This window comes from Carassius carassius, chromosome 9 (assembly GCF_963082965.1).
Source record: "Carassius carassius chromosome 9, fCarCar2.1, whole genome shotgun sequence".
Lineage (NCBI taxonomy): Eukaryota > Metazoa > Chordata > Actinopteri > Cypriniformes > Cyprinidae > Carassius > Carassius carassius.
The window spans coordinates 25,747,804-25,819,892 of NC_081763.1; the positions used below are offsets into that span (position 1 = coordinate 25,747,804).

General features: G+C 37.2%; 5 protein-coding genes across 8 annotated transcripts in view; 3 read left to right on the plus strand and 2 right to left on the minus strand.

Annotated features, from left to right (window-relative positions):
- The first annotated feature begins 10,012 nt into the window (after positions 1–10,012).
- Positions 10,013–19,503, plus strand: gpr146 (G protein-coupled receptor 146). The gene is made up of 2 exons (XM_059558610.1): positions 10,013–10,342; positions 17,152–19,503. Exon 2 carries the CDS (start codon positions 17,194–17,196, stop codon positions 18,193–18,195), a length of 1,002 nt encoding a protein of 333 aa, XP_059414593.1. The 5' UTR covers positions 10,013–10,342; positions 17,152–17,193; the 3' UTR covers positions 18,196–19,503.
- Positions 19,504–35,258: 15,755 nt separating this feature from the next.
- Positions 35,259–37,011, plus strand: LOC132148640 (G-protein coupled estrogen receptor 1-like). Its single transcript, XM_059557342.1, has one exon. The coding sequence runs from the start codon at positions 35,655–35,657 to the stop codon at positions 36,714–36,716; it is 1,062 nt and encodes a 353-aa protein (XP_059413325.1). The 5' UTR covers positions 35,259–35,654; the 3' UTR covers positions 36,717–37,011.
- Positions 37,012–42,278: 5,267 nt separating this feature from the next.
- Positions 42,279–43,195, minus strand: h3f3a (H3 histone, family 3A). Its single transcript, XM_059557343.1, has 3 exons — positions 43,032–43,195; positions 42,796–42,949; positions 42,279–42,666 (listed from the first exon to the last, which is right to left on the minus strand). Exons 1-3 carry the CDS (start codon positions 43,157–43,159, stop codon positions 42,538–42,540), a joined length of 411 nt encoding a protein of 136 aa, XP_059413326.1. The 5' UTR covers positions 43,160–43,195; the 3' UTR covers positions 42,279–42,537.
- A 2,090-nt stretch (positions 43,196–45,285) lies between these two features.
- LOC132149407 (putative E3 ubiquitin-protein ligase UNKL) lies at positions 45,286–63,572 on the plus strand. Of its 4 annotated transcripts, XM_059558611.1 has the most exons (16): positions 45,286–45,435; positions 46,319–46,528; positions 49,492–49,668; positions 53,058–53,191; positions 53,328–53,463; positions 53,697–53,814; positions 53,920–54,004; positions 54,677–54,843; positions 55,242–55,424; positions 56,654–56,716; positions 57,632–57,809; positions 58,263–58,355; positions 58,450–58,683; positions 58,765–58,961; positions 59,858–60,115; positions 60,338–63,572. In XM_059558611.1, the coding sequence occupies exons 1-16, from the start codon at positions 45,371–45,373 to the stop codon at positions 60,470–60,472; spliced, it is 2,433 nt and encodes an 810-aa protein (XP_059414594.1). In that variant the 5' UTR covers positions 45,286–45,370; the 3' UTR covers positions 60,473–63,572. The 4 variants fall into 4 exon arrangements, with proteins under 4 accessions (XP_059414594.1, XP_059414595.1, XP_059414596.1 ...); XM_059558612.1 differs by lacking the exon at positions 56,654–56,716; XM_059558613.1 differs by lacking the exon at positions 55,242–55,424.
- Positions 63,573–65,512: 1,940 nt separating this feature from the next.
- LOC132149733 (dynein axonemal assembly factor 8) overlaps positions 65,513–72,089 on the minus strand; it is a 10,533-nt gene continuing 3,956 nt past the window's right edge. Inside the window, exons 13-26 of the mRNA XM_059559140.1 lie at positions 71,846–71,990; positions 71,507–71,777; positions 69,549–69,631; positions 69,310–69,464; positions 69,064–69,190; positions 68,845–68,970; positions 68,606–68,773; positions 68,051–68,344; positions 67,781–67,951; positions 67,521–67,690; positions 66,707–66,899; positions 65,900–66,188; positions 65,731–65,800; positions 65,513–65,584 (exon numbers count right to left, since the gene is read on the minus strand). Of these exons, the coding sequence (XP_059415123.1) occupies positions 65,513–65,584; positions 65,731–65,800; positions 65,900–66,188; positions 66,707–66,899; positions 67,521–67,690; positions 67,781–67,951; positions 68,051–68,344; positions 68,606–68,773; positions 68,845–68,970; positions 69,064–69,190; positions 69,310–69,464; positions 69,549–69,631; positions 71,507–71,777; positions 71,846–71,990 (2,334 nt within the window). The remainder of the gene's footprint in view (positions 65,585–65,730; positions 65,801–65,899; positions 66,189–66,706; positions 66,900–67,520; positions 67,691–67,780; positions 67,952–68,050; positions 68,345–68,605; positions 68,774–68,844; positions 68,971–69,063; positions 69,191–69,309; positions 69,465–69,548; positions 69,632–71,506; positions 71,778–71,845; positions 71,991–72,089) is intronic.

Below are 72,089 nucleotides of genomic sequence, written 5' to 3' on the forward strand. Positions count from 1 at the left end.
GTCGATTCTTTAGTACCTGCATTCTTCTGAACATGCATACACGACACGCATACGCAAGACAAATATGCATCCTCGGACTGGTGATACTGATATCTCTCTCACATCTTCTTTTTTACGAGCACATAAAACATATGGCAGCTATTTGCGTCAAGTTCAGAGACTTTCCTCTTTTTTGACCCCTTTATATTTGATTTGGAGAATCTCCACAGTGCTGTCTGAGCATGAATTCAGCACGAAGTGTGTACACACATCAAACCACTATAGGCTTACATTTATGCATTTGGTGAATGCTTTTATTGTACAGTACATTCAAGTAGCACCCAGTACATTGCGGTACAAAAAAACAGCCTCACCTTCAAAACTAATGCATTTATATGAAGGGACATGCCACCAAGAGCTGATAATGTGAAGTTTAGATGCAGGCAGCTCTCTTGTTCTGTGAACTCCGATTTCAGATCGTATTAAGCAGTTTTAGGCTGCTGTTCGCCGTATAATTGTATAATAATCAAATCAGCAAATGCTCAGCCGAAAGGATTTCAACTGTGTAAAATGAAACAGGACTGGATCTTAGTTGTACACTGACCTTTTAATCAAGATGTGGTTTTGGTCTCCCTGGCAACTGTCTTTCAGTTATATTCAATTCATTTTGAAGACCTTTTATCTCAAAGGGAAATGTAAGTAATATAATGCTTTGAATGACATTCCACTTAAAGGTGAAGAGTACAAGTATGGCACGGCAAAAGGAATTGCAAAAAATATTGTTTCCACTTCCTAATCACCCCTACCTATAACCCATCTACTGTTGTCAGAAAAATAGGTTCTGACCCAAAGTCACATGAGAATTAAAAATACCTCTCAAATTCCAATCTGAATGGAAGTAGCAAACAGAAAGCAGAACTAAAAAAATGGATGGCTGTTAGAACACATCATCATTTACTGAATTTATTTTAATTAGTAAATATATCTTCAGTTCATTCACATTAAATTTCATTTCAGCTTCCTGTGGGCTGTATGTAGTCAGTTCAGTTTGAAATTATGCTTAGCTGAACTGGAATCAATTCTCAAATTTTGCATATTTACAGAGTATGTCTTAGGCCTGAAAGTCATCTCTGGATATGACACATCCAAAAAACATACACACTTCACCAACACCATAATACCATTTTACATTAAATTACAAATGGAGATTGATCATTTCTTCCCTCAATAAAATAGTGATTATCTGAAAGCAACGAGTGTAATGAACATGTAACATAATATTATGTGAACAGCAGGGGCAAACAATACCAATAAGTTTTCCCTTATACAATAAAACAGACTTAAACCCAATATATTTGTAAGTGGATTAGGTGAGAGCGGATTATGGCAACATGCTTGTATGTGCTGCTCTAGCAAAAAACTGCAAATGTTGATAAGCTGAAAGTGCTTTGAATGGTTTATGTGCGTTAACCCATGAAGACTATGGTGCAGGGAAAGGTTCACGCCGACCTCTGCAAATCAGCAGTCTGGGAGTGGACCACAGAACAATGCGTCCCAGTCTGACACTTTTATCAGACAGGAAGCGCCCTGGCCAAGAGGTGGCCACAACAAAGGAGTGACAGGAATCCCTCGCACTTAAAAACAGGATGTTATTCTTAGACCTCAGTGCTGGAACTCCACCTATTTTATGACGGAAGGTAATGTGCACTAGAAACTCTCATGGGGGAATATAGGAAAACATAATGTGGGCCATAAAAAACACTGTTAAAGAATGATGGCAGAAGGGGATGTTATTGAAATGGTTATGTTACAGGGTTGATTTCAGGTCAGCTCTCCATGCTTATACACATAATACACGGCAGGCCTATGGGAGGTTGTGACTCTAAAAGGAAACAAGAGCAGCAGATACACACAGCTGCCAATATTTGTGTGTGGCTTAATTCTTCTGAGTCAAAGATACCACAACCCCTGGATCTCAATTTGGATACACGTGCCAGGGTCCGCCAGGTTCACTAACATGAGGAATGTCTCTGAGTATTCCAAGCCTCCAAGGAACAAAGTGGTGTGATGTACATGTGGAATGGTGCCATTTTTGCATATTTGTGTTTGTGTGTATAAGTCGAGTTTAGGATGTGTTGTGAACGTGCTTCCACTCGAGTGTCTGTTTGAATACCACTTGATGAATTACAAAATCCACGTTTTGGCTCTGCTGGATGTTTTTTTACACAAGAGTAATCTGGCAATTACAGCTTTTATCTCGGTGCTTGAGTTCCATTTGACAAACAACGACTGTTCTGTCTCTTCTAGTTTATTTAGATCTCAGAGCCAAGAAGACCAAATCAAGGATACACCCTCCAAGAGAGGAGATTATTCATTCAGCGCAGGGAGGCCCAGATGCTTATCAGGAGACTTTTGGCTCTCCGTGCACCTCATCTGAGGGTAAATAAAGTACCAACAGGGATCGCCTGTGGTGATTACATCATTTACAGGGCATCAAAGGTCTGCTGGCTCCCACTGAAAAAAACTGATTTTTTTCTTCCATGAAATTTAAAAAGATACATTTTGAAGAACAGTGGTGGCTGCATTTTACATGCACTTTGGACAATAGCAAAAAAAAATTAATAAGTGTAATTGCATGTAACCAGCACATTATTCATCAAAGAATCCTTAAAAATATATATATTAAGACTGTTTTCAACATTGATAATAATAAGTTTAGTAATAATATGAGCAGCAAATCATGTATTATATGAGATATTATAATGATTTCTAAAGGGATATGTTACACGGAAGACTACAGTAATGACAGATTCAGCGTCACAGGAATAAATAACACTTTTTTTCCCCACTGCATCTTTTGTCTCCAGCACAGGCAAAAATAGAAGCTGAGGATTAGGCCACACCTGCTGCCTGAGACAGACAGACAGGACCCGCCTCACGTGGGTCCCTCAGGCTGATGCGTCCCAGACGGATCTGACAGGGTGACAGGGCTCAGTATGATGCCAACCTAATATAATCACACAATGTCTCCGTCCTTTATTGTTTTATTCTCATTAGAGGCAAATGTCACGTTTACTGTCAATTATTATCAGTGTTTGGGATCTAAACAAACCCCTATGTGTTACATTTCAGCACACAAATTTTGTCCCTCGTGGTGTATGCTACAAAGAAAAATGATTCCTCAAATGCAGCTTGTTGTATGTAAGCTTATTTTATTGCCATGGAATAAATAAATAAATAAATGAATTAACTAATAAACAGAATTGTGAGCTTTTATCTCACCAATGCATGTTGTAAACGTGTAATTCTGACTTTACATCTCACAATTCTGCCAAACGTTTTTTTTCTGCCACAGAATAAAATAAAAAACATAATTTTTACTCCCATGGCAGAAATAAAGTTTCCATATTGTTGCCATAATTTTTTTTCAGTGAATGTAAAAATAATTATGTAAAGTTAAAACTTTATATTTATGGTTCATCATAAAGGATAATTTAATGGACTTACTTCATACAATATATCTGGCTAAATCCATGATAAAATCCAGAGGAGCACAGGGTGAGGGCAGTTCATCACGTGTCAGGGGTGTGGAAGAGTCAGGTTCTGTCTGTGAACCTAATATGTGCCCCGCATAAATACACAGCCTAAGAGCTTAAGTGAGGAGCGATCAGATGGTGTATTGTTTTTAGGTGTGGACAGAAGTATTTGTGGGATGACTTCCACCTCAGATAAGACTTTGTAAAAAAATGTGTTTGTCACTTGGGTACACAATAAAGCTGCATACAAAGACCACGCTAACTTCTCCCAAACCGGACAACAAGCGGAGAGCATCAAAGGCCACAGTTATGTCTGATCCCTCTCCTCAGGAAATACCAAGGAAATATCGGTCTTGTCTTGGGAGGTGATTGTGCTCTTTAGAGCTGTATTTAGATCCACAAGGTCCCTAAGCAATGCTCACTGCTCCCTACACACTGAACAGAGAACTTCACTTCAGAATTTGTTGATTACCCTGCATGTTATGAAATGCCATAATGAAAATTCATCCAGATAAAGGGTTTTGACTATGATGACAATGTATGGTAATTAAATATAAATGGCATGTATTATATCATTCAAAAGTTTGGCATTAGTAAGATTGTTTTTAAGAAATGAATAAAAGATTTAACTATTAAAGGGTTAGTTCACCCAGATAGCAAAATAATGTAATTAATAACTTACCCTCATGTTGTTCCAAACCCGTGAGACCTCCGTTTATCTTTGGAACACAGTTTAAGATATTTTAGATTTAGTCCGAGAGCTCTTAGTCCCTCCATTGAAGCTGTGTGTACGGTATACTGTCCATGTCCAGAAAGGTAAGAAAAACATCATCAAAGTAGTCCATGTGACATCAGAGGGTCAGTTAGAATATTTTGAAGCATCGAAAATACATTTTGGTCCAAAAATAGCAAAAACGACGACTTTATTCAGCATTGTCTTCTCTTCCGTGTCTGTTGTGTGAGAGAGTTCAAAACAAAGCAGTCTGGATATCCGGTTCGCGAACGAATCATTCAGTTCACCAAATCGAACTGAATAATTTTAAACGGTTCGCATCTCTAATACACATTAATCCACAAATGACTTAAGCTGTTAACTTTTTTAATGTGGCTGACACTCCCTCTGAGTTAAAACAAACCAATATCCCGGAGTAATGCATGCACTCAAACAGTACACTGACTGAACTGCTGTGAAGAGAGAACTGAAGATGAACACCGAGCCGAGCCAGATAGCGAACAATAGACTGACTTGTTCACGAGTGAAGAACCGGTTGCATCGGTTTTCGGATCACCAGTAGTTCTTTCGGACAGTTTGATTCAATAAACCAGTTGAAGAAAACGCTTCACCGGTTCTTTTGCGCTCGACGTAATGGCGTCATTGGCGATGATTGCCCTTGATTCAAGCCTTCGGTTTACCCGCGCTCATAACACTAGCACCGAATCAGTTCATAATCAATCACCAAAAGAATCAGTTCAGTTCAGACGCCCTGTGTGTCGGTCTGCTTCACGCTGAATCACACATGCGCAGTATCATCAGCTCCTCGGTTCTTCTTATCTGTCTCGGCGTTCATCTTCAGTTCTCTCTTCACAGCAGTTCAGTCAGTGTACTGTTTGAGTGCATGAATTACTCCGGGATATTGGTTTGTTTGAACTCAGAGGGAGTGTCAGCCACATTAAAAAAGTGAACAGCTTAAGTCATTTGTGGATTAATGCGTATTAGAGATGCGAACCGTTTAAAACGATTCAGTTCGATTTGGTGAACTGAATGATTCGTTCGCGAACCAGATATCCAGACTGCTTTGATTTGAACTCTCTCACAACAGACCCGGAAGAGAAGACAATGCTGAATTAAGTCGTCATTTTTGCTATTTTTGGACCAAAATGTATTTTCGATGCTTCAAAATATTCTAACTGACCCTCTGATGTCACATGGACTACTTTGATGATGTTTTTCTTACCTTTCTGGACATGGACAGTATACCATACACACAGCTTCAATGGAGGGACTGAGAGCTCTCGGACTAAATCTAAAATATCTTAAACTGTGTTCCAAAGATAAACGGAGGTCTTACGAGTTTGAAACAACATGAGGGTAAGTTATTAATTACATAATTTTGCTATCTGGGTGAACTAACCCTTTAACTATTAAAATATAGTGAAATAGAAAAGTTATTTTAAGTTGTGATAATATTACTATTTTTACTGTATTTTTGATTAATGAAATGCAGCCTTGGTGAGCGTACGAGACTTCTTTATAAAATCTTGTAAACTTGTAAAATATTTTCTCTTATGGTTAAATATTTAATTAATTTCACTTACATTTCTATTTTGCTTAATAACTTAAGGTTTTTATCTTGTTTTAAACTAAATGTAAGATTATTTATGGCTAAAATAAGAAATGTAAGATATATTCTATGATGTTTTGTGCAACGTTGCTTCTCAAGTCTAAAAATCTAAGACATATTTTGATGAAGATAAAAAAAAACATTGCTCTAAGATGAACAAGTGAGGGTCTATTGCAGTGCTAACAAGGACTTTCATTAATTAAACTGGCCATATGTCTTGGTGAAGATTAATTCCTTCAGAGGAAGGTGGCATCAGGTCAAAACTACTGTCCATTGACTTCTAGGAAGAGGAGAGACATGAGAGCTAAACAGGGATAAACAGTGATTTAGTCTTGCCCCTGTTCCCTTTCTCTCATTACATCTGTCGAGTAGTATACATATAAATATATAATAATATAAAATTTGTATAAATATAAATATCACTGTTTCCGGTAGCACAACTGTTTGCAACACTGATATTAATTAGTTTCTTGATCATCAAATGAGCACATTAGACTGATTTCTGAAGGATCATGTGACACTGAAGACTGGAGAAATGATGCTGAAAATTCAGCTTTGACATTACATGGAAGAAAATACATCTTAAAACATATTCAAGCAGAAAACAGTCATTTTACATTGAAATAATACTTCACAATCTTGCTGTTCTTTATTTGATTAAATAAATGCAGCTTTGTAAACAAAAATACTTTCAAAAACATAAAAAAATCGCCCCCACATTTTTAAATGGTAGTGTATCTAGGGTCCGGAATATTATAAAGACTTCCCTGACTCATCAAAAGATAAGGCTTTAGTCAATGCATTTAGCTATTCACACCCATCTGAGATCAGATAAAAACATCATGTCCTTTTAAAGCAATTCAAAATGCAGAATACCTGTAAACAAATGAGTCAGTTTCCCATAAATGAACTGACTCCCAATGTTAAATTATTATCAGAAGAGGACGGCTTCCAGTTATAAAGTGTGGGTCAGTTCATGGACATTAGAAATACATTACTTTCGTTTTTGCAAGTCTTACATTGTGAAAACAACAAAAAAACAACTTGGACATCTTCATCCTTTTCAAACGTTTTCTCTTTTGCTCTTAATGCATTGTGTTTCCTTCTGGAGCATCAGCGAATATTTAAACCTGTTTTAATAGTTGTGTTTGAGTCCCTTAATTGTCCTCAGTGTGAAAAGATGTATGTCAGATACAGTCACTGCTGGAAAGAGTTCAAATATGCGAAAGATGCTGGAAAACTGAATTCTCATCTTTCATTTCATCACACGTTCTGCAGGCTGTGACCCACCAGCATGCATTCATTGAGGATTAAATTTAAAATACTAATTATTTAATTCCTCATCAGCAGCTCCAATGAAACTATGGGTCATGTCATCTATTACTTTGGATAAATGTGAATGCAGCACATTTCAGAAAAAGCAGCCAGGATTACAACCCATGTAATTTGCAAATCACTATTATAAAAATCTACATCAAAAAGTATTGAACCAAATTCAGGTCACATTAAAAGAGACAAGGCCAGTTGTTTGGAGGAAATGGGGGCACTGACCTCTAATATTTCTGCAGCAAAGGGTCTGAAGTAGAAGGTAGTAAGGCATGTACTACAAACAAAAGTAGGCATGTCTCTACACCTCTACGGATTTGAAATTGACCGGGATTACACAGCTATGCTTCAGTCTTTATCAGCATTCCCAACGTCGCAAATAGTGCTGCTACTGTGATGTCAAAAAGGGGATGACCTAAAAGTCCACATGGTTTCGAGAAAAAGATAAAGTTGTCGCCATTAGAGGACATGGAAGTAGTTAACAGTGGTCACTGCATAACCACAACACTCAGCCCGCAGGTTTATCTCTTTTCCCAGAGGCTCCACAGAGCTGCTACTCCCAAGAGGTTTTCTTCCTAAAACCCAAACAAAAGCAATAAAACTGCATTCATCCTGTAGATTTCACTTTAATCCGCACCATCATATCTTGTTCTAAATTGAAACTCCCAGAAATTTTTTTATTTAAAATTGGTGAGTTACAACTCAATATGTGTTAACTGTCAAAGTACATTTACATTTAAGCATTTATCAGACGCTTTTATCCAAAGCGACTTACAAATGAGAACAATAGAAGCAGTCAGGTCAACAAGAGAACAACAGTATACAAGTGCAATGACAAATCTCAGTCTAGTACAGAACGCATAGCCAGGTTTTTTTTTTTTTTTTAATGAAAAGACAAGAAAAGAAGGAAAAGTGCTAGTATTAGTTGGTTAAGTGCTGGCGAAAAAGATGAGTCTTTAGATGTTTCTTGAAAATGATTAAAGACTCAGCTGTACGAATTGAGATTGGGAGGTCATTCCACCAGCTGGGCGCAGTCCAGGAGAAGGACGGTGAGAGTGATTTTGAACTTCTTTGGGATGGCACCACAAGGCGTTGTTCACTTGCAGAGCGCAAACTTCTGGAGGGCACATAAGATTTAACCAGTGAGTTTAGGTATGTTGGTGCCGTGCCAGTGGTCGTCTTGTAGGCAAGCATCAGTACCTTGAATTTGATGTAAAAAAAAAAAAAAAAAAAAAAATACAACTTAATGTTAAGTATTCATAAACGGGATGAACTAAGTCCTTGAAAATGAAGTGTAAGAGGAATCAGATCTACCATATACGATAATGAATACATCAATGACTAACCATCTCAAATACTGAATACAGTATGCATTGAGGGCCTTTGCCAAAGACTAAAACCTGCATTTTTTGTTTGTATTTATCCTCATTTTGTAGGATGGGGGCTGCAGGTCCAGGGCAGCCTGTTTTTTTTTTTTTTTTTTTTTGCCTCTATAAGCCAACTTGGAATGGTGAATCTGATCCATAATATCACTCTGGACTATGTCATTTTATCAGGCTCAGTTGTTATATTGCATCTGGAAAAGTTATTTATATATATATATATATATATATATATATATATATATATATATATATATATATATATATATTCCTGTAAGATTATGAAGTACACATCTGATGTACACTTTAATATCCCATGAGGCCACCGGAGGGGAGTTGTGAATGACAGTGAAGAGGCACAAATGATGCTGGCAGGTCACGTGACTATGATAAGTGATGAATGCAGTACATCTGGATTGAATTATACATTTATTATTAATTATACAATATATTTTATTATACACAGAACTAGAACATACTTTCCTAACAGTCATGAAGTAAGTAGGCTATTCAAAACAAGTACCTAACCAGAAAGTATACTATTTTTGGACACAAAAATAGTTTTATTATATCAGTAACTCATGTGATCTCAATAGAGAAAATCTTAATGTAGAATAAAACTGTTTCAAGTCTATTTCATAAAAGTGTTAATTTTATTTTTTCCATTAGTTTGCTAAATAAATAAATATAATAATACAGAATGCAACTTTACAAAGAGTTATAATAGCTTATAGGCTTTTGACTAAGCAATATTCTGAATATCAGGGCTATTAAAACCTAAACTAACTAAACTATAAATACATTTAAAATAATAAGCATGTCATATTTAAGTTTGTTGGCTAGCAGTCACAGTCTCTATATTCTAATATAGTTATTTTCTTGAGGCTTTTCTACCAAACTAAACCGACCTGAGTTTGTTGTCTATGAAATTAAAATCAATCTGCAAGTAGGTTAGTTTCCTCATCCAGACTACCGCTGTAAAATGGTCTAAATAATGCTGCGGGATCCGTAATCCTCTGACCTGTAGACTCAAAGCTGCTTTTGTGGCATGGTTTTTGAATGATAGTGAGTGAGTGTGCTGTTGAAAGTTGGTGCATGACACCCCTTCCTCCGCTCCACTCGTCCAATGACTGACGAACTAAACGAAATTACTAATCCTACTACGGCTGGGGGTTCGCTCGTGAATATTAAGAAGGTCGCGCTCACGTGACTTGGTAACCTTCCATTGGCAAAGGCTTGGTTCCATACTTGGTTCATGCATATAGATTACCCTACGTAGGCGTTGGTCGGTAACCTTCCAATCGCAAACGCCTACTTAATGAATATTAATTAAATATGTGCGCATTTGCTGTGTTACCGTCCAATAGCGAAAGTTTGCGTTATGAATATTAAAAAAACAAGGTGTACCATAGTAGGATACAAAAATGTGCAGTCGGGCCTCTTGAAGAGGACTGTGGGGGAGGGTCACGTGACGTGTGTACACACACTGTAGAGTTCAGCACCACTCGATTCGTAGTAAGATCCTCTGCCTCCTCCCCATTCCAGAACAAGCTTTGACGGGCCAGAGACGAATATTACCATCTGTAACTGTGTTTACGCTACATTTCGGCGCCTTGATCGATCGCATCTTTACTTACTTCATTTTTGACGATGTACCGGTAGTCTAACTACCGGTTTGGGAGCTTTTGTCAAAGTATCCGAGGAGTAATGTCAATGGAAATACAGCAGAACCCGATGCCTCCGTAGAGCTGCCTCAGTACCAAGAACTGGTCCTCCGGTGAGTAGGTTAGCCAATACTTCCCGAGTTTAAAGTTGTTTTTAAAGTAGCATTTAACCCGGTGTTTTTTGTCAGCAGTGATGGGGGAGCTCGTTAAATCAGTCAGATTCTTGTTTGACACTTTTTAACAGTTTATCGGTCGAAGTGTGGCTTATTTTTGACAGTTAATTAAAACCGTAACATCAGACAGGTTAAACTCAAACGTGTAATGCCCGGATGAAAAACAAACCAATGATAACCGTTTGTTTTGACATAATGGGCACACACACACACACACACACACACACACACACACACACACACACACACACACACACACACATATATATATATATATATATATATATATATATATATATATATATATATATATATATATATATATATTCACACACACACACAGAGACAAACAAACACTGTATCTTTACATTTAAACACTAGATTCTCCATTTTGACTTTTATTTTATATATATTAAAAATAAAACCAGGGTAGTGAGTCAGTTAAGTAATGAGCTAACAAATGAAAAGTGATAGATTGATTTTAAACATGTGAAAGCTGATGTGAAACTTGCCCATTAAGTCTCATAGACCAGTGACATTTGAGAAGAAAACCAGTGTGTTGTAGTGTAATATTTACCAAATCTAGCTTAATCAAAAACGTCTTATATTTACATTTAAACCTAATTTGTGTTGTATTTACGGCAGATTTTGAGGGGGTTCAAGCATTAACCCCATTAATTTTTTTTTTCATTATTATTATTTGCCTGAAGTTTAGCCCCATACTATGACACATCGGCTTATTTTGAAATATATCTGTGTACAAATGATTTTTATTGGCCAAACAACCAAAAACCCTAGAGAGGCTACGTTACCATTGGATCAGGTCCATGTAGGACTTGTAAGAGGATGGCAGTGTTCCTATGCTTTTTGGTGAAGATCGCAGACATCAGATGATACAGCTGAGAAAAGCATGCCTCTTTGCCCGAAGACACTATAGCGCTTTACTCTCCAACACGGTCTGGACTGTCCAGCTGGACATGAAAGGATTACATAACCTGTTATCCTATTTTCTCATACAGTTGTCAACTTTGAGCTCTCATGTTCTCTTCAGTGCAGATATTTCATTCCGATATAATGTTATCAGTTGGATGTAAAATCATTGGATATTTTTATAAAAAATACTGATCTGACCCCAGTAACTCACAATGTCACTATTCAGCATTTTTTTAAAGATATGATGTACACACCAAAATATAATGCTCACCAGCAAAGTGGTGCATAATCAAATTGTGCTATGCAAATCATGTATGAATAAGTATGTGTAAACAAGAACGCTCTTGCACCGAGAATTTGTTTGTCTGAGTTCAAGATTGCCTAGCGATAATCCATGCACGTGGTATGCAAACACCCAGAGTGATCTGTCCTGCTGATGACTTTTCAAAGAAGCGCCGAGAGAACATACTGTCCCAGGGGTCAGGCCAACTGAGCTGCTGTCAGGAAGACTAATACAGATATGTGCGGAGGTTTAATTGAGACATTGTTTGTTGGTGTTTCACAACTTCAGGAAAGTATTGCAGGTCATCATTTGCCCTGTTGCTTGTCGGTGGTGAAAAGAATAAATGGGGCTGCTGTGCGAGAATGAGAGACTGAATCGGGTCAAGGCAGAGTTGAATAAAATTACTTGACGATGAAGAATGCGTAAGGTCCCTCTGCAACAGCCACGCTTTCAAGCCAGACAAACTTTAATTACGCAATTACACGGTTGAGTAGCCATTTATTAACTGATAAATATTAAAATAAAATGTATTTAAATCATCAGGCACACTTTATACAATATGACCACTACTTATTTCTGCCTCACGCAATTAGCAGAAAGAGGGCTGCTAAGTAAAAGCCTGTACAATGATGGAGAGCCACAAGCATTTACTCACCTTCATGTCATTGTTTCTGGTATAACTGCATGGTATATTGATAATCAGCATAACATACATGACGCTAAAATTATGCAGTTATGCATTAAAAAACACACTATTAAAACTATTTATATTTACAGACTGGTTATTTATTTGTATTAATCAAAATTAAATCTATTTAATAAACTAAAACAAAATATAATTGTACATGTTGCGTATTGTGTAACAAAGGGACTTCTGGGAAAGGTTCTGTTTTTCACTATAGATTATATGGTAATTCTTAGTTTTTACTTCTGAAATCCAAACATTTAGCAGAATTATTCAGAAAATATATGTTAAATCATTTACAGTTCTTCGCTGTTTTATTCTTTTAATTTTTTTCTGTGAAATTTAGAAATATGTCTCACTTGAAATCTCGCAAAAAAAATAAATAAAAAATAAATACAATCAAAATCCTTGCAGCTGAAACACAGAAGTGAAATCGCTGGAGAGTGCTCAGTCCTCATCTTCATTTACTATTTGTTGCCTAAACCCTCGCATCATGCACACACACACACACACACACACAAAGCTCAGAAAATTCAATCATGTGACATCACTCAGCCGATTCTGAGAATTTGCTGTACATTCCATTGGGGAAATGAGGGGTGTGGAGCAGCCCTCTTTTCATCTGCTCGGCGGTGGGTTAATTCCTCTGAAAGTGTCAAGTGCATTTCGTTTTACTCCCACAACACTCTTCATCCAGATGCATGGTCAGCCAAGATGACTTGTTTGTGGGAGGGAGGTAGAATTAATAACTGGGGTCATTGAGAGGTACACTGTGCGGTGCAGTTGATGGACACTTACCTTTGCAGGCATGCTTGCTCATGTATGTAGAACACCTCCCTAAATGACACACTTTACAGCAAGACATGATGTCAGCTCCCTTTTGCACCCATTCAAGAATGAACTATATCAACCAGCTAGAAGGTTACTATGATTTGGTTTTAAATAACTTTTTTTTTTTAAATCTAAAACATGTATAATACCATTAAAAGGTTTGAGGTTGGTAAGATTTTAATACATTTATTTAAGAGACAAACAGAACATACTTTTATCTAGCAAGGGTGCATTAAATTGATCACAGGTAAAGACATTTATAGTGTTACAAACCATTGCTATTTCAAATAAATGTTCTTTTGAACATTCTATTCATCAAAGAATCCTGAAAAACTGTATTCTGGTTTCCAACATGGATTAAAATAATAATATTCTTGAGCAGCAAATCAGCATATCAGAATGATTTCTGGAGGATCCTGAAAATTCACCTTTGCATCACAGGAAAACATTTTTATTTAATATATATATTAGAATAGAAAGCATTTTTTCTTGTAATAATATTTTATAATATTACTGTTTTCACTGTATTTTTCATTGGATAAATTAGGCCTTGGTTACCATAAGAGACTTTTTACATACATTTTGAATGGTAGTGTAGATAGTTAAAGTCTAGATGTTTTCCATTTTTATTATTACAATTTTTATTTACCAATGATGCTTTAATGCTAGAATCAGCAACCAAGGTCATCTAGATATACGTTTTAGTCTAGATTAGCTTTTCTGTTTCAGATGTTTGAGTCGTGAGTTTTTCAGCATCTCACACCATAAATGCTTTTCTTTTTAACTTTCTGGTAAAAAGATTAAGAACTGTTTCCACAAAAAATGCCAAATGTTTTTGAGCAGCAAATCTGCATATTAGAATGATTTCTGAAGGATGATATGACACTGAAGACTGTAATGCTGCTGAAAACTCACCTGTTGTGGGCTCTTATTATATATGACTGTCTTAGGGCTGATGATCGTTCAGACATCCAAATGAGTACATGATTTTGAAAAGATTATTTATTGTATTTTTTATAAGTATTATTATAATCCCTTATGGACATCTAGCAGTCTGAAGACCTTTCCTCAGATGAAAATGGTCCAGTGGATGAGTAAATATGGAGGCTTTGAAAACTGTAACTCAGCAATACTTCCCTTATTTGCACTATTGGTTGCTATGGTCACAAAAAGGGGAGGAAGTGAAAAGGATGATGAACAGGAGGATGTTTTTAAGTGAGAGATAGGGACACAGGTATAATGGATAGTCTTGGCTGCTCTTTTGTGTTTGCTTGAATAGCAGTGAAGTCCTCTTGCAAGGTATGTTGTTTCTTTGAAAGTAATTCATGTGGAAAAGCCGACATGGTCTTGGAAGCATCATGGAGTCAGACTTTTACACCTGCCCTTTAGAAACCACATCATTACGTCTTGTTTTCCCATGGTAGTCCTTTTCTCCTGTTTCCAACCTGTAGCCAATAGGACAGAGTCTCTTGCCAATGAGGAAAACCTCCAGATGAGTGATTTAAGTGTAGATGTGAAGTTATATACTGGTTAAACCACAACATAAAAGTGCTTCATGTACATACAGAGCTGTTGATGCAAAAACATGCTGGTTCACTATAGATGTATGAATACAAGGTGAAAATGGTAAATGATTGTCTCCACCCTCTAGTGAGAGCCATAGAGGAGCAATCCATGGCTGCCTGTCTCCAGGCCAAAACAGCCACTCTGTGACTGTTACGTAAGCAGACACAGAAACACTCACTCAACAGTCATTATGTCTGCTCAGATGTGCTCAGCATTGCCTGGGATAACTCCAGATCTACAACCAAATACATGCTGACATGCACACAAAAGCCAGAGGCCTTGTGTAAGAAAGTTTGAGCTGAAAAATGTTCCTAAGACTGTTGTTCTCAAATAATGTGCGTATTCATTTATTTATTTATTTATTTAAAGGGGTCATATGATGCAATTTCAAATTTCCTTTTTCTTTGAGTGTTACAAGCTCTTGGTGCATACAGAAGATCTGTAATGTTGCAAAGAATAAAGTCTAAAATCCAAAGAGATATTCTTTATAAAAGTTAAGACTTGTCCACTCTCCCTTAAATGGCTCGTTTAAACACGCCCCCACATCGCTACGTCACCATGTGGGAAGATTTGCGAAACACCGCCCATATGTTCATCCAAAGAAAGAAGGCGTACCTTTTATTCTTTTATTTTATGAAATATTTTGATTGGGACTCGAGTGGAGTCTGGAATAAGTCCGATTCCTAATAAGTTCGAGTCCGAGTCAATACCGAGTCAAAATGCACACTAGTCCATGACAAGACCAAGACCATTAAAATATGATCTCGAGACCGAGTTCAAGACCGAGTCCGAGTCTCGAGTACTCAACACTGTCATAGGCTAATATGAAAGTGAGGCTAGTATTTACATTGTGTTCAGGGTAAGCATTATGTCATTATGTTTTAATGGGTGGACTGCAGAGCAGTTCTCTGCATGTGCTATGACCTCATCCTGAACTCAAACCTCACACTGTGTATCCACTGCACTCTTGACATGTCACATCTCATGCCATAAATCTGCATGCCTCACAGTCTCAGAGCTGAATTATGCCATCCTTTGGTCACAGCACGTGCATTGTCCCTGACCAACGAGCAGAGGTGCTGAGCTGTAGAGGTGGAACCTATTGTTATGGAAAGAAATGCCTGATGACATATAATGCTGCTCCTTTTTTGGTACAACATGAACCTCAATGGCATGTGGTAATTATGATGAAATCCATGGGTTTAGGGCCTTGCTGTCCAGTGCGGTATATTGAGTTCCGTAAGATGCCTTACTGTTTATGCATGGTTTCAGTTTTCTTATCTGTGTGATAATACACAACAAGATTTTTGCAAAGCCATTGATCAAAAAACGCCCTTAAAGCATGGAAAATGCTTATATTTAGAATTGCAGGTATATTGTGTCATAGGAGTCTGTCCATATCAATGGCTTATAAAGAGCTGTTACTCTGTGTAAGGAATGACCACCATGCTGAAATCACGCGATTAGCTGTGTCTTTGCAATTTGAGAAAATTAGCAAACGTTCTTTAAATGTTGCAGTTTTCCAGAGTACATCAATAAGTTATGTTGCAAATTGTGACTCAGCTTTTAATAAATGCTGTGGTAGCTCCAGAGCTGGTGGAAGCAGCAGAGAGCTTAATGTTATCGGATCACTTTTTTAGAAAGATAAGCCATGTAATTATTTAGTGAACCTTTAAAATACAATTTTAATTACCAGTTGATAGCAGGAGAGTATTTGTGAGCTATTCATCAACATGGTGTTTAGGGGTGTCACCAGAGGTGTGCAGTCCTGCTCCTGGTGATCCACTTTCCAACAGAGTTTAGCTCTATGCCTAATTAAAGACACCTGAACCAGATAATCAAGACCTTCGGGATCACTAGAAGTTCCCATTCAGTGGGTTGGAGCTAAACTCTTCAGGAAAGTGTCCCTTCTGGAGCATGATTAGGCCTAGTCCACACGGACATGGGTATTTTTATAACCGGAGTTTTTCCTCCTGCGTTTAAAAAAAAAATCCCGTCCACATGAAAACGCCAAAACATGCTATCAAGCGCTGTCAAGAGCATGCCACACCAGCAGGCGGCCATATAACCCAAATTGTAAAGTCACCTTGGCCAATCAGAAGCAGTCAGTAGCGCACAATCTGACGTCAAACACAGCGGATAAAGGCGCACACTCTGACGTCGCAAGGCAAAAACCCTGGTTATACTGTCCACACGACAACACTGCAACCGGCGTTTCTGAAAATGCTCACCCTGGCCGTAGTTTTCAAAAATGTTCGGTTTCGGTGCCCTGAAACTGCGTTTTTGTGTGGACGAAAGGCTGAACCGTGTAAAAAAAGTCACGGTTATAAAAATACCCGTGTCCGTGTGGACAGGGCCTTAGACAACGCTTATCCTGTCGGTTAATAAATGGCTTGTTTAATTCCTAACCAAACCAATTCATTGATACATTGCTCATTTTCTTTTTTACAGCTGATTCAGAAAGAAGGATCGGACACCTTTGGAAATCTAGAAATGTGGAGCTGCATGGTTTACAATCAGACAGATGCCAGTGTGGATCTCCAGCTCTGCCAAGATTTTGGACTCATTCTGTCCATCTTCTCTCTTGTTTACCTCATCATCTGCTTTCCAGTGGGGCTTTGCTACAATGCCCTGCTGGTGGTGGTTAACCTTTCCAACAAGGTCACCATGACCATGCCTGATGTCTACTTTGTGAACATAGCCATTGCTGGATTGGTGCTCAACTTGGTGGCTCCAGTAGAGCTGCTGGGGCCCAGTTTTACACGGTGGCCCATGTGGGAGTACAACAACGAGCTCTACATTACCCTTCTCATTCTCTTCAACATCTCCTCTCTGGTCATCATGTACTCCACAACCTTGCTCAGTCTGGACTATTACATCGAGCGAGCTCTCCCACGCACCTACATGTCCAGTGTCTACAACACCAAGCATGTTTGTGGCTTCATCTGGGGTGGTGCCATCCTCACCAGCTTCTCTTCGCTGCTCTTCTATGTCTGCAACCACGTCTCTACTAAAATCATTGAGTGTTCCAAGATGCAGAACAAAGAGGCGGCTGATGCCATCATGATGTTCATTGGGTACGTGGTGCCGGCGGTGGCTGTGCTTTATGCATTCGTGCTAATCCTCCGCATCCGGAAGGAGTCCACCCCTTTGGACCAGGACTCTGGGAGGCTTGATCCATCTATCCACAGGTTGTTGCTGGCTTCCGTGTGTATGCAGTTTCTTCTATGGACTCCATACTACATGACCCTTCTGGTGCACACAGTGGCTGGAGCTCCCGGGAGCCATTCCAACAGGCAGCACCTTACCAAATACTTCTTCCTGAGATGTTTATCTGAGCTGCTCGCCTTCTGCAGTAGCTTCGCCATTCCCCTCATGTACAGGCAAATGAATAAGAACTTTTCCCATAAACTGCAGCGGCTTCTGAAGAGGCTGCACTGCGGGGACCAATCGTGTCCTCACGAACACTCAACAGTACAGCAGGTAGTTACATGAGAGCTCATGTCCAGTCAGACCTGCTTCTCCCTAACTGGCACTTACTCTGAATCCACAGAAGTAGAGCCAGCACATGCATGAACCTGGATATATATTGCGTGCTGAAAGGAAGTATTTTGCTCACCACAAGGAGTGGTATTTGTCTCTGTGAAATTGTGGAACCTCAGTAACACTTAACAACTCAACTTTATTTATCAATCTCTGCAGTGAATGGGCGACCAAAAAGAAACCACTAAGTGCTGTTTTTGTGTAAGCTATGTCTATTATTTGGGTTCTTGGGCCTGAGGAAAATCTCAACCTATCTGATGGTCCTTTCAGTGGAGGTGGGGGGGGGGGGGTGTTGAATGTTTGTAATCTGTTAAAGGATATGTGTCGTAGACTTCTAATGTGATGCTTTTAATCCAACCTCTTCCCTTTTAGCTCAAGGCTATATTTCACACCAGGCTCTCTGTGTTGTGGTCCACAACAGCATAAGCTCTTCAGTCTGGATTGAGTTTTCTGGTCACACTTTCCATAAAACCTCTCTGGTAGATGCAAATAAATGCAATATAATTACCTCAATTTCACACACCAACGGGCATTACATTGGAACGGTCTAACCATCTTTTAGTCAGAAATAACTTCATGAGACTGATATCATGGAGTGGGAAGGATTGTGTGAGGTTGCGTGCTGGTGGTTGTGAGTGTGTGTTCTCGAGTGCTTGCTGCTAAGGTGATGTGCATCATAATTGCACAGCTGCTCAGCCATATTAAATCCAATCAGATGTGTATAGCTTATTAAGACAAAGCTATAGAAATGATCTACAAGACAATGGATCACCGTTTTAAGGTCAACTAGTTTTAGATTTAATCTTCATTCAAAACAGTTAAAAACATAAGTCTGTTACTACTGTAATTATTATCCATGCACCGTGAAGATGTGGTTAACAATTCATGTCCCAAAATGTGAATCCAAGCCACACAAGTCCTGTTGATACAATCAAATATGTTTAAGTTCATTTAACAGCTCTATGCAGTAGATTATTTGGTAAAACTGCTCAAATTTTCTACTGGAGTATACAGTTTATTTCTGAAAGTGTTGATCGTACTTCAGTGCTTCTAAGAGATGAATCACATAGGGATAAAATTTCCTTTCTGATGCACATATTTAAAAGAGATAGCTTTTATTGAGATTAGTTGCATGAATGATTCAATTGTATGCATATATATAGAGAGAGATATGCATCAATGCTCTCTGAGAGAAAATTATAGACATTTCCAGAAAATAAAATTCAGAGGCAGGATGAGAAATAGTACAGTTTAACCTAGTAAATGTTTTTCTCGAGTCAGTGGATGCAAAATTAATAGTTTTTGGAAAGAAAGCACTCAATCATAAATGATGAAACCGCATCAAATCGCAATGTTATGGCTTTTGTTAGCGTGCTAACGCCAGTATGTATCATATTAAGAATGTGTATATATTGTACTTCAGAGATTTAAAAAAAAAAAACATGCCATTTTAGATAACAGTATTATTTTCTTTAAAGAGATTTATTTAGATACTAAAGTGTCAGTCCTCCTCTGTCCCATGCTGAGTCAAAGACTTGTTCAATAAACTAACATGAATATAATCCTGCTTGGCTCTTCATTGATTCCCCACATCTAAGAACATCACAGCTCTCCAAATGACAAATGATGAAGCCTGTTTTGGTTTGCATCAACAAAACAGGTATGGATGACTACACTCACTCATTCATACCAAATAAAATAAAATAAATATAGTTTATGCCACAGATGCAAAAACATATTTTTCTTGCTTGCTACGAGCCTTAGAATAGTGCCAGGCCCCAGGAGCAAAACCACACTGAAATGTTCTTTGGCAGAAACATTTTGTTTAGTTGCCCATCTGCAGAGCAGTAACAGCCACAGACATCAGTACTGTGAAAGACACGTTCTGCTTGTTCTTCAATTGACAACTGCCTTCATTTCTGAAAAACACATCCTGTAGCATAATGAACTCTTTCAATAAGAGATTGAGTTTGGCTAAGTTCAAATAACTTGTTAAAGACAGTGAAAAATGCATTGCAAAAATAATTATTGTTACTTTACAGCTTTCCCCAAATAATTTCCATTTACATTTATGCATTTAGCAGACTCTTTTATCCAAGGTGATTTACATTGCATTCAGGCAAACAATTTTCTCCTAACGTGTTCCCTGGGATGTTTCCTACAAAATCTCCAGCTGCCATAGTTTTTTTTTTTGTTTTGTTTTTTTTGCATGTTTTATATATATCCATTTTTTTCCTACTTATTGGTTACTGGGACAGAAGAAAGGATTTTAAAGGGAACATTGGATTCCCATTTTCAGTTTGGTATGATTCTTTAGGGTCTTTATGAAATGTCTGCAAAAGTGCTTTTAAAATTCATCAATGATCGTGTAAAACAATACCTTTTTTTTTACCTTGTCAAAAACAGCTCTGTTCACAGCGACTTGTTTGGTGCATGTCTCTTTAAATCATAATTAGCTCTGCTCACCCACTACCTCTTCTGTTTTTTGTGTAACTGGTGGCACATTACCATGAAAAACCAAACTAATCTACTGCGCCCTCAGTGGTTCTGATGTCACTCTTATGTTCACTTTTACATAACTTTAACAAAACACGTACATTGCTTACGAGACAATGTTGTTGCTACAGCCGCTTGAACGCGGAGAAAATAACGGACAGTGTACTTCAACTGAATGAGGGCGGCAATATGGTGATAAGGGACAGTCCATCAGCAGTCGTGGGCAGGGCCTGAGCAGTATGATGTCATGCTGCTTAGAAAATCAATTTTGGGAGGTTTAAAAAAAGAAGTGAATGGATTTTTATTATTGTAGGGTGCTTGTGTCCACACACTGCTAAGACATTAATATGGAAACACCATGTAAAAGTGAATTTTGCATCTGATGTCCCCTTTAACACTGAAAAGGACTTTATTTTATTGCCGTTATTTATGAAAGTAAAAATAATAATAATAATAATGGTTGCAGTTTAGATAAGAATGCATACTTCCAAACCATCTAAATGTTTGTAGAGTAAATTGTATAGAGACAGTCCAGTGTTGACTATTTAAAAAAAAATATTACAAAACAATTTGCTTAGCTGACTTAAGACGTTGCAGCAATGTTGATGCCCGCAGAATAAGAACTCACTTGGGTTTTGTTATATACTGACTCGCAGTGGGGGCACCTCTAGCCAACAGTATGTGTGTGTGATTATGTGTGTGCATGCCTGGAATCAAGCGAGCATGGTCATAGTAGACCGAGAGGCCCATTCAGGCCGCAGCACTGTGTGCAGTCTCTCCGAAGTGCCTGTGGTGTCCCCAAACCAAGCCACAAAACTCCTGTGGAAGAAGAACATTTTAGACATTCTGAGAATTGTTTTGGCTTCTGAACACCCCCGGCACAACATATCCATCTGCCACAACACAAGAACAACATTGTCCGATATGGAACAATGGATCCAGGGTGAGTATCGGAGTGTTAGACAAGGAACCAATCAGGAAACATGAACAATTCCATGCTGTTTGGCATGACACTCCCGAACTTTATCGTAAGTGTATTTCTTTAACCATTTTGTTTTTGTTACATGAAGGTCACATACTTGGAAGGCTTTGATTTTATTTTATTTTATTTTATTTTATTTTATTTTATTATTTATTTATTTATTAAGAAATCAAGCAAGACAATAACATTATTTAATTGTTTATTTATTTTGTTTCATTTCTTTTTATTTTATACACACTGGATGAAATCAAAGGAGACAATAACATTATATTATTTTATCATTTATTATATTATTAAGAGATTTTATTGTTTTATCCACATCCTAATTTAAAAAATATAAAAGCCATGTTAAATAAGAATTACATTTAAAAAACTGACAATCTAAACAAAGACAAATCATTCAAATATTTATTTTGTGAATTTTTGCTGCATTTTTGTTGAATATGTCCACTGCTGGACATTATGTGTGTGTGTGTGTGTGTGTGTGTGTGTGTGTGTGTGTGTGTGTGTGTGTGTGTGTGTGTGTGAAATTATGCCTGAAAAGTCATGAAGTTTGAAGAAAGATTATTTTCCACAGGGCCAACATTTATATTGTTAAAGAAACACCAGTAAATGTGCAACTGATAGTGTCTGGTGAAAAGCATTACAGACATATATTTTGTGTTTTTAGTCATTTTAATTTCAATAGATCCATCAGCTAAACTGTTCTTTGACTGGCCACATTTGTAATTACTTAAGAGGGGATGAAATTTGAGCTTAACCAAATCGAGGCACCGTTGCACTAAGAGCAGCCCTTTAATCTACTTTGAAGGGGACCTTTCATAATCATGTCACTGCCTCTGCATGCCTTCGCTTCATATATGCATGTTCAAACTCTTGTTTTTGCCAAAGCATGCAGAAATTGTTTTGTACACACAACCTAAACAAAACCCAGATTTGCTGGGTCTGCTAAATCCAGAACTGTCATAACACAGATCCGCTCAGCTGTTTTTCATTTTTACATCTGTATAGAATAAACCACATATGGACTGAATAAAATAATGGATGCCTTTCTCCATTAATAATTAAAGACGGGCAAAACAGGACCTTACTGTTTATCTCAAAAGCACAAGCCATAATCAATACACTTTCTCTTTTTGCAGCAATTGGTGCCAAGTAGTATATTGACCTCACCTCACACATCTCTCTGGAATATTTGATTCTGATTGGTCAATCACTGCATTCAGCAATTAGATATCAATATTCACATCCGTAGCAACAGTATAAGGCACTGCTTTCACATCTCGTATCTCACCACTGACTCGCGCTGTCATGTTTCATACAAATATAATCTTGTGTCTCAGATATTAACTGTAGTCAAAATTACCTTATATAGGATTTCAGTACTTATATTACTGTAATACTGTTGCAGCGTTTGCTTGTGTCTAGGCCGTTTGTTTTGTAAATTGTAATTGACAATTGTAATAAATTGTTTCTTAGTGAAAGACATCACAAAATCAGAACTGAACATTCTTATTTTTATGGAATATTGCAATGTTTATTATACATGATTGATGATGGACAAAATCAAGTTCCTTAGATTTAGTATTTTCTGAGAAGCTGATTTACTTGGTTATATGTCACAATGTAGGCAAGAAAAGATGATCACCATATTTTTTTACTTTAATTCTTGGCTGTACAGTAGTCTATATTTGTATCATGTGCTTTATCTTATGATGTTAAAAGCTAGTTCTAATCACTCAACAGGACGTGCTTTCTAGAGACAGGTGGACGAGGTAAATTACTAAATTACTAAAGTTTTACCTAGAAATCCACACCGGCATTGAAAGTTCAACATCCTGTTAGTATGTCCCGCCCAAAGAGAAGACAAGCGACAGCGACAGCTTTGTTTTTTAGTGATGCTGAAACAGCCCACGTTTATTCTCTTCATGGAACCTCTCATCATTCCAATGGCCTCAAAACATGACTTCACAGTTTCCTTAATCTGAAAGCCTCTGAATAATTAGTTCAAAGTCCACCGGCCCAAAGGCAAGAGGTTTGCACAACTGGTTTTAAATCCCACGTATTGGATAACACATCCCGAATAATGTTCTAACTCCGGACATGAGCTCAATTTACCCCTAAGAAACCGGGGTCTCTAATGTTCTCTGGTCTTGTTTCAAAGTAAACTTGGGTTGAGCTTAAAAAGTAATTGTTTTGCAGACCCCAGCTTAAATCGGCCACACTAGACCACCAAGGTTGCACATTTGGTTTATCTCTTAAACTTTTTGCTGTTTGACTTGGCTCTTGCCCAGATCTCTTACAGAAATTAGGACAACGATTCTTTTTGGAAGTTCAGGGTCACATCAGGCAATCCAACTCATTCAGTTAACACATTATGGTGAAACAACATACTGTATTCATATATATATAAAATACAATGACAGCCTGACTAAAAGATTTCAAACTATCAAATGGGTGACCCCTTTTCTATCTTTATGACATTATAAAAATGGGTCAGGAGCTTTGTATTTACATGTCTGGTTTACCCTACCCACCTCTATTCTATCCCCGATAAGCGTGTGAAAATGGGATGGGTCAATTCAGTCATGGGACCCAGATTTATCACTCTTTAGATAATGTTATCATTTTTCCACCAGAAATATCTATGACTGGCACATTGAATGCCTTAGGCGATTACACGCTCCCTTCCTCCTTTTGCACCATCAAAACGATCTGGCATGAACTGAATGCTTTGATAAATCAGACCCTGATGTGGAAAGACGGTCCAGCCTTGCTGGAGAGGCCCAGACTACAGCAGATGGCTGAAACCCAATCCTCTACACTCTCTGTATTTTTCTTCTTTGCAAATGTACCAGAGATTTGGAAATACAACAACAATGAAATCTTGGTGTCAGCATAAAGATCTAAGAACTGGACCATGGAAACCACACAGGGAAGAGTGGCCAGGATGGCTGTGTTGGACGCTGTGGTTGTGTGGGTTGGAAGGCAGGGAGTGGATGTCTTTTTTAAGTGAGAATGTCCCTTGTGTCCCTCTACTCAACGAGACAAGTGAGTCTCCACCAGACCACAGAAATGGAGCTCTAGAAGACATCATCTTGACACGATTTCTTTCTGTTAAGTGTTGTTTCCAAAAACACTTTGACATAGTAAACATATTTCATGTTTGCTCTCATAGCTCAATTTTTGGGTCAATATATCGTGACCTAAATGTTTACATGTTTCATAATAATGTTCCAGTCATCCAACATTGAAAATATCCATACATTTTACATGTACCTCTAGTAATGCATTAACACTCTCAGATTAGATAAACTACTTTTTCAGTCATGTGGATCAATAAAAAATGTACAGTATGGTCCATGGTCTGAGACGGAATTAAAAATCTAATTTGAACTTTGAAATAACCAGAACATTTAAGGATTCAAATATATATATATATATATATATATATATATATATATATATATATATATATATATATATATATATATAAATTTCATGATAAGTGGGAAAATTACTATATTATTAAAATATATTATTAATATATAGGCCCTAAATATTTAATCTTTGTTAAACTTTTAATAAATTGATGTAAAAAAGTGTACATTTCATGATTTTTATTAATTAGACATGCTTTTTAATTAATACAACTTAATTTAACTATTAAAAAAACAGTTATTGCTTTTTATTTAAATTTTTTTTTGATATTTTTTGTATTGTATTTGTATTTTTTATATATTTTATATATTATATATTTTATATATTTTTTGTATTGTATTTGTATTTTTTATATATATTTTTATATTGCTTTTTATTTGAAAAAGCAATACAGAACAATTAAATACAAAAAAATAAATAAAAAATAAAACAGAATTTTGAAAAAAATAAAACCAAATTTAGGAAAAAAAATTAAATGGATTTCATAGAGCCCAAACCCCCAGTTTGGGAACCACTGCTTAATGCTTTTAAATTGATACATTAATTGTGTTTTTATATAAAACCCAATGATTCCCAGCATGTTTTCCAGCATGATTTGAGGGGATCCAAACACCATCTTGAACAAACGGACATCTGTACGAAATTGTATTTATATGTATATATATATTTATTTAGTGGTTTCAGAAGTTTCACACACACACACACACACACACACACACATATATATATATATATGAAGAGTGTAACGAGACGAGACTGGGTTCACAAGACTGAGACGAGATGAGATTTTTAGACTTTTTTTAAAGAAATCCTCAATGATGAAATATATAGGGGAAAATAGTTTTTTATTCAACTGAAAAACACAAAATGCAAAAGATTTTGGTGCATTTTGAAATCAACTTGTACTTTATGAATAAAACATCTATTTTAAAAATGTGCACGTAATTGCACAAAAATTCTAAATAGTAAATAAAAATAGCATGAATATCCCTTTAAAATTCATTATTTAGTAAACTGATTTCCACTTTAATAATAATAATATATATATATATATATATATATATGTGTGTGTGTGTGTGTGTGTGTGTGTGTGTGTGTTTAAAACTTCTGAAACCACTAAATAAATATATATATACATATAAATACAATTTCATACAGATGTCCGTTTGTTCAAGATGGTGTTTGGATCCCCTCAAATCATGCTGGAAAACATGCTGGGAATCATTGGGTTTTATACAAATATGTTGAGTTCATGCACCTCATGTGCTGCTGTTTTTAAAGCAAAAATGTAAGTGAAAGTGAAGTGACATTCAGCCAAGTATGGTGACCCATACTCAGAATACGTGCTCTGCTTTTAACCCATCCAAAGTGCACACACACACAAACCATGAACACACAAACAGTGCACACACACCCGGAGCAGTGGGCAGTCATTCATGCTGCGGCGCCCGGGGAGCAGTTGGGGGTTCAGTGCCTTGCTCAAGAGCATCTAAGTCGTGTTATTGCCGGCCTGAGATTCGACCCCACAGAGAATTTGATATTTTTAGATATTTTGTACACAGCTTCAGCATATAGAGCCAGTTGGATAGCATCACATTTTGTTGGACAGTGAGTCACTGATTTTTACAGTAAAGCATTCAAAGTGAAAGGCTGATCATCAGTGTACTGTGTGAAATAAAATAAAAATATTATTAATATTAAAAAATAATACCAAAGTGAAATAAATAAACATAATAAAAGAGAAGCCTATCATCATAAACCACAGCTTTCAAATGAACAAAGAGAGAGAGGAAGAGGTCACAAAAGAGGTGTTTTCTTGTCACCCATACCCCGGGGTGCTGCAGTCGGGTGAGACAGCAGGGTGTCAGGCGCTGTGTTTTGCTGCTTGTTACTGAGGAGACAGCTGGAGCACAATGCTGGGCTCAGTTCCCACAGGTGCAGGACTCTGTCACAACAATCTCTGCACTGACTCGCTCAAGGCCACTGACCTTTATGAAAGCTTCTGCTCTCTTGTCTTGACCACTGAAAATAGCATCTGACCAAACCATTCAACAAAGCATTTGAACAGCTGATGCTAAAATGTTAATGTTGATGCATTCCCAGGGAATTTCATTCAAGTCACCTACAAAAAAGAAATTTGTTATTAAGGCAAAGAAAATGTTTTTTTTTTTTTTCGGAGACAATATATCCATAATTTACACTTTATCTCCACCCTGTGTTCAAAAAGAATATTGCAACAGGATGATCTTTCCGTTGAATGGACATTCAGAAACGTTTCTTTTCTATTTTTTATCCACAGCAGAATTGCAAATATGAAAGGGTCACAATGAGCATTTAATCTTTGTGCACTTCCCATGTGCTGACACTCCTTTCCTGACTTAACTCAGACACAGCATCTTCAAAAGAATCGCTAAAATATAGCAGAATAATTCACTGCAAAAACATGAAAATCCCTCAACACAATCCATTCATAAAGCTTCCTATTACAGTACAATGCTTGTTCTGGATCAAGTCAATGTCAGCTGCAGCTGCTTGATGCTAGACAGAGCTTTGTAGGCATTTTGGCACATTGCTTTAATCTTCATGTTAGCCATGTTTCCTGTGTTGTGAATTCATTTAGCTCTGGGTTGGATCCCATCACACTGTCCATGCTGCACTCAGAATTTGTCAGTGTATGCTGCATGTTTGCATGTTAAGGTGAGTACATACAAAAGATTACATGATCTTTTGATTACTAGATGTTATTGTTGTATTGGGGTTTTGAATACACAGACAAATCATAGGTCACAGGAGGGGGTGCTACTGATCAAATTATTTAGGAAAAGCATCAACATTCACAAACCACTGTCCAATGTTAATTTTAACAGAAAAGAATGCAACGAGCTGCAATCACAACTTTATAAATGGGAAATAGAAAGATTCTGATAGCACGTGAAGACAGCATAGAAGCTCTCTCGCTAGACACAGTGGAGTGCATTATTTGTTAACTTTGTGGTTTATTATTTTGAGTCGTATGGGACGCGGTAACACACGGCCCTCTCACAATATATTGCTGTACACATCTATCGCCTTTGCCGCTCAGAAATATTCACGCAATCATGCAGCACATATCGGAAGATCTTTAAAAAAGATTTATAATAAATATTTTAATTGCTATGTAAAAGGAATACTGCTGTAAAAATGCACCTTATTTGTTTAAAGTATTGGCAAACCAAATGTTATTACGCTTTTGTTAATATAGCAGTATTTTTAAATGAAAAAGTGCACAATATACTACTTTTGAATGGATTTTTAGTTTTGTGCATAACAATGTGATTAATTGCTCTTAAATATATATATATATATATATATATATATATATATATATATATATATATATATATATATATATATTTAAGAGCAATTAATGTGTGTGTGTTTTCCAATCTCGAATCCATCAACCCCTAACTTACCTGTGCTGTGTTGCTATGGTGATTCGTATAATTTCTTAAACTGTCAGTCAGTGGCTCACTTATTTTGTGTGGAGAACAACCCTTGTGAATAGATGCAGTAATACAGGTCCTTTCAATTCTCATTCAGTTGATTGTGTTAGATCAAACTCTCCTTTCAGTCAGTTATGATGCTACAGCACTATTTTTCAGTGTCTCTGAACAAGTGAACCAAAAGACAAGATTCGTTATTTAGTGCCCTTCGGCGTGTGTATGCGGAGTGTGTATCAACTAATTTGATGGATCTTCAGAGCTCACAGTAGGACTGTTTTTAGACAGAGTGCAGTTCCTAGAACATCACGCCACGCCATTAACACGTAAATGTGTGAGGTGAGGGAAGATTGTGACACTCAGTTTGCATTTAACACTAATACACGCAGTCTGTAGAGCACCAAGCTTCCACCACATGTTGCCACCCGACATATGTAATTACCTCCCTGCAGAGGGACACGGTATGGCAGTATAACTCATCAGTTGTTCCCGGCATCATAATGAATCAGTTCCCCTCCAGATTGTTCCATGTGTCCCTGTAAAAATTGCATTGATAGAAAGTTTAATAGAGGGAGACAAACAACAACTTCTATTTAAGAGCAACACCTCTGGGAAAATGTTACTTGGGAGCAGGTGAAGACTTTCGGACTGTAATTAAAAGCACAAGCATAAAAAAATAAATAATAATAATTCTTCAGGAATGAATCGCTTGTTCTATGAGGACTATTATCTAACTATCTGTTTAAATTTTATTTGACCTAAAATTAACAGCATATAAGGTAGCAAATTAGAAACTCATCAAATATCTGTAAATATTTCTGTTGTTCTTGTTAAATAACACAAAAAAAGAAAAAAAAGAAAGCTATACTGTCCAAAGGAAAAACTAATAAAATGAGAAAAACACATAACAGAATTACTAAACCTTAAACTAAGATTATAAAAAATAAAAGGTAATCCAAAATATTAAGGAATACAGCCATGATATATAAATAATACAAGAAAGAAAAAGAAGAAGAAGAAAAAAAACACTGTTAAATATCAGTAATTTTGAAATAATATGTTAAAGTGATTCATTCCATTTTAAGATTTAACTTTTATATTAAGAATTAATTTTAAGAAGTTCATTTTATTTAATTTATTTTAATGACCCCAAATCCAGTATTTAACTGTTTAGCACATTTCGCCTTCAACCTGACACAAACCTGATGTTTCAATGAAATTGTGACTCCCGGGAAGTGGACACTTGTAAATAATAATCTTCCATTTTCTCAATTTTTATGCAAATTATAATGTATTTATTAAACAGAATCATTTAACCCATTACCAAAGGTTTTTAAAAACAAATATATGAACAATCAAACAAATAGATGGGTTTGTAAGCTAATTTAAACTGTAAAACAAACAATTTTGAAGCAAAAGGTCACTTATGAAAGCAAAATAATGAAAAAAAGTATGTGCTGGATGCCTATATTTATAACTGCATTTCGAGCTGTTATTTTGATCATAACAAAAATGATATACCACGTGTTTTTATTATGTGCCAGTTAACTGTCAGTTAATTAGCATTCTAAAAATGACTGTTTAAACTAAAGTGTTTAGATCTTTAGAAGCAGAGCCCAGAAGCCAGTTGTGTTTTAATTCACAGCTTTGGCATTAAGCAGTGGGTTTGTTTCACTGCAGTGGTTTTCTCAGGAAGCTCTGCAGGTGGCATGCAGCGCTTAAAAGAGTTACAAGAATAAATTATTACTTTCATAAAGATAATGCACTTGGACATAATTCAAGGTGATCAAATTTGGTCCTCCTTTGCTTGACAGCAATACAAAAGATATATTTTTCTAAAGTAGTGCTGGCTAACTTCTTTTATCCTTCACTTGAAATTATGACCAGCAAAGGGTTATAGACCGGACCCAAGAGATCAGTTCCCCAGAGGCTTTCTCCAAAACTGAACGAAATCCAAAAAACAACTACAGACAGACAGACAGACAGAATGACTGACTGATTGACTGACTGACTGACTGACTGACTGATTGATTGGTTGATTGGTTGATTGGTTGATTGGTTGGTTGATTGGTTGATTGGTTGATTGGTTGGTTGATTGATTGATTGATTGATTGATTGATTGATTGATTGATGAACAATGTAAGCTGTTCAGTAAATCACTTTTATAGGTTTCTATCCACTCTATAAGAGCTAGCAAAGCCATTTGTACATTTGTATGGGTCTGGATTCCGGTGACATTCACTTCCAGTTATTTTTAGCTGTACAAAACAGCTCATTCTTCTTCTTGATACTGTAAACTGCAGTGTCATAGCATATTATTTTAATGTATTATCTTAATTATGAACACACTGGTTTGTAGTGCAAACAGTTTTACCGTTGTTATTCTTCTTGTTATTTCCCTACAGCAGCTAATGAACCGGAAGTCTCACAGAAAAATCGTTCCTCCGTTTTGAAAAATAACGTGGATGGTTCTATATATCTGTTGACTTTCAAGTCTGAATTGTTCTTTCTGTGATATCAAAGAGGATTCATACGGACAGCCTGACAGGGATTCATTACAGACAGCCTCACCGAACCATTGACTTGGTTGTTCTACACAAACCTCTTTGAAGACGAATAGTTGACGGCACATAAAAGAGCCTTCGAGCTTTCTGTAAACCCATCTTGACGCAGAGAGGCTGATAAGGTGAACAGAATCCATCCCTGTTCAGAAAAAATCGAATTACAAACATAATAGTTTGTGACTCAGTAATCTCAAAAGCTTTGCTGCCCCTCATTCTCCAAGCAAAGGGTCATTTCAGTTCTCCATCTAACACTGTACTGCACGATTAACTTCTCACACAATCTTATTATGAATAGTTTCCATTCTCTCAGAGATGTTGTAACATAAATGACACAGTTGTCGATTATTCATCATCAAAATCATTGCATCAGGGACGTCTCATCCCAGGTCTGGAGCATTTAAATGAACCTGCCCTTGTGAATCTTCGTCTACAATTAGACTAATGAGCACTAGTGTCATGGATGTCTCAGCAGTTGAAACAGAGATGAAATGAGTCGCGACAGCGGCCATATGTCCTGTGCTAGGTAACAGCCATTGGTGGGTCTCCTGCTATTGATGCTGTCCACAAGTGTGCGGTCGTGCTGAAGAAAGTCAGAGCTGAGAGGAGAGAGAGAAGAGAAGGAGGAGGTAGAGGGGTGGCTAGTGAACTAGTGGCCACAAAGGAGGGAAGCTGTAGTTATATTCTTCTCTGGACCTTCTTTCTGACAGCATCCAGTTGTCTTATAACAGTAGGTGGCGCAGACAGTGGATCTTGTCCTGGTAAAAGAATTACAAATTTGTAGCAACTCTACACTGACTGCATCACAAGCCCTCGTGAATAAAGTGAGTGACTTTTGACTCTCTTATTTTCTATTCATGGATTTTATTAATTAATAATACTTTTGAGAGAAGTAAACGAGTCGCATAATTGCTTAGTTACTAGACATTACGTTTATTTGTGGGATAAAACCAGTTGAAAAGTCTAAAACGGATAGAAAATTGTGTGTGTGTGTTTTCTTCAATGCTGGTGTGCTGGTGTTTCCAACAGGCTTCTTGAAACAAATGTTTTGTCATTATAGACTTACATTCTTTATATTCAGGTACCTGAGAGCCCAATGCTATATGTGACCCTGGACCACAAAACCAGTCAGAAGCTGCACGGGTATATTTGTAGAAATAGCTAACAATACATTGTATGGGTTAAAATGATAGATTTTTCTTTTATGCCAAAAATCTTTAGGATATTAAGTAAAGATCTTGTTCTATCAAGATGTTTTGTAATATCATATATTGATGTTTCAAAAATGTATTATCATTAGTTACATGCATTGCTAAGGACTTAAAATTTGATTTTCTTCTCTTTCTTAGCACCCTCAGATTCCAGATTTTCAAATAATTGTATCTCAGCCAAATATTGTCCTGTCCTAATAAACCCTACATCAGTGGAAAGCTTATTATATAAATCTCAATAAAAAATAAATAAATAAAATAAATTACCCCATAACTGCTTTTGTGGTCCAGGGTCACATATGTGTTCAAATTAACCTTTGAACCCTCGTCAAAGTAGTCGTACAGGAAAAAATACTCTTTAAAAATGTAAAATGTAAAAATGTTGCGGTTTCCTTCAGAAAAAAAGACAACAAAACAAATCAAAGTAAACTCGTTGGAATGTACTGCTAATGTGTGTCAGGATTATTAATGTTAACTAAAACTATTATAATAATAATAAAAAAGATAAAATATACTTATTATATAAAGTTATATATATACTTAAAATATAAACTTAAAAAACATAAATGAGAATTAGAAATATTGCCTTTAAATATATGTTGAATAACTAAAATGTATACAACTCAAATAAAGCTAAATATAAATATTACAAATAATGAAAATCTAAAGTAAAATTAAAACTGGAAATATAAAATTTAATAAATACTATAAACAACATAATACAACGTCATGATGTATCATGAAAATGTATTGTGTTTGTTTTATATCTGGGTTCTGTCAGTCCCTAAGTATGAGTAACATGTAAAATTTGGTAATGAAAGTTATGAAATATCAACTTGATTCTATGAGCTATTGAAATGGCCATGCAGTCTCTCATAACCCAAACAGAAAATGACGATTAACTCTCTTAATCAAGACTATTTTGGTCAACCGGCTTCACCAGAAAGACTACGCTGGTCGACCTGCTTCACCTGTTTAGTTTTGTATTAGAATAGCATGACTATGCTGGTGCACCTGCTAGACCAACACCAAAGCACCATGAACCAGAATAAACCAGCCTGGAACATCATGCAGATTCATGCTAGTGTAAGGCGGTCTTTTCAACAGGTGCACTAATTTCACAGATTCACTGCAGAGAATAGTTCAAATAGTTGATAAAGAAGTCATTATCTTTGTTGACTCTCTCTCTTTCTCTCTCTCACACACACACACACACACACACACACTTTTTCCAAATGAGCCTTTCAATGACCTGGGTGCTTGTCTGCTGTTGATGTGACTACTCCATCACTAATAAATTGACAAATTGCTCGTGTCATTTTGCATCTGTGAGTAAACGTGCAGATTCCTTTTTGGGAAAGAATTATATTGTCCTACAGGGTCTTTTGAAGGAGATGTAATTTTAGGCAATAACAAATGTTCCTTTATCTATTATGCAGTGATCTTGTCTGAATGGGTCTGCAGTTGAGAATGAATTACAGCTACAGAATCAGACTAAGACTCTCACAGTTCTGTTTGTTATGATGAAACCAAGCCTTACATAATTTTGTTAGTTTATATTTGTTTAGTTTAATGGGCACTTAATATACCATACAAATATTGTGTTCAAACAGTATATATATATATATATATATATATATATATATATATATATATATATATATATACAGAATAAAATTATTAAGAGAAACTTTAAAGTGACATATTTTTCTAAATATATATATATACTTTTCCTACATTTTAATTGAGAGATAAGTATTGCAAACTGTCAATCAACGCGTGAATATTGCTTTTGATTGCATTGTGCATGGGTTGTCAAAACCATTAACAGTGTCCAAATATCCAAACCTTTATGCTCATAATAAGCCATCTATAAAATACTGAAAATAAGTGGTCTAATTTTGGAAAACTGGCTGCACTTCTTAGACTTTTCTGCATTTTGCCGACCCGTTTCATTGGGAATTTATTCCGGGCTGATTCTTTTAAAAGGTTAAAGTATTTCAAGTCCAGACAGCCCACACAGACCTTATTAAATCACTGGGCTTCTTTCTCGATACAAATATATGGTAATTATTGCATAATGAGCATTTTAATTAGCATGGAAGCATTGGATTTAATTCATTATACATTATTATTCATGATATACATGATACTGTGGCATATTCATCTGATATTACTATTATAATGAGATTCTATTTTCTTTTGACACTTGTTAACTCCATGTCAGTGGAAACTCATTACAGTTCACTACCTTGGACAGTCTTTCTCTTCAAAAGCACAATGCATGAGTGTAGTAAAAATCAGTTCTTAATGAAGAGTTATCTAATGCAGTTAGCCTATTCCTGAGGGGAAAATCTAATATTGTATCTATCCCTATGAAACAGTTATAAGCCTGCTGTTTTACTCTTTAATAGTTGTGAGTTCAGCACATGTGTATGACAGCTCAGGGTGCTTCAATGCATCTGTTTAAGACATTGCTTTGCATTTTAATAAGCTTGTAGACACTCAATCCTTAAGGTGAATCAATTAAAAACTGGTATGAGGGCTGCAAAAGCAGATATTTAACATAATACTTGAATTGAAGTAAACAGTTCACCTACATTTTTTAAAATTAAGTTAAGTAAATTAAGTTAAATAAAGTTTTTAGTGATTTTGTCCATTCAGCGAAAGGTCGGTTGGCTGTTTTGGACTCCACTGATTTTCATTACATGGACAATAACATATATCTAGTCATACATGTTTTGAATTACAGAACTGAATAAATGATGACAAAATGTTTTGTTCTTCAGATATTATCTTCCTCCTTTCTCTCTCGCTTGATCAGGTGTCACAGTGGTGGGTTATTGGTGCACTAAGAAAATCATGCTCATGGACTGGAGGCGACCAAACTGCACTGGATTAAACACGTGTGGAGAGCAAAGTGTGCAAAAGAAAAAAAGGAAGCACAATCCCTAAGGAGTGGCTCTTGGTGTTGTTGCCATGGATCACACAAGCCCAGGCAGCCTCCACAGCTGAGAGACTGTCCTGAAAATGGAGGTCTTCAACCCTGGCTGCATCTCCAGTGGCGAAACTGTCTGGGTGGAATCTATCAAATCTTGAGCGCCTGCTCGTAAACAACCAGACACCATCAAAATACGAATGGAGGCTTAATGAAGGGTGCTCTCTACAAGGCAAACTGGGCACTGACACAAATGAAGTATGTAGCATCATTCACAGCATCTAAAACAGAGACTCTGCCAGTATGGAAGAACAGACTACCACTGTGATTCAGATTTACGTAAATGACACTGAGCAGTTCAATGCTTCGTATGACTTCAACCTAACCGATGTGAAAGAAAGCATAGACACCTATGAGTTTTACGTTATCGGCCTGTTTCTCTCCTGCCTATACACCATATTACTGTTCCCCATTGGCTTCATTGGGAACATCCTAATTTTGGTGGTCAACCTCAACCACAGGGACAAGATGACCATCCCTGATCTGTACTTCGTCAACCTGGCCGTGGCGGACCTTATTCTGGTGGCGGACTCTCTCATTGAGGTCTTCAATCTCAATGAGAAATACTATGACTACGCCGTCCTCTGTACCTTCATGTCGCTGTTCCTCCAGGTGAACATGTACAGCAGCATCTTCTTCCTGACATGGATGAGTTTCGACCGATACATTGCTCTTGCTAACTCTTTGTGCAGCAGTCCACTGCGAACCATGCAGCATGCTAAACTCAGCTGCAGCCTCATCTGGATGGCCTCCATCCTGGCTACTTTGCTTCCTTTCACCATTGTGCAGACACAACACACTGGCGAGGTGCACTTCTGCTTCGCTAATGTCTTTGAGATCCAGTGGCTCGAGGTGACGATTGGATTTCTGGTGCCCTTCTCCATCATCGGCCTGTGCTACTCCCTGATCGTCCGCACCCTCATGCGGGCCCAGAAGCACAGGGGACTGTGGCCGCGCCGGCAGAAGGCCCTGCGCATGATTGTGGTGGTGGTGCTGGTGTTCTTCATTTGCTGGCTGCCTGAAAATGTTTTCATTAGCATCCAGCTGCTCCAAGGCACAGCAGACCCGTCGAAACGCAGCGACACCACACTGTGGCACGACTACCCATTGACTGGACATATCGTCAACCTGGCCGCATTCTCCAACAGCTGCCTAAACCCGATCATTTACAGCTTCCTCGGGGAGACGTTTAGGGACAAGCTGCGCCTTTTCATCAAGAGGAAGACCAGCTGGTCTGTGGTTTACCGCTTCTGTAATCATACATTGGATTTGCACATCCATGTCAGGAGCGAGTCTGAAGTGTAGCACAGGTGTGGCGACCTGTAATTCCTGAAGTTGACATATGCCTTGCCTTGCTTTCCAGAACTTGATCATGAATTGACAGAGAGATCTTTGGGTAAGCTTGACGCCGTGAACACTGCCTAATTCTTAAAGTCGGCTGAGCAAAACAAGGATTATTCACCTGATCATGAAGTGGATTATAAAACGCAGATGCAGAGTTTGACTTATGGCTACCTTGTACAGAATACGACAACATGTCACAATGAAGATGATATTCTCTGAGTCCATTTTAAGGCAACAAATAAATTCATGGAAGCATATGCAACCCATTTCTCATCTGAGTTATTGTTACAAATATTCTCCTTTTCATATATTAATGCTACTGACATTGATACAATCAACAACTTAATCTGTTCTGCTTCAAGACTGAATAAATGCATATTTTGTAGGATTTTTCATTGAGGACACCTTCAGGGGGATGCTAAAAACGTGAGAATCTTTTGACATATTCAAGAGCATGAGATTTACTCCCAGCCAATTTTAGGGATTCCATAAACAATGGTAAATAGCACTAATGCTTGAAAACGTAAAGTTCATCGCTCTAGGTTAACACAAATACATCATTAGGGAAACATTCAAGTAAATTCAGTTCAATGCAAGCATATTTGGTGGATTACTGCTCATTTGGACAAGTGTTAGTGACACTAAACCCAGGTGTTGGCTCCTGTTTCCAGCATATAATGCAGTGACTTCGGAAATGTGATGTCCAGCACAGCGGTTTACCTGATCCAGAGTTACTTGTTGGATTCCCATTCCACTTATTTTCTCATGAGTGCTCTCTATCATCAAAACAAGTAGAGATTGCTGTAGATTGCTTTGAACTGTATAGGGGGTAACTCCAATAAGGTCTAATACATTAAGAAACAAAGTGTCCACTGTCAAGACTGTATGGATATTAAAGCAACGCTTTGTAAATTGTCTGTATTCAAAATTTGCAAAATGTATCCAATAAGCGAGTACATCATAAATTCATCTACCAAACCGCCTTTTTTGTCTTATCCCAAATCACTACGGTACATTTATAATAAGTGATTATTTTGGGACTATTGTAGCCTGTTTGGGTCGTCACCGCTGGGGAGTAACACATACCTGCGAGAATCACCATATACTTGGAGAAGTAGCTCCGGTTAGAATGTTCTTCCGTGGGATGCGTGCAGTTCTGTTTATTAACCGCTAGATTGCCAAAATGTATATACAGGTGCATCTCAGTAAATTAGAATGTTGTGGAAAAGTTCATTTATTTCAGTAATTCAACTCAAATTGTGAAACTTTGTATTTAATAATTTCAAAGCACACAGACTTCAGTAGTTTAAGTCTTTGGTTCTTTACATTGTGATGATTTTGGCTCACATTTAACAAAAAACCGACCAATTCAATTTCTCAACAAATTAGAATATGGTGACATGCCAATCAGCTAATCAACTCAAAACACCTGCAAAGGTTTCCTGAGCCTTCAAAATGGTCTCTCAGTTTGCTTCACTAGGCTACACAATCATGGCGAAGACTGCTGATCTGACAGTTGTCCAGAAGACAATCATTGACACCTTTCACAAGGAGGGTAAGCCACAAACATTAATTGAAAAATAAGCTGGCTGTTCACAGAGTGCTGTATCCAAGCATGTTAACAGAAAGTTGAATGGAAGGAAAAGGTGTGGAAGAAATAGATGCGCAACCAACCAAGAGAACCGCAGCCTTTAATGACTGTCAAGCAAAATCGATTCAAGAATTTGAGTGAACTTCACAAGGAATGGATTGTGGCTGGAGTCAATGCATCACGAGCCACCACACACAGAAGTGTCAAGGAATTTGCTGAACCACAGACAACGTCAGAGGCGTCTCACCTGGGCTAAGGAGAAGAAGAACTGTACTGTTGCCCATTGGTCCAAAGTCGTCTGGAAGAAGGGTGAAGCAGCTCACAGCCCAAGTTGCTTGAAGTCTAGTGTTAAGTTTCCACAGTCTGTGATGATTTGGGGTGTAATGTCATCTGCTGGTGTTGGTCCATTGTGTTTTTTGAAAACCAAAGTCATTGCACCTGTTTACCAAGAAATTTTGAAGCACTTCATGCTTCCTTCTGCTGACGTACCAGCATTTTGAAGATGACGATTTCATTTTCCAGCAGGATTTGGCACCTGCCCATACTGCCAAAAGCACCAAAAGTTGGTTAAATGACCATGTTGTCAAGAGGAAAATGAGAAACAAGAGACCAAAAAATGCAGATGAGCTGAAGGCCACTGTCAAAGAAACCTGGGCTTCCATACCACCTCAGCAGTGCCACAAACTTACCACCAACATGCCACGCCGAATTGAGGCAGTAATTAAAGTAAAAGGAGCTCCTACCAAGTATTGAGTACATGTAAATTAACATACTTTCCAGAAGGCCAACAAATCACTAAAAACATTTTTTTATTGGTCTTATAAAGTTTTCTAATTTGTTGAGTGGGTCTTTGCTAAATGTGAGCCAAAATCATCACAATTAAAAAAAAACAATTACTTCAGACTAGTTCAGTCTGTGTGCATTGAATTTATTTAATACATGAGTTTGATAAATAATGAGAAATAAATTAACTTTTCCACAACATGCTAATTTATTGAGATGCACCTGTAGTGTTGCTTTCATATGGATACACAATAAGACTTGAAATGATTGTGTCACTGTTCAAAATGTGTCGGGATGATTTAAGGATCATTTAAATGTACAGTACTTTCGTATAGAGATATTACAAATGATAACAAGAGCGTCTTGATAACAGGAAGCTGATATTCTCCCCTAGAGTGAGCCCTCTCATGCCCAGGGCTAAAACAATATATGACTCAAATTATTTATTAACACAGTGGCAGTCTGAGGGCTTTTTCCCAAGTACAACTGAACAAAGATAAACAAATACAGGAAAATGAGGAATTAAAAATGATAATAATGATCTCAAAGCTGGTCCCTTGAGATTTTTTGTTTTGTTATCATATCATTGATCATACAAAATGATCAATATAATGATTTGGGTTAAACTTGGTGCAATGCATTTCAGCCTGAGAAAGCAGAATGAATAAATAAATATCCCAATTTTCACAATAAATTATAAAATGGTTGTCAATTTTGTAATAAGACCACTAGGTAACTCTTAGTTTGAAGAAAGCTGTCTGTTACACAAGAAGGGTGAGGGGATATTTATGCATAACTGATTTATTCCCTTCTTAATATAACAATTTTTTGGTTTAGTTTATGCCACAGTTAAATCACTTATCGCTTATTATATTTAGAAGTAGTTAAATAACTAAAACTGAGCAAAAGCACTTAAATATGAATAAAACGGAAATAAAATTTGGAAATATCAAAATTCAAATAAAAGTATTAAATACTGTACTGGCATATAAATAATACTCACTGCTCTGGAGACAAGTTATGAAAACATTGAGATCAATGGAGAAAATGCTTGTTGATCTGAAACCCATTTGTTGCTTTTTGACATACTTTTGATAAAATGTATGTCGCAGCATGTATCAGTTGCAACTGCGATAATGTAACTGTGGTTGATAATCACAAGTGTATATCATTATGGAGTGCTGGGTGCTGCAGAGAAATTGGTTAATATAGACCAGCGCATCAGAACATGCAGTTCTTCCGTAGTCTGCAAGAAGAAAAAAGTACAAAAATAAAAATAAGACAGCCTGGCAAAACCAAGAAATGTTTTTCCAGCTGTAAGAGCTCAGCCTGGGAAAAATATGTAAGCATTGTTTGAATAACTTTTAATGAATTTGTAAAGATATCACCAGGAAAATTAACAGATTTACTCTGTAAAGTTGCATATTATAAAAATCAACCCACACATAAAGAGAGAAACAAAAGAGTGACTTGGGAAACTTGTGTCTCGGACAGATCTATAGGGCATGGGTAAGGTTGTGTGCCTCTAACCGAGATTTGAGAATCCATGACGAGAACAGCCTTAGGATGTGAGCATCACAGAAAGATAGAGACACGTGAAACAATGACAGACAACAGAGCTGAAATCTGGACCCCCAGGATCCATCCCCTGGGAAAGAGTCAGCGAGACATGATAATCTCGTATCTGTATAAATACAAATAAATAGACACGGGACGATTCTGAGAAAGACAAGAGCAAGAGGTGAGGGAGAGAGGGTGAGACAGAGACTGTGAGAAGAGTGTGTGTCTGCAGCTGGGACCGGAGCAGGGCTCAGGGTTGAAGGGGCTGACGTCATTGCGTCCTAGCGCATATGTTTGTCCCAGTTGTCTATGAGATTATTCTTTTGATGCGGTTGAATGAATCTACTAATCAGAACTCATGCTGTTTTACGGTTTCCAGTGTTTACATGCTTCCGGTCTGTACTCACACACACAAACAAACAATAAAAACCTCAAATATACTTTCAAAATAGATATATGAGCACAAAAGAATCATGTCAAAATAATTCATATTTTACAAAAAAAAAAAAAGGCATATAAATATTGTGGTTTATAATAGAATGATAAGCTGAAAGCTTATAAAACCAACACCAAAGGGACGACTGCCTTTAGTCAAAGGTAATTAAAGTAGAATTAATGCATATGCTTAGGGAATATGAGTTTGAATAAAATATCTGATCCACAATTACATTTACATATTAAAATCTTCTCTTGAAAAAAAAAAAAAAAAAAGAACTGAGGCAATTTGGGTAACATCAAGCGTTCAAACAGCTTTGAATAGGTGTCTTATAAGAGTGCAGCTCTTCTGAATGTATAATGACTCAAAATAAATACGTCGACCTAATATGGTACGGACTAAACCACATTTACATATTTGGGAAAAAAAATAGTAATAAAAAAAGGAGGGCGCCCATGTAGATAATACAAGTAAAAGTCGACAGCAACACACAAAAATTTAAGCATTGTCGACTTGAGTAACATATTAAGCAGCTTCCTTAAATGCTAAATGTATGCGGACCCCAAAGAAATGTGTAGTCTGTCAGTACCTAATAAAAAACTAAAGCTAGCATACTCAATACCGCACATTAGAGCCTACTTACAAATGAAACCGTTTTGATTGGCATGCTAAATCGTTGTCATGACCTCATTGCAGGTTCAATTTGGCAGGCAACGTCCAGCTACCGCGGTTTTGCCCAATAATGATAAGTGCATATAATTGCAACAATCTCATGCTACATATAAATGTAATTTGCTAGTGCTATCAAATAAGGTGTATTCAGCGTATAATGTATAGATACCGAGTTATACTGTAGCACACCACATTTTAACAGAGAAAATAAAAACCACACCCCTAGATGTAATTTGATGACAGACTGTGGTTAAAGTTGTAAATTGCGCCTAAATGATACGAATATGCCCTCTTGTGGTGAAAAGAGGGCTTTGCGATAATTAAAGTCTTACATATTTACACTATCAACTTTAATGAACAGACAAAACAGATGATAATGTTCCAGTCACATTGGTCATAAGAGACTTATGTAGCTGTAATTCTACCATCCTGCAAGTCTCAATTAAAAACCAGAGCACATTCAAGAGACCAAATCACACCGTTTTGAGGTAGAATAATTTTTATTTACAACCCATTGATCCGTGTAAAAGATAACTGATAAATACATTAAAGCATGCAACTAAAGCTGCTTCACGATGAGCTCTACAATGGTTAATCTAGACACTCACTTTAAAAACCTGAGTCTGTAAGGAAATGATTTACAAAATGACTCCAATGTACAAATCCATTGCTTTTACTTTGAGTGTTTCTCATTAAAAGTTAAAATAAAAAACGAAAAACATTTTTAAGTGAAATGAAAATTAGGCCCTCTCTCCTCGGATTCGCCTTGCAAGCTGGATATCCTTGGGCATGATCGTGACCCTCTTGGCATGAATGGCGCACAAGTTAGTGTCCTCAAACAGACCAACAAGGTAGGCCTCACTTGCTTCCTGATCATTTAAAAAATAAAAAAAAAGAGGGAAACAGTTAATGTTAGAGTTTGCAGAAACTTTGAACATAGTGTGTCATATTGTGACTCAGTCATGGAATAAATCTCAACCACAATAGTCGCCACACACCTGGAGAGCCCCAATGGCTGCGCTCTGGAACCTCAGGTCAGTTTTGAAGTCCTGCGCAATCTCCCGAACCAGACGCTGAAACGGCAACTTGCGGATGAGCAACTCTGTTGACTTCTGATAACGACGGATCTCTCTCAGAGCAACAGTTCCAGGCCTAAAGCAGAGGAGAAGGGGGGAAAAAGGTGTGATTTACCAGTGATGAGCCACTTTACCAGGTATGTGCACCTCATCCTCACCTGTATCTGTGGGGCTTCTTGACTCCTCCGGTAGAGGGCGCGCTCTTCCTGGCGGCTTTGGTCGCCAGCTGTTTTCTTGGCGCCTTTCCTCCAGTTGATTTACGCGCGGTCTGCTTGGTACGAGCCATTGTTTCTCAGTCTCTGTAATTAAAAACAAAACACACTTTGACACGGAATTCTTCCAGTTTCAAAGTCAAACGGTTACTTAAAATGGCGGTATCATCCGGGTCTTGCGCTTTGCTTTTACCACTTCCGTTCCAGAGCCGCAGCCGCTTAAAGGGCATAAAATCGCACTTCACAAGATGTACAACATTGAGAGTCTACAATACATTTTAAACTAATATTAAGCAACTACATTTTACGCACAACCGGTCTTGGGCAATCAAACGAGCGCCGCGTATGTAGATCTACATCAGATATAAACGCAGTTCTAGCTCCCGCTCATCAGTCTCTATCTGCAGAAGACACGGTTCTTCTCAAATGCTGCAGATTAAACACAGTCCCAACACGAAACTCACCCTCAACCAGAAATATGGCAGGTGCATAATTTAGAAAAAGCGGGAAATGTGCATAGGCACAAGGGAAAGTTATTTGAACACAGCATCCCGAGAAATTAACCGGCAACTCGACCCTTTCAAGAACAAGCTCAACAAACCTTTGTCCAAAATGGCGGGCAAAAATCTAACGTTACACTGACAAACCAGCAGAGAATTATCAGATTCTACACAACGCTTCAAAGCCCGCCAAAACAGCCACACATTTAACATGTCTAAAACGCCACGTGATGTTAAAATTAACTTCTTTTAAGACCAAGAATGTTTGAAACACTTATCCAAGCTACTAAAATTACGTTAGCCAGCAAATGATTCATCAGCCTGCAGGAGAAAGCGAAAATCCGATCAGCTCTGCGACGCTGTCGAATTGTTAAGTTAGCTATAGACCAACTACTATTATTAATGTCTAATGCCGAAATATCTACAAAATAATTTAAATAACTTGACTTACCCAAACCTCTTTAAATCACGATCGTTCTCACGTAGTATCTCGTATTTGAAAATATGAGGGTCAGGCTTCTATTCATATATCCCTGTAGCTCGTCACTTAGACACGCCCATACGTTACGTTTTCGTATCTCATTGGTTAAACGACACAAGCTCCGCCTGTACAACGTTTCGTTTTATTTACCTTTTATAATAGAACACACTCTATTTTTTTATATTTATTTAAAGGTAAGAAGTTGATTAGATAAAGGGGTGCTGGTGTAATATACTTGGGGCACTCTATTTAGTTAATTTAAGATTTGTTTGCGTCCCCCTACATAACTTAGAAAACATAAAGATTATCTGCATTAGATAAACCGGGTGATGGAGAAAAAAAAGGCTGAAGTAGACTTTAGACGTTGGCTTCAGTCTCACTTAATTTGTTTCTGAACTGTTTTTCCTACTACAAAAAACAAAGTCGATTTGCAACCAAATAATGGCTGCTTAAAACAGGCTACTTGTATTGTCCTCAATCTCACATTTAGGAAATTGTTTACGTACTAAAGTTTTTGATTTGTAATGTTTGTTAAGAAGTCTTTTTCCCGTCAAGGCTGAATTTATTTGATCAAAAATACAGAACAGGAAACAGTAATATTGTGAATAATGGTTTTCTTTTTTAACATAGCCTACTTTTAAAATGTAATTTATTACTGTACCGTCTAATAAGTCACAGATATAGCTAAGGCAGAACAATTGTTTCCAACCATGATAATAAATCAGTATATCAGAATGATTTCTGAAGGATCCTGTGACACTAAACTATGAGTAATGACGCTGAAAAATTCAACTTTGTATCACAGAAATACATATTCTGAGGTATATTAAAATAGAAAACCATTATTTCAAATGTTAATACTATTTTACAATATTACTGTTTTTTTCTGTCAAATGAATGGAGCCTTGGTGAACAGAAGATGCTTATTTAAAACAAATTAAAAATCTTACTTTTCCCAAACTTTTGAAAAGCAGTGTAGGCTACATTTAATTGCAACTCAAACCACGGAGAAATTGGCTTACATCTGAAAATAGAACAGTTAGTCTTTTGAAATGGCTACTAAATAAGCATTGTTTTGTGTTTATGCTACATTTGAATGTATTTCTGAATAACGTTGTCGAACAACATGTTAGTCGTAATAGTCACTTGGTTTGTGTGAGGCATCGTTGCACTACGGCAGCATGTTTATATTGTCTTCTATTCGTTTGTCCCGCCAGTTGCTCATATTGGCCTTGTAGCGGCGCGCGAGAGCACGAGTAGACGAGAGGGTGCCCGCGCACGCGCTATTATTGTTTTGACTGAAAATGCCGTCGGTTTCGAAAACGGCGGCGAGCGCTTCTCCTCAAACCGAGAAACCAACCCACTATACGTAAGTAAAGCAAACATTAAATGGATGAAAATACGTCTCTGCGGACCGTGATGACTCTTCAAAATTCGACTGTCGGATTTGTGTTTGTAGCGCGTGCTGTTTCCTCTCCCTCTGTGCTTTTTAAAATGGTGCTTTTCCTTTTGTAAATTCTTCCAAATGCGCGCAGCTCTCACGTATCAATGTTAGTGAAATCAACAATCTCATCCGCTCTAAACATGGCATTGCTTTCCGTATCGAAGCTTTAGTCGCGCTATGCGTCTTTTAAAACTTAAGAAAGTGCTCTTCGCTTATTTGCTCAAAGGCTGCTTGTGTGAATGCTTGAAGACATGTACATTGCTCAGCAGCGAGACGAGCGAGTCGAGACGCTAGATGTAGCTAGCAGGCTGGTTTGTTAGCTGCATCCGCCTCCTTCCTCGGCCCGTGTTTCTTACGCTACGTTCTTTTCCCGCCGTACGCACCGTTGGCTTGAATGGAACGTACGGCGAAGATTTTACGTAACTCTGAACGCTACTCGCGGAGTACTTGGCGTAAGCTTCTAGTTACAGTTGATGCACTGAATTTTTTTAAACCATAAAACACATTCCGTTCCAATTTAGATATAAATAGGAACACATAAAACGAAGATTGTATGTTTACAAGTTGCCGATAAGGGGGTTAATCACGTAAAATATTTACCTAGGGCTAGTTTTTGTTGTGGAAAGGTCGCGTATAAGAACTACGCAGTGCAAACAGCCAACACAACTGCAAACTTTGAACGAAGTTGGTCATTAACTTACTGCATCTGTCAATACTGATTTATTTACACCATGTTAAGTGGAGTGTTTGGCGCGGAGGTGGTTGATTAAATAAAGCTTTTGACCGTGCCTTTTCATTTTATTTCTAGATATTTGAAGGAGTTCAGGACCGAGCAGTGTCCACTGTTTTTGCAGCATAAATGCACACAGCACAGACCCTTTACGTGTTTCCACTGGCATTTTCTAAATCAGCGAAGACGGAGACCCATACGAAGAAGAGAGGGGACTTTTAATTATAGCCCAGATGTGTATTGCACGAAGTATGATGAAACAACAGGAATATGTCCCGATGGAGACGAGTAAGTAACTGTTTTCTTTCTTTTCCACTGCAGCTTGAAGTCATTGTAGTCATGTTTTCGCGCCAGTGCACATTGTACTCATGTTTATGTTGCATGGGCAATGTTACTTTTTGTGCTTGGGTTGTTTGAGACTCATTTAATAATTATAATATATATCAAAGCTCTGATTTGTTTTAGAAATGCATGCGTTGTGTGAATCAGCTTTTTACTTTTTTGTGTTCACGAGCGTGTTGTAGTGTTGTTTATTTTTTGACTCGTTTCATTGTTCAGTGTAGCACACGCCCTCTTAAAACATGCAATTTAGCAGACTGATGTCTAGTAAATTCACTATAGTGTTTACTCTGTTAATGTTTTACTCCCAGGTGTATATCGGAGATTGGCTAGTAGATATATCGCTTTCTAGTCTTTTGCTGCTGTTTTGTTTCGCTCGATTTATGTGTATTTCTCGAGTTTCACTTCCTCTTTTGACTGATGGCTCGTCTCAGTTCCCAGTTGCCCTGTGTGTGTGTGCGGCTTGGGTTTGGAAATGAAGGACTGAATGCTGATGGTGTTTGTTGCCTTCGTTGTGTTCTGCGCTCAGGGAGCCTAAAGACACGCCCCCTGTTCTCTGGCTTGTGATTGGCTCTCCCGTGCACGTACACTTTTCTCTTTGGCTCACTGCTGTTACAATGTTCACGAGCCCTCGCTTGGTAAAAACTGGTGTTTATATTGCAAGTTATAGTTATATCATAACGCCGTCATGTCTAATCGTGTCCCAGTTGTAGGCTATATTTTGTTCTCTGCCAGTTCGTTTGACAACAATCAATGAAAACACTGTGCTCATGATAGAAGTTTCAATGCTATATTGCTCTTATTACCAAAGGTTGTTTAAATGCGTACTGTGTTTTTGTGGTTTAGCTTCTGTTAGTTTCGTATTCATTAAATTGTATTGACACCGCTTATTTTGCTGGAATTGTGCAATGCTGGCTCTGTAAATGGATCTGATAATTACTGTAGTGTCCACATGACTCTACTGTTCGTCAGGTGTCATATGTGGATTCTTTACAAGTTTTTCCCATAAGTTTGTTTTGGAGATCTAACCAAAAACAATGGCATTGTCAACTGATGTATGATATTTCTGATCTCACTGAGAGATTGACATGGTATCCCGTGAGAAATGCATTATAGCTGCAATAAAAAAAAAAAAAATAATAAGTTTTTACTAATGATTACCCTAATCATTGTATGATTAGTTTTTATTGTTGATTCACAGTATATGGGTAGACTAGATAATGTAGATTATCTGACAATATGAGAAATAATATTATTGTTCAACATGTTGTAGATGCTTGTTTCAGTGTATTTTTATATTATTTTACGCCTGTTTATTAATACAGGGCCCACATATATTATATGATTTTTCTCATCTCATTCACTTTAAAATGTGTATTTAATTTTTTACATAACAATGTAATGAATGATGTCTAGAAAAATAGCATTTTAACATTTATATGACATTTACCAAAGCGGTTTATTTTAGTTGGACAAAATTAATTTATTTTCTTTACTTACACCTTAACTGAAGGATACTGCTTTAATATTATTGTTTTTATTATAATATAACTCTTATAAAATGGTTTGTCCTACGCCTCTGCTGAATCTCCGCGACAATTTATGTCTCAGTTTTAGTATAAATCACAAGTTCATTCATTCATCCATTAGCAGGCGTCCTATGATGACATCATTGCTGTTGCCATAGTTACTGTTGCTACCTGAACAAGATGCAGTTGCTATATTTGAGAAGATTATTGGGTGTGTAGCATTTTCATTATAAATCTGCTCTCTTCCACAGAGCTGTTTGATTGTCACGGCCCCATTTTCTGTGTGCCTTAAATCTTCTCTTAAAAAATAAACAAAGAGCTATGCCTTATAAATGCCTGTTTCTTTTAAATCTCGTCATTTGCATTGTATGTTGTAATTTATCAGCAGTATGCACTATTCTTATTGCATTCAGTTTCAATCTATTTTTAATATACATTTTTAAACTAAAAAAGTGCAGTCAGCTGAAAATGAATTTAGTTGCTGTTATTATTAGACTCTTGTGCTGTGCTGACAACACCCAAGCATGCACTATAATATTTCATAATTTCATAGAGGCATTACTCTCCTTTACACTATGTATGTGTCTGCCATTGTATCTTGCGAAATAACTTCCAGCCGGGAAGTATTTCACAAGTGTTTGACTGTTTTAAAGTTGTGAAAGCTCAGCTTTTGCAGTGACATCGATGCTTGTTACCCTTGATGTCTTTTTATGCCTTTTTTTTAATTTTACATGCTATGTGTAACAGTACATTTAAGAGGCCAAAACTTTACTAGTATATTTGTTGATGTATTTTAACATATGTTTGCAGGTGTGCTTCATTTATTTACTCTTATCGATTTTATTTTGTTTCTGAAAATAAAACATTAAGTACTATTTAGTGTATTTTGCTAGTAACAGAATGAGTTCTTGAACAGCAATGTTGATGATCCATTTTAGCCTAAGTTCTGTTGTCTGTTTATATATCTGTCACTCAGTCATTTTGTGATTTATTTTAAATAGATGTCAGGAAGGTAAGTACAGCTCCAACTTCCAATATAATAATTATTTTTTGACTACAAAATGCAAGTGTGTTTGTATCCAATATTTTTTTTTTTCTACTATTTTCTGTTGCTTCGAGCAGTGACACGAGCCTCATGGAGTATTTTGAAATAAAGCATTCCAAGAGAGCACTCATTGGGAACGAGTTTGACTGTTGTTGTTATTTTACATTTAGTTTTAGTGCTTTGCATTACTTACGCTTTCACTTTAAATTCACAGAGAAACACACTGACCTGTACATGTTTGTGAAATATTTATTTATTTTAAAGGAAAGTGTCAAAAATATATTCCATTCATTGAGCATGTTTACTGATGAGCAACACTGGTGCTTTTCTCCTAACAGTTGCCCATACTTACACCGGACCACCGGGGACACAGAGCGCAAGTACCATTTACGCTACTACAAGACCGGCACCTGCATCCATGAGACAGATGCTCGTGGACATTGTGTGAAGAACGGTCTCCACTGCGCCTTCGCTCATGGACCACACGACCTTCGGCCACCCGTTTATGATATCAGGTAGCATATTTTCCCTTATCAGCATTTTTAGCAAAGAGGCTGTCAATTTAACACGTTAAATTAATGTAATTAATAAAATAATATGCAAATGATCGTGCCCCCAACCCATACATTAATGAGGCATATTACTAGAGTCAACTTTTATTTTGACGGGTTGCCTTGAATACCTTTAAATTGACACTGGTTTTACTCAAATGAAATGGTAAAATGCTTGTGAAGTGCCTCAGAACAGTTCTGGTGATGTAGTTTATGTATATATAAATTACTGCAAGTGTCCCGCGCTTCAGTCTATGTAGTAAACAAACCCACACGTGTCTGCCATTCATTCATTCATTCACACAGAGACACGCAGAACATGCAGGATTCATATTTCAACCAACTTTCGCGGCCTAACATTTACAGATGCTGGTTCATATGGAGATTTGAATAATTTATGCGAACTTTGACAAATTCCTTGACTGTCCATATTAAAATGTAAGTTTCATTTTCATGACTGGATTTTGAGATTCCTGTATGCGTCAAGAACCGGGTAGACTTGTGCCGGTATTCGGTAATGCGATATATTACGGTAATGAATATGCACTATATTGTTATTGTGGGCACTTATAAATACTGCAAATAATTATATATTACAAATTATTCAGAAATTGAAATTCATTTTAAAAAAACTAGTCAAATCAACTGGTCAAAATGCACAACACCCCTGCATGCTGCTTGAAAGACGAGTGCTCTGATGTAAACAAGCACACATGAGACGCATGAGATGGGGAACACGTGAGAGTGAAAATTATTAATCTAGTGTTCTTTTTTTGATTAGCTAATGAATCCTTTGGATAACTTTACAAAAAATATAAGCACAACTTCTAATAATATTTCAACCTTTTTCATTTTTTTCCAAAAAATACTTAAATGTGGTTTTTACAGTATACAAAAATAAAGAAGCAAAGAAAAAAATTATTTTACTATGGTAAATATGAGTTAACGATAGCGTTTATAATTAAACCACAGTAGCCACAAATTTACAGTAGTCTGAGATGTCATGAAATGTTCTTTAGCATCAGAAACCATAAAATGTAGTCAGGGTTCTGCTATGGTTTATTTTCATAATGGGTAACAGGTCAAAAGATAACACGATCACATTTCCTTGATTCAGAGGCTGCACGATGTGCCGCCGAAAGTCCTGTCTTGAATTCAGAGATCTGGAGCTGATTCAGTGTAGATCGGTAGCTCAGTGGTTCGTGACTGTTGTCTCCCGGCGCGCCATCTTTTAACGCTTGTTCGAAACCCGCGCCAACACAGTCTTACTTTATTTTTTTGTTTATCTTACTTCAGCCGCTACGGGTGATCATACCAATAACTTGTAATCCTTACAAGAATATCAGAATCATGCAATGAGCAAGTCTGCGTTTATTAGACACTTAATATCATCACATCAGTTTGTGCTTTTAGAATCGCAGAATCTGCTGCGGTCGTTCCAGCACATCTGCAGCGGAGACCTAAACCAGGAAGTTGGTCACCAGATAACACGGTAACCAGTTAAACTGTAACACTGGAGAGCGCCAGGATGTTTTCCTATTGTTTTTGTGATAGAATGCAACTTTCTCCATTCCCAGGAGCAGAAGCCGCCCATTACGCGAGATGTAAACAGTGTGACGCGTCGGCGCATTTCACACATGCCGACGTATTTTTGTAGTCGACGTAATTGATGACGTCGGCGCGTCGTTGCAGCACTACGGCAGAGAATGCAGTCCTTACCCTGGAAACCCCATATATAAACCAGCTGCGCTTCCTTTCTTAAACATATTTAAATAATTTTCAATAGCCATTTAGATTTGTGTATTTGCTATGATGTCCATCTTACCTATTGGTTCTTTTGCACTTTAATCTTGCACTTTAAAACTTTTAATTTCTATATATTTCTGAATTGCTTTATTTTATTTAAATGTTCAGTTATTTTTTATTATAAAAAAAAATATTTAACCTATTATACTATATTATACTATATTTTTAAATACCGGGTCTTTTGACAAGACTGTCTCCAACACCTACATTAATGAGGAATATTCCTAGAGTCAAAGCTAGTCCACTGTCAGCGCAGCTACTATAAGAAACACGTTAAATCACACATACTGAGAGCAGACAGCCCAGAACGAGTGACCCTATATCCACCTCAGATTAACAAAATCAGTTCCGGAAGTAGTTTCGGTGGACTGTACGTCAGTAATAATCTTGTTCAGTGATATGAAAGTTTTCATTGTCTATTCAATGCTTTTTTTTTAATCTGCCACGAAAATGTACTTTTTTTAAATTCTATTAATTTAGGTGCTTTCCTCAGAAAAATCATTTGTTTACGTTTGCTAATAATGTGTTCAATCATTAACATAAAGTACACTACCACTCAAAAGATTGGGTTCAGTATTATTTTTTATAAAGGATGCACTGAATTTATTAAAGTGTACAAAGACATTTATAATGTTATAATGCTTAAATTAATATGAACATATTTTATGTTATTGTTTAAACTGTTTTTTTTTTTTTTTTGATCAACTGAACTGAAGTTAAATTGAACTGATTCAATTGCATTTTTGGTTTCAATGGATTCAAGTAGAAAGCAGTTATTTTAAACTATAATAATATTTCACACAATTGCGGTTTTTAATGTATTTTTGGACAAATGAATTCTAGGTGACTATAATAGACTTCTTAAAAAAAAAAAAACGTATTTTTTTATTTTTATTAAATGGTTATCGAATGGTTGTGCAGTTTTTAATGTAAATAATAATGTTTGCGTTTCTTAGAGTAAAATGGAAAGCTTATACTAAAGTACAGTTGTGGGAAAAGGAAGCTCTTTGGCTTGTGGCACTCAAATTCCTGTTTTTCAATGGTGGGGGAAATTCTGCCAGGATTCCCAACCCCCAACTAGTATAAAAGCTGTGAATCCCAAAATAGCAGCAGTTTGCATTAGACATTGTTTTATGACAATTGCTTTCAGTTGCGAAAAGCTTTTGTCACTGCACGAGATTTCAGCTGATTAACACCGTGTTTACATATGCATTCAGTTAATAAGAGAGCAGTCAGAGTGCTTATTAGAGAGTGCTTAACCTCATTTGCAAATATATACCGTATTCGTTGTTTTACTAATGACATCAATTACACCTGCACTGACGAGCAGTCTGCACAACATAGCCGCGAACGGTTTGATTCTGACCTGGAAATGTGGCTTTCCAGTGATTTGAATCTGAAGATATATGCCATTTCAGCAATTGCCTAGCAACGTGTATGTGAAAATTGCTATTACATCAAGGGAGGACTTTTTTTTTTTTATACATTTACCATCTGGAGTTGGTCCTGTTGAATGGGTGGGCTGACTTGCATAATTCTGTTCACAGAGAGATCCAGGCACAGGAAGCTCTGCAGAACGGTCAGTTGGGATCTGGGGAGGGAATTCCTGACCTGCAGCCAGGTGTGCTGGCCAGCCAGGCCATGATTGAGAAGATCCTGAATGAGGACCCACGCTGGCAAGGTACAACAAAACCTTTCCACACAAATGCAAGCCCAGTATAACAGAAATAAAATGAGGTTAATCAGTGACTTCAGTAGTAACAGTCACAAAAACGACAGGTCAACTAATCTTAAATTTCTGTTCCCCATTTCTGCAGACACCAATTTTGTTTTGGCCAACTATAAAACCGAGCAGTGCACCAAGCCTCCACGTCTATGCAGGCAGGGCTATGCCTGTCCCCACTATCACAACAGCAGAGATAGGAGAAGAAATCCCAGAAAGTTCAAATACAGGTGAGATGGAGACACTTCTGTTCGAGATTCTCATTCGTTCTTTCTGTCACACACTGTGGCACCAAATATACTTTTGGGAGTAGAAGTGACGTTATTTGGGAATATTTAATATTTCTAGATTTTGTTGTGCTTATTATTTGTTATTTTGGTTGGTCATATTTAAGAATTAAAAAAAAATTTAAGTGTCTCACTTTTTTTTATTAAAACTCAATCCCCCTTGGATGTGTTGGCAGGTCGACGCCCTGCCCGAGTGTAAAGCATGGCGATGAATGGGGTGAACCCTCCAAGTGTGAGAGTGGGGACAGCTGTCAGTACTGCCACTCTCGCACCGAACAGCAGTTCCACCCAGAGGTGAGACCGCCGCACCTTTACAACGCTGAACTTGAGTGATTAACTTATCATTTATTATATTTACATTATTTTTATCATCTCACCAACTTCTGTCTTTGTTACAAGATTTACAAATCTACAAAATGCAACGACATGAGGCAAACTGGATACTGTCCGAGGGGTCCATTCTGTGCTTTTGCACATGTGGAAAGTAAGCATGTTTATAATGTTGATTGATTGCAATTTGTTGAAGTGAAATACCTGCAGTGCAGTGATTTCAGAGATCTCGTGATAGATCGAAATAAAACCGAAAGCACAATATGACTTAATTAGATTTTCAAATCACAATGGCTGTGATTCAATTAAATATATTTAGTATTCGATAATATTCAATTAAATATACATGTTGCTCTTTTTCATGCGAGCAGCTCAAGATCCGATGTTTTAAGTGTCTCACAGCAGCTTGATTCACAGTAAATGCTGCTCAATACAAACTCATCTCTGCATCTGCTATGAGTTTGCTTCGCTTGTAACGTGCATTTGGGAACACAACATGAACCAACCATCTTCCCAAACTTGTAATGAGAAGCACTTATAAACTTGATGTTAACAACAAAAGAGAAGCTCCCTGTGGTTCTCTGCAAAAGTAAAACCTGAAAATAGTAAAATAGTTTAATGGTAAGGAAATGTAGTTTTTACAGTTATGCTGTAAAATAAAATAATAATAAATATTTTTTGAATACAGTTTTTAAGTGATATTACAATTGTTCCTTTATTATTAAGTGTATAACGCCCCTGGTGTTAACTATGCATGTCATGAAATGTCTCTATTATTAAACATGTGTAAGAAAGTGTGTGTGTGTGTGTGTGTGTGTGTTTGAAGGAATTCCTTCCACAGAGGAGACTATGAGCACGCTGCTCACAGCAATGCACTTGGGTTCTCAGTCCAAGCTGGGCTCTCTGCAATATCCAGAGTGTCCAGTCAGTGAGTGGAGCAGCAACATGAATTCCATCACCAGCAGCGCCAGTAACAACGGCCAGACAGGACACGTATGTTTGCATTCACCCTCACACATTGTCTTGCATCTGTCTAACATCTGTGGTAGAGAAATGTGCTTAATTTAGGAAGGAGTAGATTGTTTCGTTGTTAGAGCTGCTCTTTTTCTTTTCATTTCAGCAGTTTCATTTATCGACTTTGGTTTGCTTTGCATTCTTTTCTGCTCATTGCAGTCTGTGTTGAAAAGGAGACAAACTCAACTTCAAATCAGGCGTTTGTACTCAAATGCTTCTTGATTCACATTAGACCAAACATTTGACTTGATTGAGCAATTTTTCTATTACTGTGCGCCAAATCCTCACACATTTGGATTTACCTAATCAACAATGAAATGTCAACTATTTGGCTCCAAAACCACGTTTTTAAGCTCATTTGTGCTTTTCTTCTTCAGGTATCATGCTCTAATAGTCCAACTGTAATACCTGGCTCAGGAAGTTCTTTGTCCCCAATTGGACCCATCAGCAGGCCAAAATGCTTTACTAATGGTAGCTTTTGTTCAGAGTCCACCACGTCCAGTGTTTCCTCTCCAACGTCTAGCTATCCCAGAGCTCCGGGTTTTGAACGGGAGGATCAGGTACACATGGCCGTTTTCTCTAGCCCTTTCTAAAGGGACCTCCTGCAGGATAGCAGGCATGACACACACTGCAAGCTTTCCCTTTCTTTGCCCTTGGGTCATTTCATTTGTTTCCATCACTTTTCGCTTGTGTTTTTTCAATGGTTTGTTGCCAAATGAAAACTAGTTGTCTTTAGTTGTCAATATTCAGTTGTTGTTTTTGTTGAAAAGCTTCACTTGTGCAACACTGTCTGCGCAGATATTAATACAATGGCATTGAAATATATTACACATTAACTTTTTTTATTTATCTATGCTAAGCTCTAAAATGATTGCAATCTTGTAGAGAACTGAGAACAAAACCCTGTGGCCACACGACTATGTTGTGGTAACCATAAATTATCAAAACGAAGCCCGTTGTAATGTTATACTGTCAACAAACAACTTTAAAGGGGGTTTTTCTTTTCTTTTTTTTCCTGAGCAGGTAGAAATTATCTTCATAATAACACCCCTGGTTGCCTTATAGGGCTGTCACTTTTAGTTCGATCGGACCAACCAAAAAAAGTTTCGAAAATGAAAATAGGGAATCGATTTTAACCAAATATGTACACTGTTAATTGTAAAATAATTAAACAATAGATGTAACAAAACTCACAAACAAGCAGAAAAAGAAAATAAAGAATTCCCAAAGTGCAGTATACCTTGCGAAAGCTAGACAGAAAATACCAGCAATTTTACGCGCCTATAAGACACAGTGATGTCGAAAGCGACTTCTTATGCTGCGTTCACACCAAACGCGAATAGAGCGTCTGGCGCGAATGATTTCAATGTTAAGTCAATGTAAAGACGCGTTTACGCGCGTCTGGAGGTCTCGCGGCGCGGTAGACGCGAATTCGCATCATTCGCGCATCTAGTTACAGGAGATTCTGAGTTATGAAAATGACCATTGCAAGTTGATAGCGACCGGCTTTTGTGGTGGAAAATTGGCAGTAATACCCCCACCTTGCGCAGCTGTACCTGAGTGTCCCTGGGACATAAGTGCGGTCGGAGCGCGTTTTCTTTTTGAACAGTTGTTTGAAATGGATTGAATCATTGTTTAAAAATTTTTTTTAGACATGGAATATCGATTTTACAATCGATTCAATGAACACTTATGTCTTAAAAATCGAAAATGATTTTTTCACAAAAGTGACAGCCCTATTGCCTTAACAACATCAGGTCACATGATAGGATGCATTCTCTGATTTCAGGCAAAGAACCAGAAGAGCCAGTCTGGGGAAAATAATCAGAGGTTAATGGACCAAGACAAACAGGTAAAGCAACCTGAAAGATTTTTTGTTTTTGTTTGTTGTTTATATATATATATATATATATATATATATATATATATATATATATATATATATGTGTGTGTGTGTGTGTGTGTGTGTGTGTGTGTGTGTGTGTGTGTGTGTGTGTGTGTGTGTGTGTGTATTAACTGAGAAAACAAAACAAAAAAAATTTAAATAAATGCTACCTTGACCGCTAACTGAAGTAAATAAATGAAAGGGTGCTTTCACACTTGGTTCAGTTGCATGGTCAGAACCCAAGTTAAATTGCCTCCCTTGTCTGTGCAATCAGTCAAGCGTCCTAAACTAAACAAGCCAAAACTCCATCGGTGACAAATAATATTACAAATATAATATATGTGTATATTACAAATATTATACACACTATATAAACATTTATTTTAGTTTCTCTCTGTCCACAACCCATCCTTCAAATGTGACCACATTCAGAACAGAACAGGAATTAATGATACAAGTAAAAAGCAAACATAAATTATAGTGGCATTCATTATAAACAAACTGTTTTATACATGTCAAGCTAAACATTATGTAAAGTGAAACTGATACTATGGGGAGAGGAAAATGTGCTGTTCTAACAAAGCTGGGCTTACCTCTCTCATTCAGCACAAAGACAAATGTGTGCACTTTGTGCATCTTTTGTGTACTTGACATTAATTGAATTATATTAGTCGCTTTGGAATATAACTTATATTCTGGAAAACAGTGTACTCGCATTGTTGAAACTGGAAAAAACTAAAGCACATGACACAAAATTACAAAAATGTAAATTTTTTTAATATGGGCCATCTTATTTGGCCATATGTCACATCTTTTCCTTTTTCTCTTATTTATTGCGGACCCTATTGTTTTACTTTGATGTCCCCTTGCTTCCTTTCCCAGGCTCATAGCAATGTGTTCTCAGTGGTGAACCCATTAACATCCAGCATAACATCAAGCATCACTTCCAGCTTGGCCTCAAGCATCGGATCTGACAGGTCGTCACCCACCACTTTATCAACCATGAATGCAAAAGCCACACCTTTCTATCCAGGCAGCAATACTGTGGAGTCAGTAATAGGTTAGTCCTTTGCAGCACTCTTTCATCTTAGAGCTTAAATGCAGAGTTTAGTGAAGTTGAAGCTGTATTTGTGGCAGTGCATTAGCCATAAGTCAGAGAGTCCTCTAAAACTCACCAGTAGCAGTGACTCAGCAGTATAGAGATAAATGGATACTAAGTCCATCCATTTAGATGTTTGTTTGCCTTTGCATTAATTTAAGTTAAAAAATGACTATTGCCCAAAAGCAGCCTTTGATGTATGGTTATTATAGACTGTGAGTGTATATATAAATTGAAATTAATTATATGTTGCAGGATGAATAACTGAATGATCAAGTTATTCATCACATAAGATTTTCTATTGAAGTTTAACAAAACCTCATTAAGAGCTGTTTGTAATATTGTCTCTTTAAGGAGCTTGTTTTTTACACGCCACAAAGATATTGAATCGCATACTACTTTTCTTGCTCTTAGGATCTGCACTTGACCTGAATTTTAGTGACATCAATGTTGCCTCCCTTGACAAAGAGCTAGAGGACCAAGACAGCAATGGCCTTGGCTTACCAAGTAAGACTTTATAGTTGTAGTTGTTACTTTTGTGTTATCTTGTACTAGGTATAGGATGCAGTTAATGTTCAAACATTTTTTTTTTTAAACTTAGGTCAGAGGTTATTAGGAGGCTCTGCTCCTGTCAATATTCCTGGCTCTCTAGCTCGGTCTTCTTCTGTGCATTCCTCATCGTCTCTATCTGCGTCCCCGCTCAGCTCTCTGTCTCAATCCCTGTCCCAGTCTCTCCTCACTGGAATGGCCTCCCAGCAGAGCCAGCCACAAGCACCACCTGTTAAAACCGAGCACGGCCTTCTGGGAACACCCACATCTACGCAGAACTCCTTAGGTGAGAATTGCTTTCCCAAACTTGACATCACAGTTGCAGTTTTATGAACATTTGGGTTAATGTTATAATGTTTTGGCTTAGGTCTGAATGGCGGAGCAGGGGGAATATGGGACTTTATGAGTGGCAGCTTCTCTCCCAGCCCGTCTCCTGTGTTCAGCAGCCTTACTTCCAGCACGGTCGGCTCCAGCAGTGCAGACATCGGCCGGCTCCTCCGAGAACTGGATGAAGCCAAGCGTAAGATAAAGCAATGGGAGGAGGCCTGGCACCAAGTCAAACAGGTCAGATGTGCTTGCTTGCTTTTATGGGCCTCACAAGATGAGTGATGCTTACAAAAAATGCTTTTGTCAAGTAGCCATTTAGTTTGTCTAGGTCATCTCTGAGAGATTCATGTCTAGTTTCATTGTAGAAAACAGAGGCTGACACTGCTTTACTTTGCTTATTGAAGCTGTTATCTTAGAGGGACACTTTAAGCTATAGAGCGCTGTGGTGATCACCCTGGTTCCCTCAGAAAGAAACAAATAGGATTTTTTGATTGTCTGTTGGGTTATTGCGAAAATTAAGCTCTGTGGCCAGCAGAAGTTTGATTTTTACACTTTCTTCATCATTCATAATCAACTTTTATTAATTTTGGAGCCTCGATAGAATCTCAAGAATATTGTTGTAGACCATAAATGAACTTCACCAGAGTTGCATGACTTAAACATTACCACCAGTTTTCAACTATCTTCTGAATCTTTTATTTAAAAAAAAAAAAAATAATAATAATAATATATTGCAAGAGTGAGATTCGAAACATGATGCTGTGAAAGTGCTCTAGTGAGTAGATGAGTTTATCTGTTCGGTGTGATGACATTTAATGGCCCAGACTGCAATTTTCAAGACAAGTTAAAGTTTTAAAAAAAACATTAGTGATGCATTTTATTTTGTGGAACAAAACATGAAAATATATTGTGCTTAACTACAGACCTTATTTCAGGCATTTAATAAAAAATAAAATAAAAAAGTGTAATTGAATTGAATTGCCAACTGGTTTCCAGGTGTTGGCCTACAGAGATACATCATCCCTGCAGCACTATTGTTCTTTAGCTTTTGAAGCTTAAAAAATGCCCAGGTGGTGTAGAATCAGTTTAGTTGTCATCAGATGGAAAGTCTTATTAAAACGCATCTCTCACAGGCCTGTGAAGCATGGCAGAAAGATGCGCACGAAGCGAAGGAGCAAGCTAAATCGGCAGAGGCAGAGCGGCAGCTAGCGGAGCAGAAGCGGGAGGACACCGAGCGCAAGCTGAAGGAACTGCAGGTAGACTTTGAAATTTTGTGTCGCTCCCCCAACACGCCCCTCCTGCGCAGCTACGGTGAACTGGACCAGCTCCCCCTGCCAAAGCTCCGCTCCATCCAGAGTCAGCTGCGCAATGACCTAGACCTCATAGACGGGGTAAGAAGATCCAGGTCCCAACACGCATATGTCAACATGTCACATTTACACACACTCTAAGTAGACCGTCGCACTCTTCTCATCAAATAGACAAACATGGCTTACAGGGGACGAGTAGCCAACGTGGTTTAACATCCACACGAGTCAGTCGGTCTTGCATGACGCACTGCTTAAGTCTGTCAAAAGTGCGACTGATGTTAACTCTTCTTTTTCTCAACACAGGTAATATATCAGCTTCAGTCAAAGAAATGTATAGTTTGCCAAAAGCATGATTGTTCCATTGTCCTGCAGCCTTGCCAACATTATGTACTTTGTCAGAACTGTGCGTCTAGTAAAATGGAAATGTCCTTACTGTAAGACGAAAATATTGAAGTGGTGATGTACAGCTATCCAAGGTACTATTTAATGATTTAGCCCTTTGAAGAACTACTAATACATATTATTATAATTATTATTATTATGCTTACAGTTTCTAAATAGCATTTTTCTGTCTGTGTGTTTCAGTATTTCATATAGTGATTCAATTGATTAGTTTTATTAAAATCTAATAAGTGGTTTTTGACTGATACAGATCAAGTACTTAAATGCAATACCTGTTTTGTACAAGCTAGGTTATCCATTTTCATAAAGCATTTAACTATTCCCCCTTGGTTATTGCTGTTGGCATTTATAGTCGATTGGCCCTGATTTGACTGTTAGCAACAAAATCATCGGCCCAACGCAATTATTGCTACTAGCTATGTGAAGAGGATTTGTTTCTTGATAAGCACTTTGTTGACTTGGAAAATTGTCTGAGGGTATTTTTTTTCTATTAGAATTTTTTTGCTTTAAGCTGCTTTGTAGTTATTTTGTATCATTTTCTTAGATTTATATTTTTCCCATATATGCTAAAGTATGAAGCCTTTGTGTGTACTGTGAAACATAATAGAATATTTCATTTTTCTAACTGTTAAATCATGGTATAGTGTATATATCTTGTTAGTTTTCATATAAAATAGTACTACATAGTAGTTATTACTTTCATTGTTACTTAAATTTTTCAATCAAATAAGTGCAAACTTTGAATGCATTTTAGGCATAACCAGCAGCTGTAATATCAGTAAGGCACATACTGTATGCTAAGACATTTAGTAAATGGATTTCTCCACCTTATAGTGACTATTTAGATACATTATGTAGTTGTTAGATGAGCACATGTGTGCTGAAGTCCTCAGCGACACAGTATTGTGTTTGTTTTTTGGACTTTAGCCTTTCAGATATGTTAGAACATATATCTGATTCCTGGCCACTCCCTCTTAAGTGCCTTGCCTTAAAAACATCTGTGAAGGGTTTAGGATTGTATTAGAAAAACCCATAGCTTGTGCAAATTTCTTCAAAGTGTGTATTTTTCAGTAGTACCATATTAACGGAGCATTTAGCGGCCCAATTCACTACTAAAGTATTTCCGAGAGACTTCACCCTGGTCGGTGCCTGAGCTCTGAGGTTCAGCTGAAAAATCGATTCTTTTCCATAAATAACGATGGTGCTTTTTGGATGCAGCTTCATTAATCTTAGAAGTGTTGAGTCATCTTTGATTTAAATGTTTAGGGATATTCAAATCAGGAAATGCGTGTGTTTCTTTAAAACTAAAAAACTAAACTGGCTTAGTACATTTCTGTTTATTGAAATGTGTAGAATCGTAGAGCTCTGTAGAGTTTAACGACAGAAATCATTGGTGTTTTTCGTATCCAAATTCGACAGTGTAATGTGCTTAGTAATTTATTTGAAATGACCTGCTACTGTGTTATCTGAAACTTTTTTTCTTTTTTTTCTTGTTCCTTTCATATTTACAGCAATGAGTTTGTGCGGTAAATTGTCAGGTACATACTACATAAAGGTGCATAAAGTTTAACCGGGATTAATAGTTTACTTCAAAAGGGATGGTTATTGAGGATCTAATTGTCCAGACCCTCGTATTTTATTTCAGCTTCTAGAGGCAGAGACTCTTTCTTGCATTCGTATCTTAATCCACAAGGTCTGTATGTAGCTGATGTTCTTGACATTTGGACTGATTTGTCACTGCATGTGTCAGTGTGTAACTTTTGTTAACCAGCTGAAGCTCTTAATCACACTGCCAAATGTGTTTGTGTTGAGTAGACGTATCCAGTTGTTGGTTCGGCATCACAGTAATTTTGTGCTGTGCTTTAAAAGCATTGACTTTGTGCTTATCTTTTCTAGTCTGATTAGCGGAGACGTTTTCCTTTCCGGTGACATAGATAGGTTGAAATGGATCAAAGCAGCTCGGGGTATTGTGATGTTTCCAGCACTCAAGTGTTCAAGAGCTTTGCGGACATGTCACTTTATTGAGGGATTAGTTGCATTGTTTGGTTACTGGACCACAACGTAGGGTTTTATAGAATTATAAAATGCGGTTGAAATCTTTGACATTTCACACAACGTTTATTTCTCAAAGAGTTCTATCGAATCAAATGTGGACTTTACTCAAATGAACCAAAGTAGTTTTATAGTTTAAGCTTGTTTCAAAGTTCAATTGAAGTGGTGTACAATTACTATATCAGTTTTTCAATGTTTAATTTGACAGGACAACTATGCCAACTGCTTTTGCTGACAATAATAATGGACTGAATGCCCATTTTTGTAGTTTCTACCAAAGACCTTTAGTATTCTTTGTTCTCTCTTCAATTGTCTAACTGCATTTTCATTTTAACATTCTGAGGAAATAAGTTAGAAATATGACCAAATCCAGTACCTTTTTTTTAACATAATGTTCATTCAAAAAATCCTAATGAATCACAAATCTTTATGAACTGAATATAAAGATTTTTTTTTTCTTTAATTTCTCAGTGAAAACGGTAACATAAGAAATGGCTGTTGTCTACAGTGAAGGAATGTCATAGTAATGAATGGATATTTGTGTTAATATTCTTAAGTGGCCATATGGATTAGTGCTTATTTGAAGTATATATTATTTCTTTTTATACTATTAGTACTTATTCGTAAAATTCTGAAATCAGTTTTGAAACATTAGTTGTTGTGCACTACATGTATGCTGTCAGGAATTTAAAAGAGTGCTCGGCCCGTAAGGTGCTTTCTTTCGTTTCCATTTGACTGGCGTTTGTTTGTTTAGTTGGGATTCTTAAGAATTTGGATATGAAAGAAGAAATCTTCAAACTTATTTTTTATTTTATAATTAATATTTTTTTTTACCTTGAAGTTTATTATTGTATTGTCAAATGTTGTCTTCAATGACTGTGTAGAACATGTTTGATTGTGATGTTAAGTTGCTCCCTTGTTCATGCTAGTTGAAATGGCTGAGACAGACAGTGGGTTACATTTATGAAAACTGTTCAAGTATCTACATTTCCTAGCCTTAAACCTCACTTTTTGGTCTAGTTATGTTTTCCAGTTATAGTAATGAATAAGAAAATAAATATTTTCTTTTTTTAATATAAAAAAATATATATATTGTTAAGTCTTGTAAGGATCGAGTCTCTTTTGAACAAATGTGTGCCTTTAATAAAAACACATTGAAAGTATTTTTGATTGAACAAATGGATAATTCCAGTTTAGGAAATGAGCCGAGTTTTAGTGCCTTGGGATACTTTAATTTGTATTTCTCAATGCACGAAAGTCATGTCTTAGACTTTTTACAGACCAGTGTATTAAAATAATACCTAACTACTCTGCCATGCCTTTGAACAAGTTAAGTTTTAGTAATATGTGATTTATTCAGATAAAGAACCATTTATTGATGTTGAAAAGTCAGCATCATGATGTATGTACACAGTTTCTGCTGTCAGAGTAACAGTTCAGGTGTTTTACAATGGTATTCTTTACCAAGGGTGTGTTAAAAGTAGCAGCTCATCTGAACCGTTCATGAAGTATGTCAAAATTAAAGTGGAATTGTTATTAAAAACGAGTTATTTTGGGCTTACAACTGATTTTCTGTCAGTTGTTTGCCTAACCCCCCTGTCTGCATCAGCCATTTTAATACCAACTGTAATCTTTAACAAAAATGACCATTTAATGTTGACGTAAGACCAGGCATCTGTAATTAAAGAAGCACCAAGGAATCTTTTGTTTAGCAATGTATAAAATAATGTATTGGAAATTTACCATAATGCTCTGCAGTGGAAATAATCATTTCTTTCTTTCTTTTTGTATTCTTGTGGATTTTTCTTTTATTCATTTTTTTTTGTTGTATTTTTGTTCTCTGTCATTAATGTGATTTATTGAACCCAAGGATTTATGCAATCTTGTATATACATTTGAAACTGGTTAAATTTAGCGAACTAGCCAGGAGGAAAATACCTATTACAATAGTACAATTTTGTAAGAGGATAATAATAATAATAAAAGCCAGACGTTTTGGAACCACTGGTCCCTATAATTAATGTTACAGTTAATCGAACATTAAAACCCTGAATATTGAATGTACCATTCAAATTAGATATAAAATGGGTCACTGGAATAGCATAGAGAACAGTTCATCTATAATGATGTAGCACTAGTTTTGTTAATTGCGACACATAACAAATACATTTATTAAGTTAAACACAATTGCAGTTTATGTATTTATCCATGTAACATTTTGATGGAAATATGAGATGTATTTTTCTCAGGGTTTTACAGGAGAATTGTAGAATAGAGCGAGAGGTCCAATTTTCAAAGGAAACTGCAACTCACAGATTTATTAGCTCAAAAGTCAAAATGAGGAAATCGTTTATATTGAATAGAAGAAACATATCCCTTATTTTGGTACAGTATACATTAATATATAGAACAGCTTATATTCTAATCAGTGTTGAAATACTATACAATTTGCTGTCAATATAATACTTTGTGTATGTACTCTAAACACAAGACCTTAAACCATTTTACTGGGAGTTCTGTGTTTAAGTTAAGGAGGCTTCTTTATGAAATAGTTGTACGTTTTGATGGTGTGTAAGGCCAGAGAGGTTTTTCTTCACTAGAATTACTTAAGATGGTATTATTTATAATGCATAATCTTTCTCTTGTAGTGTATCATTTAAAATTGTTAACACTTGTCTACACTACAGCAGTTATGCAATGGTTTACAGAATCCATGGAATTATTTTTGTCATCTTGGGAATTAAATAATTTTTGATCTTTAACCTGCCACGAGTGTTTTGTCTTCTTCTTTTCATCATGTATTTATAAATCATCAGTTACAGAGTAGACTAAAAACAGGAATTCAGTATGATTATTCTTGAATTAATATGCTACTTTGCAACACTACACTGTTTTTGTGCACTAGTAAGATTATTTGTGTCTTAATTTCAGTATAAAAGTACGCCAGTAATGTCTGTGATCATATGTGAAAATACAAAAAGCTACATATTTAGCTCTAGGTACCTATTATGGAATAATTCCTGGTTATAGTGGTGCTACGCGGGGATGACTGTCAGTACAGAGATCCTCAAACAGGTAACACAGCAATTTCTTTGCCTGCAGATACAGAAAAAATAAGGTACACTTCTTATTATTACAGTTAAGGTTCCTTATTGGCATTGATGCTGGTTCAATGAAAAACCTTTAACATCCAGTTTTATCTGGATCTTATCATTTTAAGATAAATGTTACTGTAGACTCACCCCACTTTCAGAGTTTGGGTAAAGAAGTTTCATTGTAACTCTCTTAAAGTCGGGTCTCTCCCTGCAAATGCTACAGAAGAAGAAAAACAATAGAGTTACATATTCATTACATATGGTTTGTGCTATAGGCTGCTGTAACCTTTTACTAATGTTTCAGCTTGTGTTGTACCTCTCGAGAATGATGTTGAAACATGTGATGGCATTGTCTGCTTGCAAAGCAATGATAAGACAGGGCCCCTCACATAGAAGTGCTTCACCAGCAGAAGACCTCAGTAACTCGCACATGTGCTGCCTTTGTTTCTCATCTGGTGTGCAGAGCCTTCCAGCCACCAGGTGGCAGCCTGTCCTAAGCAGCCGCTGGAGTATCTCTGAGTACAGAGGTGGCTGATTCTGCCGCAGGAGGTTGGAAGGTATCAGCAGGCAGGTGGTCTGACAAAAAGCCCCGCAGACCAAAGGACCTACTGGCACCAAAATACAAATAAATAACAACGGTTCCTGTCCTCATTACAGAGGTCAATCGCAGCTAGTAAAACATCCAATATGACCGTTTATGTTTTTGTCATTGGCTAAGTTTTGTGATGTGTTGATAGAGAGGGGTGAGGAAGTGGAAGAATGACTTGCCTTGACTGAATCCTAAAGAAAATTTGTCTTTGTCGGCGGTTCTAAGGGTGTGCAGCTGTTCACGTTCCAAACTAGCTTCCGGATCTGAATGCAAGCAGGATATCTGAAATAAAACAGAAGATGTGTTTAACCATAATACCAAACAACATATTTTATGGAGAAGAAAGACGGGTTACAATACCTGCTCATGTCTCATAACTGAAGTTTCATTGCAGCACACACCCTCTGGAAATACCAGTTTTATATCTTTTACAGCCTTTCGATAAGATGGAGATCCTGTACAAGAACGTACACATAATGTCAGTGAGTTTTGGCAAGTTTTTTGACATTTGATTATTTTTGTCAGAGTGCTGACCATAGATGAAATTGTGCAGCCTGTCAACGCCATACTGGGCCCTCCATAGAGTCTGATCTATGGTACGGGCTTCAACGGGATCCTCAGGGCCCATCAGCTCCAGCAGCTTCTTTACTGCATTCACTCTCAGTAAACCCAAAGCTAGCGAGGGGCCTGATACCAAGTAATTCAACTCCAGTTCCTCAATGGCATCCTGGATATTGAATATGCATAAGACAAATGGTTTCTTATAAACACTCAAGCTATATTTTTAGTAGTGTACTGTAGTGTACTTAAAAAAAAAAAAAAAAAAATATATATATATATATATTCAGTTGATTATAAAACTAATGAACTAAAAAATAAAAGACCACTTAAATGTACTTAAGAGTGCACTAACTAAACTTAAAAAAAAAGCATTTTGTAATGTCAAATTAAGACTTTACTTTAAAGAACATTTTAAATCTTGTTTTAATAATATTTTGTCATGCTTTAAAGTACATTTATTTGGATGTACAAGAGTTTGCAAATTGACATTTTAGTTTACCATAAATGTTTGTCAATAATAATTCTAACTATGAAGTCCTACTCAAGTAGGTCAAAAATCACAATTAAGCTCATTTGTCTTATTTGCACTATAACAGATTTTCACTTAATTGCAATTAACATGAATGAAGTGTCCAAAAACATTACAGTCAGTTTGCGTTTATTTATATTATTTCCATAATAAGTACTCTTTTTAAAAGTATGCTAAAATGTACTTTACACAAGGGTCTAAGAATGTGATGATTTCTTCTTTTTTATGATATACTTAAAAAGAGGAGAACAGAGTGACCTGTTGCTCTGGTGGATGTGTCAGTGCATTTGCCATGCTTGAGTCCAGCAGAAGCACACGCAAGCCCACTAGAGTATATCCGTTCTGTTTGATTACGGTGAGAATTTTACCAAAGCGATGTCTCCAGGCTCCAGGCTTAAACAGAGCTAAAGTCAAAAGTGTCTCAGGGCCTGTAGAGTTCAGAGGGAGGAAGTTGAGAGAAAAGGCCATGAAAGACAGCTCCGAAAAGAACATGTTCTGAGAAGATATCACTTACCCACTGTCATGTAACTGTAAAGCGACTGACTTCTGAGACCTGAGGGTTGTCGGAGATTGACAGTCAGTTCCCAGAGCGTATAGCAGGAAAACATATTTGGGCTTGTTTCTGTACATACCAGGAGTGTCAATGTGATGAGGCGGTAAGAATTTCAATGATGGTCGACTGGTGTGATCTGAAAATGAAAGGATTTTGAATTAAGCAAACCGCTTTTGACACAAAAGTAAAAAGATCATCCTTATATAAAACTGGTATTATCTACTTTAATCCTCACCAGGGACCAATTCTGTCTCAGAGAAGAAGAGGCAGCTCTGTCTGAAAGCTGTCTCAGGTGTGGGGGACATCAATACATTCAGGTTTCCTGGGTAATTTTGTGGTAAAAGTCTACGTAGGGTGACGAATGCCCTCACCCTCCTCAAACCCAAAACCAGGGCAGCAGCGGATGTCAAGCTCTGCACACTGCTCTGCCACTCTTTTTCTCCAATCTCAAACGGGCTCAACTCTTGCGCCTGCTGCTGAGATAGCTTTGGCTCCCACTTTAGTGCCAGCAACTCAAATCCCTCTTGTCCTGTTTATACAAGACAAGGTAGATTTGGTTCTGTAACTTACAATGATTTACTCAATTAAGTATACAGGTACATTTAGTTTTAGGTCAGGAATGCTCCAATCCTACTCCCGAAGGGCCACTTTCCTGAAGATTTCAGCTCCAATACACCTACCTGATTGTTTCTAGATATCCCAAAGACCCTGATTAGTTAATTCAAAGCTAAACTCTGCTGGAAGGTGTCACTCCAGCAGCAGGATTGTACATTAGGTAGATGTCATGTACCTGCTGAATCTCCACTGAGAACCTTCTGAAGAAAGTCCATTTCTTTCTCCACAATGTTTTGACCAGTTAGTGTAAGAATCACCACCTGCTCTGCATCTGGACATGAGGGATATGTGTGTCTGGACAAGACCATGTGGCTACACTCCGGCATTGTCCACATGAGCCCACCTGTAGAACATCATATAAATGTCAAAAATGCTCAGATGGTATCTGGACAAATGCAAAGTAAATGTATATACCCAGAACATTGTGGTGCTGTTTAGAGTAGGGTACAGCGTGAAAGCAGACATGTGGACCCAGAACATCTGTGAATCTTGAACAGATCGATCCAATAAGGCCTCGTGCAGCAAGCTCATTCATCAAACCTTCACCAGGCAAAGACACATGACACTTAATGCTTGTAGAAGCTTCACATACTGTAAATTGCTGGCATAATGTATGCTATCTGGATGCTCTACCTATCGGCAGTCTGGAACAGTGTCTAACTGCACTCTCTCTCCTCATGAGCAGCACCAGGCAATGAGAGGACAGCTCAACCTGTTCTCCAGCCAGAAACACTGTGGGAGCTTGACAGAATGCTGCTACCTAAAGGAGACAGACAGCATTTCCAGACAAATCCAATCAGCATCAATGTCATGTAGTGTCCCACTCTCAGTTTCAATATATCTCTGTACATGTACAGGCTCACTGCTGGGTTTATGCACCTGTTTTGCGTTGAGTCCCAGAGATTGAGCTTGTTTCCTGGAGATCTGTGCTCTTTGAAGTCCCAATAGACTGAAGCCTGTTTTAGCACATGAAGATAGTATATAGCCGTAACAGCGTGGTCCAACCACAGGAGACACAATGAGAAATATATCCGCTGTAAGGGGGCAAAGGGTTAGAAAGTTTGACTTATTAGGTGTTAGACACTTTTAAAATAACAAAGCTTTTATTCTTTAGTCACCTTTTACAGTGGCACATAAACTTGCTGGAGAAGAGGTCAGAACATGGGAACATGTGACTCCTTTGTCACCAGAGTCCTGAATACTGTTAACAAAGTCAATGGAATAGTTCACCAAAAAAGTCATAATTTACTCATTTTGTTCCAAACTTGTATGACCTTTTTTATTATTAAATAATAATAAGATTAAAAAAATTATTTCAAATGACTGAAGCAAGATGATCACTTTGGATCACAGTTACTCATTGCGCGGCTCGCGAGCCGCATGCGGCTCGTCAAGCTATAACTGGCGGCTCGCATAGTAGCTTACAGTATCACACTGCCACTTGCCTTCAGAGCATGTGAGGCGGGAGCGAGAGCGGGCAGGTCTTGGACAGAGCGCAGAGCAGCAATTTCAAAAGGACGGTGGACGGAGCGTCGCATTTCCTGCTCCAATTTCGCTCTGCTCACACCACGAGTCCGAAGCATGCTCATTCAAGCCTGACCCTGAATCCATTAGTCTTGCACAGTCATCAACAGTAGACTATTTTCAAGCAAAACTCGGCTCAATAATGGAGTTCAAAAAGTAAAATGAGAATTCATACAGGTGTAGCCTATCAATATAAGTCGCTCCGGAGTAGCCTATAAGGCGCATCAGTCAAAAAATGCGCCATGAAGAAGAAAAAACATATAGGCCTAGCCTCGCACTGGACTATAAGTCGCATTTATTTAGAAATGTATAAAAAAAAAAAAATCTTATGGACGGGACAGTTCTCCGTTACGGACGTGAGTGCTCTGAGAGCGGCACTAAGACTGCTTTAAAACTTTCACTGAGACCTCAAACAGAAAGCACAAAGCCTGTCTTTAAATTTGATTTAGTTTTGTATTAATTGTATCTTAATTTTAATCAAGGTTTCATCAACCAATTGTCTGGATTTAATAAGAAGTAAATAGAAAATAGATAACCACAATACGAAGGAGCCGGTGTGAACCTGGAGTTTGTCTCATGAATGGACCGAAACTCAGCGTATAGCCTACTTGCCTCACAGACCCGACAAATAGGCTATAAATAAAGCTTGAAATGTCTACTTTTAAACTAAACAATTCAAAACGAAAGAAAACAGACTGCTCTCCCTCCTGTATGAAATGTGCATTTCTCTCAGGCACGTTCACTACTGCGAAGATCACGAGTCAGCATCTTTCTAGCCGACAGACATAAAAAAAAATTAAATGTCTTCTGCTATATTTTACATATTCATAATCATTAATTTTGCCGGTTCGTTGTGACAGCTTTTAGGTGCCCTTAAATGTTACATGAATGCATCAGCACTGAAAACATAGATTTTTATTTCTTTTGGGGGCATTTTGTTTGACATGCATGCCAGCTTTCGCTATTAAAGTAAATCTGGTCTTAAATGAAAATGTATTGGCCGTGTTATTTCTTTTTTGTGGGATGTCCAATTTATATGTAGAAATGCACATTTGCAAAGGTGACTTAGTATGTTGTCGTAAAAGTGGCTCGCCTTTTGATTTTGCTCTGCCAATGTGGCTCTTGTGAAAAAAATAGTGAGGATCACTGCTTTGGATGATGGAATTTAAATTTAAATCTATATTTGATGTCATCTGTTGATTAATGTTTTGATTTGAGTGTTAATAAAGGCTTAAATTTAAATCTGTTTATCAATTAAAATGACTGTATCACTTCAAAAGGCTTAAAACATACCTGTTGAATTTTATGGATTATTTCATACTTGTTTGGCTCCCACTGACTTTCATATATATATATATATATATATATATATATATATATATATATATATATATATATATATATATATATATATATATATTAAGGCAGCTGAAAGGTTCTTTGGATATTTTCTTTGTATTTTGTATATGAAGACAGTCATACAAGTTTGGAATGAGGGTGAGTAAACAATGACCAAAATATGGGAATTATTACAATACATAAGAATACTAACGTTGACAGGCTGTTTTTTGCTATTCTACCACCAAACCACAAGCAGAGCCCCAGATGCACAAGACTGGCAAGACGGGGTGAGTAGAGCAGGAGCTGGTCTTGAATGTGACCATACAGGGCGTTGATGGATGCTGGATCTGTCCGCCTTGCCAGTTGGGAGTCTGATGGCCCTGTGATCTCCTGCCACACTGAGTTAGCGTGAGGACCCCGGAAAGCCATGATGAGCACTGGCTGATGAGAATGTTCCCCTTCATGCATAACTGACTTGCTGACTAGAAGATAGAATATGTATTAACCCATGCAATTTGTATATGTAATTATGGTGGGAGATTATATGTACCAGCAAAGTTTGTCAGGAGCTCTTGGGGCGGATAGAGGAAGCGGATACCACATACATCTAGACTTGATCTCCACATAAGCTCAAGTGTGTGATGCATTGCCAGTGGGTTAAGAAACAGTGCCCTGCCTATCAGAACAAGTGCTGTCTGGAAAAAAAAAATCACCATAAAATGAGAAACTTTTCCTTGAAAGTAGGGCTGCATGATAAATCACATGCGATATTATTGCGCATCCAGTCAGTAAAG

Excerpts from the sequence above, each read along its gene's own strand:
- LOC132149407 (XM_059558611.1), top strand. The coding sequence starts at position 45,371 with ATGCCGTCGGTTTCGAAAACGGCGGCGAGCGCTTCTCCTCAAACCGAG. Across the intron at positions 54,844-55,241 it reads ACAACGGCCAGACAGGACAC|GTATCATGCTCTAATAGTCC; the intron begins GTATGTTTGCAT and ends TTTCTTCTTCAG. Across the intron at positions 60,116-60,337 it reads ACCTAGACCTCATAGACGGG|GTAATATATCAGCTTCAGTC; the intron begins GTAAGAAGATCC and ends TTCTCAACACAG.
- h3f3a (XM_059557343.1), bottom strand. The coding sequence starts at position 43,159 with ATGGCTCGTACCAAGCAGACCGCGCGTAAATCAACTGGAGGAAAGGCG. Across the intron at positions 42,950-43,031 it reads AAGAAGCCCCACAGATACAG|GCCTGGAACTGTTGCTCTGA; the intron begins GTGAGGATGAGG and ends CCTCTGCTTTAG. Across the intron at positions 42,667-42,795 it reads CAGCCATTGGGGCTCTCCAG|GAAGCAAGTGAGGCCTACCT; the intron begins GTGTGTGGCGAC and ends TTAAATGATCAG.
- LOC132148640 (XM_059557342.1), top strand. The coding sequence starts at position 35,655 with ATGGAAGAACAGACTACCACTGTGATTCAGATTTACGTAAATGACACT.
- gpr146 (XM_059558610.1), top strand. The coding sequence starts at position 17,194 with ATGTGGAGCTGCATGGTTTACAATCAGACAGATGCCAGTGTGGATCTC.